This window comes from Papaver somniferum, chromosome 8 (genome assembly GCF_003573695.1).
Source record: "Papaver somniferum cultivar HN1 chromosome 8, ASM357369v1, whole genome shotgun sequence".
Classification (NCBI taxonomy): Eukaryota; Viridiplantae; Streptophyta; class Magnoliopsida; order Ranunculales; family Papaveraceae; genus Papaver; species Papaver somniferum.
In genome coordinates this window covers 114,343,197-114,415,285 of record NC_039365.1, presented here as the reverse complement: position 1 = coordinate 114,415,285, position 72,089 = coordinate 114,343,197, and the positions used below count along the sequence as shown (strand labels likewise).

Sequence of the window (72,089 nt, the reverse complement as noted above, 5' to 3'; positions counted from 1 at the left end):
GGAATTACCCCTCTCAAAAAAAACATGACGAGCATCAGCGTTCAGTCCTTGCAAGATAGTACATGGAATGGGTGCATAATTCTTGAACGTTCCCACATCAAAGCTTGAATAAACATCGTATTGGCGTAACATTCAATCTTCATAAAGCCATTCGAGACGCTGGAGTCTATAATCAAGGAGTCTAAGTTAGAGTACAAAGAACCCAAGAACAAACTCCCTATTGGGAGTTGCTCACCCTGAGCCATCTTAATGGCAAAAGGAATCACGAACGGATTCAACAGATTTCCAGCATCTTCAAATACATCTCTGGACAGCCATAAACACAAGAAAGCAGCAATAGATAACGTACTATCAACAGGCTAGTCAATAGGAGTATCTCCCACCCACCAATGTATTAACCAATGAGCGTAAAAACCTTTGCTTCCGGATACCTTATTGATCTCCTCCATTGCAGATGTCAAGATATTAGACATTTCTTTTTCCTCTAAGGAAGAAAGATCTTCAGGAAGGTTACTCGTGATTGGAAGATGCAACAAAGAAACTACATCCTCCAAGGTGATGGTAAACTCTCCCCATATGCATATGAAAGTGTGATTTGGAATACACCAACGAGCAAGTAGATCTACCATACCTCGCACATCATGAAAAATGAACAAGTCTCCAGAGGCTTGGATAGCCCGTGTTATTTGTGCATCATACAACATGGCTCGAACACAAGGAAAACCCAGCATATACCTCGCCCATCCAGAATTTTTTTCTAAAGGACGTCGAGAAAGCTTGAATTCAATCATTGACGTATAAAAATATCCTCGTTCAAGACAGAACCGAATGGCTTCCTGAGGAGTCACCAATTTTTTCTGATTAACCTCTATAGGATTTATCAGAAGACGAAATGCTGGAATTCTGAGGCGCTTTTCAGGTCCTTGATCCACAAAGAATGCATCCTCTATGTTTGGGACATTCTTGATTCCAGGTGTTTCATCTTCTTCTTCACCAATAGAAGTCTCATTCATGCATGCATCATCTCTGGAGACATCATTTTCTTGAGGGTCAGACATCCTTGCGAAGTAGCTGTAACATGCACACAATACTCTACTTCAGTATACCATCCATACAAGATGCAAACTTCGACAAGATGATGGAAATTATGCACACGTCAAAACATCTACGAAAATTGTAATTATTAACTCTTACCTTTTACAATTCCACTAGCGCAGTGATTGTGATCTAAGAGTTAGCACCTCAAAATTTGATTGTTCCTTGAAACCTGCGAACACAAACGAAGCCTTATTATTTGAAAATTGAAACCTGATTTTCCATAAAATCATGAACATAATTTTCATAGTGTGAACAGCCACATGAGTCACAAAACTTACACCAAGGCAATATTTCATCATAAATAAATTGTCTAACTTCAAGGGTTGCTCAAAACTTATACTTTGATTTTAACAAGATAATAAAAACGTGAATTATTCACGTAAAAATTTGCAAATTTTTTTCTCTTTAGCGTGAGCAAACTCACGTAAATAAAATATGTCATATACTTTTCATGGAGCATGTCACGGTTTCATAAAAAAAAAAAAAACTTTTTTTTTCCTTCGTATGATCGTTTGTCTTCGAGACGAAGGTTTATGCTAATTTTGTGAAAACTCACACCTTTTAAAATAAAGTTTTGGTTTTCACGAAAGTTCATAAACAAAATTTTATCACTGGACACATGTTTATATATAAAAAAAAATCTCTTCTAAATCAGGGATTATTGCTAGTTTCTTAAACTAACGATCGAACGAACATACGTTCCTAAAACAATGGTTTTTTCATATAAATCACATCCAAAAAATATGTACACACATATGATTTTTTATGATGAACAACTCATGAACAAACAACAAACTTTGAAGAAGAAAAAAAAATCACGTACATGTCGGCGCCAGCCGGAAGTTGGTCAGACGGTGGATGCTCCGGCGAAACTTTCTTCTACTCCTCCTGCTGATGACGAAGGTGGTGAAGGGGTTAAGGTGATGTTCGGCTATGAAGGAAAAATAAAAAAAAGGTGTTTTATCCCTTTTATACCAAGTTTTATTTCCAAAACCTAATTCCATAAGGATTTCCTTTTTGGGACCGGCCCGTGAATCCTAAACCGACCAAGGTCCCATCACCAAACCAGCGGTTCTACATCAATTTAGGCTCATTAGACGACACTTTATCATGCCACTGGGATCTTCGTTCAAGCCATGATCCGTTCATGCAATCGAAAATCCGGTAACATCTTACTTTACGACCAAGTTCAACTACTTATTTTTGTCTGTAACTGTGACAAGAAAATCACCATTCAATGCTGACTGAGGAACATGATTGTCCCTCACTAAGCAGGGGACTTGATGTAGATGGTGGATTTTCGACAAAGGGTAAAATCATAAAACCATAATTACACATGCTCCTGATCCAGCAATCAGATGAGTATTGAGGCTCATGTCTCTCATTAAAGCGTGAAATATCATGCCACACCTCTGATCGAGCGTACTGCCTCTCAGAATATCTTCGAAAGTCTCTGATCAAGAATATTACTTCTCAGAGCATATATATGCAGTCTCTCAGCTGAGACCACGGCATATTCCATTAACTGAGCAATTTCAGTAATCACTTCTGTAAAGAATCGAAATGATTGGACGGCTCCTAGATGTATTACTCACTAGTATAGAGCACCATGTCTTCAGGACGTCGCAATGTTCCCTGACTTTACAGAATAAACGTTCAAATCGAGCGTTCTGCTTCAGCTAGCTCATACCTCGATTTCCGAATAATTATAATGCTACTAGACAGCATGCCTGCTAGTATAGAGCCACCAATTAATTATTTCTAGTCGCAAGATTCATCAATTGAATTCCTAGAAAAATACTCTGCATTATGCATAATATTTCATTACTTCAATTTATAGTTATTCCCAGCAGAATTCCATGGGTTAGTAATAAATATTCAACGTACGGGCATCTGAGCCACCATCGAGTAAGCCCTGAGGGAATGGTGCAAGTGTATTCGGCAATAAATGCACTAACGAGCACCTGAATGCACGAACGAACATTCAATTACACGAAAGGACGACGAAACCATGGAGAAAATAATAATAATAGAATATTTAAAAGAGGCGTCTAAGGGGACCAAGCCCACCCGTCGGCCGGTCATGCCGTCGTGGCCGGTCTCACGTCCCTTCCTTTAATTTATCATATTTTATTATTTTCCTTGATCCCATGACTTTCGTTTGATCAAATACCTTCAATTCGTGGTATTTCCTTCACATCAAGGAAATTATGAATAAAATTACATAAAATTAGAAAAGGTGTCACGGGACCGTGGTCACTAGCTAGCCGGCCATGCCCTAGCCGTGACCGGTCCCACACCTTGTAATTCCTTATTTTAGTAATTATTATTTCCATCGTCTCATGGAAATTCCTTAATCTTATGAAACTCCTCAGTTTCATGATATTTCCTTCACATCAAGGAAATTATACAAAAATTACATAAAATTAGGAAAGGTGTCACGGGACAATGGTCATTAACCAGCCGGCCTTGCCCTAGCCGTGACCGGTCCCACACCTTATAAATCCTTATTTTACTAATTATTATTTCCATCGTCTCATGCAAATTCCTTAATCTTATGAAACTCCTCAGTTTCATGATATTTCCTTCACATCAAGGAAATTATACAAAAATTACATAAAATTAGGAAAGGTGTCACGGGACCGTGGTCACTAGCCAGCCATCCATGCCCTAGCCGTGACCGGTCCCACACCTTGTAATTCCTTATTTTATTAATTATTATTTCCATCGTATCATGGACATTCCTTAATCTTATGAAACTCCTCAGTTTCATGATATTTCCTTTACATCAAGGAAATTATACAAAAATTACATAAAATTAGGAAAGGTGTCACGGGAATGTGGTCACTTGCCGGCCGGCCATGCCCTAGACGTCACCGTCCCACACCTTGTAATTCCTTATTTTATTAATTATTTCCATCATTTCATGGAAATCCCTTAATTTCATGATATTTCCTTCAAATCATGAAATAATATAAAATTAGGGGAGACTAACGGGACCGGGCCCTAGCCGGCCGGCCATGCCCAAGCCGGTCCCACACGCCCTTATTTTATTATTATTAATATTATTTGTTTCCCTCATCTCATAAAAACTCCTTCACTTCAAGGAAACTCCTTGATTTCAACAAACTCCTTGATTTCATGATATTTCCCTAAAATCATGAAAATAATATAAAATTAGGAAATGTGCCATGGGACCGGGCTCATTGAATGTTCGGCCATGCCTTGAACATATCCGATCCCACACTTCATGATTCCTTCATTTTATTATTATTTCCTTCATCTTATGAAGTTTCCTCAGTTTCAGCAAAATCCTTGATTTCTTCATATTTTCTCAAAATGTTGCTCAAACGCACATCAGAAAATATCAAAATTCTCAGGGTTGAGACACGGACACTTTGGTGATGTGAGCATATTACCTTGACCGACCAAGGTTAGCTATTTTGCTTGCAAGGAGCCGGTCCCATGCATTTTCACAATTTGATCTAAGTTACGCAATTGCACGTATTATGTCCAAAACTCTTCCAAACAATTTTGGAATTTCATGAAACGATCGTCAGTTGATTCCATGACCAACCAGCGCCAATTTTCATAATCCCTTGGTCGGTCCCTCACTCTTCATAATTTATTAGGTTTTATCACCTAAGGTTCAGACGAACATTTTTTTTAATATATGATTAAACCAGCATCTGATCATCTCTTCACCGACTGGTCTTCAAGAGAATTTGGTATTTTTCTCTCTTGAGCATCTTGGTGTTACATGGTCGATTCATTATCCCATGTAGCCGGTCCCTTCTTCACTCCGTGGTTGATTTTCAATGAATCATTAACTGATCAGCAATTGGTCCCATGTAGCCGGTCCCTTCTTCATGACTCCAGATTCAAACGCTAATAATTTTATATTGATCACGTGATCAACATATTAATTATTATAATCGTTTTCAATTGCCAGTATTTTAAATTAATATTTTATTTGGTCCTGCTACCAATAATTCATCAAACGAGCAACATTTGCTCAAATGAGCAATATTTGCTCATACTAAGGAATATGGGTTCAACTATCAACATTTACTCGAGAATTATACCTCTATCTCAATAGACACGTTCAATTCATGAGTCTCAGAGCATTTGCAAATAACTTTCGACTCAGTAATACAAGGACTCATCGTCCCATGAAGTCAGCAACTGACTAACTAAATACATGTGTGCCTTGCAGACTCCACAATCACGAGACATCAATCGTGACATATGGGGGATATTAACTAGGGTTTTGGTCTGGCGGTCTATGACACGTGTGTTCACCCACGATGATAATGTGATCAAGTCGTGAAATCAGTTGAAGGAGTTAGCAAAGTAGTGGGTAGAAAATCAACCAAGTCTTCGCACGATGAGCAACTGGTTTTAACACGATTTCCACTTCCCTACTCTTTGACTCCATCAACTGTCACACTTCATGGGATCAAGGTGTTTACAATTCTAGCAATATAAATAAGTCTCTGAATCATAATTAAACAGACAATTTTCGATAGACAGTCTTTCGTCTACACAAACTCATCGTCTTAACAATTACTCTCAACTGAGTAAACTCAATCATTCAGAAACTATTTTCACTCAAAATACACAACACATCAACAATCCTTGATCACCATTGATCTAACACATTTCTCAGCTTCCCTCCTACAGATCGACCCATCCTCTCTCGTGACCGAATTGACTCTGGAACGACCATTGTCTTGGTTTATTCCAGAGTCCTACAGATTGATCTCTCGAACTTATAGCACTCCCTTCTTGCAGTGCATCTGGGAGAGGTTAAAAATTTCGCTCGATTCAAGGAGACTCCTCCGCACGGTCGTCTCCTCAATTCTGTAAAATCCAGCAAATCGTTTTTCCCCATCTACACTGGCGTAAATCAATCTTAGTCCGTGTATTTCAAGTATGCATACCCGTTTGCGTACTTGAAGGTTAAAGTTCAAAAATCGGTTTTAAACATGAACATAAACATTTATATAATAAGGAATGCAATCTTTGCAAACGATGGATATAATGTTCATGATTGATTCGAGTGAATCAAACCGATTTTTCTTCAATTGTGTTTTTATATAATTCTATGAGAATATAGCAATTGAACAACTCTTTAACTAGTTTCATTTGAGTCATTTGAACTAGTTATGGTTAAGATGAATAAGGTTGATATGAGAGTAATCATATGGATAACCTCGGTTAACTATTTGTGAACCAACATGGTGTACACGTTTAGGTACGGTTACATAAACCTAAAAAAGGGTGCATTTCATTTGTGTGTAACAAGATAAGTTTGATCTAACGGTTGAAAGATATTAGCTTGGTTGAATCAGGTTTTTCATCTAACGGTGAATATTGAATGCTTTGTTACCAAGGTAACTTGGATTGCAAACCCTGATTTGAAACTATATAAAGGAGAACTCTAGCAACTGGTAAACCTAATCCCCACACCTCATGTTTGTTACTAGTTGCATAACTAGAGTCGATTATTCTTTAACCTTAGGTTTCTATCGAGACCCTGTAGGTTAACGACTTCAAAGACTTCATTGGGATTGTGAATCCATACCCAACTATTTTCTTTGTAGTTGTGTGTTCTGATCTTTCCTGATTCTATCGTATTGAGTACAATTGAAATAATTGACTCGAGATTAATTTTTCTGATAGGCAAGTTTAAAGTAATTACAAACATCTTCTTCTCATCGGTTTTGATTCCACAATATCTTGTTTCGTTAGTCGATTAATATTATTGTGAGGTGATTGATAATACTAGGTTGTTCTTCGAGAATATAAGTCCAGTTTATCAATTGGTTCATGTTCACCTTGATTTATCAAAAGACGGAACAAAAACTCTTGGGTATTTCTGTTGGAGACATATTTATTCAATCTATAGACTTTTCTTTGTGAGACAGATTTGTTTATCAAGTCTTCGACTTTGGGTCGTAGCAACTCTTGGTTGTGGGTGAGATCAACTAAGGGAATAAAGTGCGTAGTAACCTGCTGGGATCAGAGACGTAAGGAAGGTAACTGTACCTTGAATCAGTGTGATATTTATTAGGGTTCAACTACAGTCCAGTCTGAAGTTAATTGGTAGTAGGCAAGAGTTTGTAGCGGCTTAATACAGTATGGTGTTCAATCTGGACTAGGTCCCGGGGTTTTTCTGCATTTGTGGTTTCCTCGTTAACAAAATTCTAGTGTCTGTGTTATTTCTTTTCTGCATTAAATTTTGTTATATAATTGAAATATCACAGGTTGTGCGTTAAGTTGAATCAATTAGAATATCCGACCTTGGGTTGTTGATTTAAATTGATTGACACTTGAACATTGGTCTTTGGTACCGTTCAAGTAAATCCTCTTATATTCAATCGGGATCGCAGATTTCTATATGCTGATTGCGGATTGAATTAAGAGTTAGAGATATTAAACTCTTCGATATACTTTACTCCAGATTGAGTCTGACTGTCTAGTTGATTCTTAATAAAGTGTATTGGAGTAAGTCCTCTCAGATTGCCAAACGAATTATTGGGTGTGGTTGTTAGACCCTCACATTTTCAATTGGTATTAGAGAAGGCAAATACTATAATCCTAATAAGTTTGTGCTTGACTGATCCTTAAAGGTTTTCCCTTATGGGAAATTTCTTTGGGAAACTTGCTCTTGGCATCCGTATCGCACGCCGTAATTCCTTAAAGATTTTCCAGAGATTATTATGGATAAAACCTCTGGTTTCTCACGATAATCTCATTTCATCTAAGACTTTGGAAATCTTAGATGATGAGAAACAATCTAAAGGAAAAGTAAAAAATAAAAGGAAGGTTGAGAAACGTTCTTTACGCTCAAAGATATGGAATCTCACTAGATTAACTCTTAATCTTTTTGAGGAATACTATCGTGATGGATCAATTGACAAAGATCTATTTAGAGCATTTGAAAGCATTTTTAGATTCTTAGAAAAACTTAATTCAGTTAAGATTAAGAATCGATCCGATAAAATATCGGTACATATAAAATCATGCAATCATATTGTACGAACTAAACACTCTGTCAACACAAGTAGGTCCAATAAAACGGGTTCTCGTGTTATTGACACAGTTTCAAGTTATCGGAAAAATCTTCTTTCTGGTCATATGAAGAGAAAGTTAAAAAGCTCTAGTAACCCTGATTATCATCATTAATATGATTATATCACTGATACTGATCACAAATATCAACCAGAAATGGTGCATGAGGATCTTTCTGCACATCTTGCCACTTGGTAGCATGCCTGGCACTACCCCATTTGTATATATCTTGAGATGGGGCACGAAATGGTTTGATTTGTGTATAGTTGGGTTAATATGTTATTCTGTCCTTCTAGAATATTCGAATAAGCTTCCTACTGCACCGTCTTTCCACAGAATTGTGTTTTTCACAGGTTGCAAAACCTTGGTGTGTGAACATCAAAGAAAATACGATATTCCCTTTGTTGGTCGCGGTTCAGAAACGCGTCCAAGACCATTAGTGGGTATATAAAGAAGGAGTATGCGTGCCTTCTTCCTCCTCCCACCATGTCCGCATACGTGAACGTCTAGGGTTCATGTAGTTCCTCCATTAGAACATCCTTAGAGAAAAATTAAGAAAAAGGGTTGTTCAAGGTTCATTCCAACTAAGTGATTTCCTCTTGTCTTCCTTTCCAATTTCTAGATCTCATGGTGAATTTCAATGTTTCAAAAGGAATTTCAAGAAAGTTGGGTTCTTTATCTTTTAGCATGAATTTTCCTATAGATCAAGATTCTCTTAGGATTAGATTTGTCAATGATTCTTGTGCTAGAGTTTTTGAAAGGATTTCAACTAATGGATTTATTCTAGAAAATAAATTGGATTTTTCTAGTGGACATCAAGAGGATTTAATTTGCTTTGAAAAATTCAAGATTGAGAATATTTTTGATGGTCTTGGTGAAGGTTTTGACATTCTTACAAGAATCTTCTATGCTAAGATCTATGATGTTAATCTTGACGACATGGAATTTAAGACCATGGTTAATAAACAAAGGATTCATGTAACTAGAGAGTTAATCTCAAGAATTACTAATATCCCATTGGGAATTTTTTCCTTCCAAGACCTAGTCATGAACGTCTTTCTTATGAAACCATCTTCATTGGACTTTGTGGTAAGAGTGTTACTTGGAATGAAGGGAAGCTTCCTACTAATAATCTTAGTCTTGCTTTGATGTCATTTGGTAAACTTGGAATACCTAATCTTTGTCCCTCCATGATTGAGAATTCTCGTTGGAGTCGTGAATTTGCGGAATTGGTCTATTTTCTTGTGTTGGATTCTCAAAGTCTTGACATTTCTGGGTTTATTACTTATCAAATGTTGTCAATGATGTCTACCAACAATAAGCTTGGATTTTTTTGCTTGATTGGGAAAATTTGTCACGCCCTTGCTATAGATCCGATTGGGAACTCTATTGGTACTCCCAAGCAAGTTCGCCCTTGCACCTTCAATCGCATGAAGGAGAATGCTTGCAAGAGACAAAAAAGAAACACACTTGATGGCTCATGTGATTCCTCTTCCATGAATCTTCTTCATCAAATTCATAGAGATGTTTGTAAGATTAGTTCCAAAGTAAGGTGTGTTCAAGAACAATTACTTGTAATTGCTACCAAGTTTCCTGATATCAAGGATGACATGGACATGATTCAAGCCACTCTTATGGTTCCAATGATGAAGATGTTGACTAGTCTCTCCATGTCTTATAAATTGTGATTGTTATTTTGAGTTATTTTGTCTAGGAAACTTCTCATGAGAATTTATTTCTTGTGTTTTAGAAGGATTACCTAGGGTTTGGAATAGCCATTATCGTGAATACACATACCTAGGGTTTGGAATATCCATTTTCAATTTTAATCTTTATGATTTTATATATTGCAAATTGTTATGGATATGTTGTTTACGTCGGTGAACCTGTGACAGTCCCATACTTGTTCAAAAGTTATCTCTATTATGTCGGTATGAAAGTATTGATAAAGGATAGAATGAACTTTTGACTTACAAAAGTTAAAGCCTTTTATGCCATTATTTGATGGAAGAAAGGATAAAACTTTTTTTACAAGGATTATGTCTATTGTATGTCATTGTGCAAATAGTGATGGAAAAGAGAATGAATCCTCTTGTATTCGCAGTATATGTCGATCTCCAATCCACATTTTTGTGCACATACTGTCTTGCTCCGTAAGTTCTCTTATGTCGAGCATGACCAATTGAGTTGATCATTTTATGGTTGATTCAATTGAGATTTTTGGATACAAATTCATGTTTTCATGTGATTTCGTTGTCCAAAGAAATCCTTCTTTTCTTGTAAAAGCAAGGTCGCCTTTGTTGTTCTTTCGGGGATGACATTTTATGGGGGAGTGGTTTTAATGTGTAGTTTCATACTACAAATACATATGGTTTACGGATCATTATGTAAGGGGGAGTGATACATATCACCATAGTATTGTTGTCAAAGTTTTGGTACAGTTGAACTTTGATGTTGTGTAATAATACTATGACACTGTATAACAATGATTGAGAGCATTTGTTTTCTCATTGTTATCTCTACGGATCTTCAAGAACTATGTTGCTGAGTTGAACACGTTTAGAATCATGGAGTACTTGTAAGTGATAAAGTTTTCGAGTCGTGTTGAAGATGCCAAGGAGATCAAGCATTTGGATGAGAAGCTACAAATTTTTATTTATTTTTTAATCCATATGTATTGATAGTTTTGTCACGAAAATTGACAAAGGGGGAGATTGTTAGAGCACTGCCGGTCGAACTCGCATGCGTTGCTATCTCAAGCATGTTTGTCAATGTTAGTGATCAAAACTATAAGTCTTGATTTCTAGCCTATTTATATATGTCTCGGACTAGGACATAGATTGTGTAGTTGAGCTTAGTTTTCACGGTGTTCATCATTTGAAGACGAAGAACTACTAAGGGGAGCTTGTGGAACTTCATCGGCAAAAGGTATGTGGAGACTTAAACTCATCTATCACTTGGAAAGTCTATCTCTACTCTATCTCCTATATTGAGACATAAGTCGTATTACGATATAATTTTTTATATACACATTTGAGATTTCGAGCTGAGCTTAACTCGCTTACATATTTCTCAAAATATGTGTTGGTAAGCTTTCGCTTCGACCAAGTTCATCTTATATCATGTGAAAATTGCCGAGTAACATCTTACATGGTTTGTGTGATACCATTATCATCATGTACGTGAATGTAATTGGAGCGTTGGAAATGTCAAAACGAATCATTATTCATTCTTTGAGGCCATCGGTTGTTTTGAACTTTGTTTTACATTCATACCCAGCACATATACATATTTTATGGCACCCGCTTCGCAAGTCGAGCTTTAGTAAACATTAGCATCATCCAACATGTATAATGTTTCCTCTAACCTGAGGATTGGGAATCTATATATAGTGATCTACACTACAAAGAGAGAGAAATTAGACGAATTGAGGTGAGATCTAGAAGAAATGAGGGGAAGAACACAGATGAAAGGATAAGAAGAGATATATTTTATTAAGAAATTAATTGGTTAATACATTGTTGCCTTCACCCAATGACAGGAAGGCTACATATACCAATCACATGGTCACACCTACCACATGACTAGGCTAACTACACCCCAGCTAAGATAAGGGCACCCGACTAACAATATTAATGGTCTTATAACAATTTGGGTCTATGAAAAATACTCCCTACTCAATCTGATTCTTGTCCTCAAGAATCATCTTGGGAAACTGCTTATTGATAGTAGCTTTATCCTCCCAAGTAGCCTCAACAGCTGTTGAGTGTGTCCATTGCACCAAGACCTGCTCCACCAGTTTTTGGTGCTTCTTCACAGTTCTAGTTGATAAAATCTGTAGTGGTGTAACCTTCATGTAGCCACTGGAGTCTAATGATGGAATTGTAGTCTGTGGTAATAACCCTGATCCCAGCTTTGGCTTCAACTGTGATACATGGAATACTAGATGGATTTTTGAAGAAACGGGTAGACAGAGCTTGTAAGCTACCTTTCCCAATATGGCCATGACTTGATAGGGACCAAAGAATTTGGCTGACAGTTTCAGATTCCTCCTGAGTTGCACGGATGTTTGCATGTAAGGTTGTACCCTTAAATAAACCCAATCTCCTACCTGAAATTCTCTCTCAGTTCTCTTATTATCAGCATGTTTTTTGATCCTGTGTTGTGCCTCCTCTAGAGTGGACTTGAGTATAACTCCCATAACTTGTCTCCTTTGTAGAAAATATTCTACAGAAGCATTGGCAGATGGTTGGAGAGAGAAGATGCCAAACTGTTGTGGACTGTAGCCATAAAGAGATTGAAATGGAGTTGTCTTCAGGCTGGTGTGGTAGGTGGAATTAAACCACCATTCAGCTAAATATATCCAACTAAACATTTGGTAGGTCTGTAACTGGTCATGCATCTTAAATAAGACTCCAAACATGCATTGACTCTCTCAGTCTGCCCATCTGTTTGTGGATGGTAAGCGGAGCTCATGTGTAATTTTGTGCTCATTCTAGTAAATAGCTCTTGCCAAAATTTGCTGAGAAATATATTGTCCCTATCTGTTACTATGGTAGCAGGCAATCCATGCAGTTTAAAAATATTATCAAGAAATACCTTAGCCACAGATGCAACTGTGAATGGATGGCTGAGTAGAAGGAAGTGAATGTACTTGGTGAACCTATCCACCACCACCATGATGACTTCTCTGCCCTCTGACATTGGAAGTCCAGTGATAAAGTCCATGGAAATATGTTTGCAAGCTTGTTCTGGTATTGGTAAAGGTTGCAGCAATCCTTCAGGAGAAGTATGTGAAATTTTGTGATGCTGACAAATGTCACATTCCTTGATAAACTGTAATAAGTCTCTCTTCATTCCCACCCAATGGAAATAATCCTTTTCCCTTTGGTAGCTTGTCAGGGTGCCTGAATGTCCCCCCATAGATGAAGAATGCACTGCAGCCATCACTTGCTGCCTTAATGTCCCATATGAACCAATGTATACCCTATTCTTATACCTGAGAATTCCTTGTAGAAGTGTATATGGACTCCTGCTGGAAGGGGAGATGGTCAGCTATGGAATCAATTCAGTAGCCATATTGTCTGATTTGTAGCTAGCTTGCACTTCATTAAACCAGGTAGGTTGCAATTGAGAGATGAGTTGACATTGAGGTGAGGAAGTTGGAGGAATTCTGGATAAAGCATCAGCCACTTTATTCTCAACACCTCTTTTGTAAATGTTAGAGCATCGCTCAGTCGAAATCGCATGCGTTGCTATCTCAAGCATGTTTGTCAATTTTAGTGATCAAAAGTATAAGTCTTGATTTCTAGTCTATTATAGCTAAGTCTCGGACTAGGATAGAAAGTGTAGTTGAGCTCAAGGACTTCAAGGCGATTCATCATACAAGTAGAAGAACTACTCAAGGAACCGGTGGAACTTCTCGACAAAAAGGTATGTGAAGACTTGAAATTATCTATCACTCAAAAGTCTATCTACTCTATTTTCTACTCTTTGAGACAAGAAGTCGTATGATATATACATAGACTTGGATTATACACATTAGGTATTCCGATTCGAGTATACCTCGCCTATGTATATCTCGAAATATGTGTTGGTAAGCTTTTCTCTTCGATCAAGTTTATCTTTACCATGTGACGAAAGTCATGATATGTTTCAATCATCTTGAAAATTGCTTTGACGAGAAATGGTGTAACAACTGTATAACGTCCTCTAAGAATGTTTTAATGATTGAAATGAGAGTTTAGATTACATAACCAATGGTGGACATAAGCATTGTAGTGGAAACACATTTATGTATAAGTCCTATTCCTTGAACCAAAGTTTGCGAACTTTGTTGATCAAGAGAACCGGAAGAATGGCGTGAGCCAAGTCCGCGAACTCAGTCCGCGAATTTCCAAAGTTCTCAAACCCGAGAATTTCTGCTGGAGTTGACAAACTACTTGCGTGAAGCTAAGTCCGCGAACTCAGTCCGCGAACCGGCAAAGTTTTCGTACCCGAGAATTTCTGGTGGAGTTTGTAAACTCTGCCCGGTAACTTAAGTCCGCGAATCTAGTCTGCGAACTTTAGAAGGTTATATATCTGAAGATGATTTCTGAACTTAAACTTAAAAAGACAAAGGAATGCAGTTTGAAAATCGTGTCTATAAAAGTTCATGAACCGATTCAAGTGAATCAAATCAGCTTTGCTTCAATTGTGTCTTGTGTAGTACATAAGATTTCCTTGCAATCGAACAAATCTCTAACTAGTTCATTTGAAGTCATTTGAACTAGTTATGGTGAAGAAGAACATGTTTGATATGAAATGCTCATATGTCTAACCTTTTGGTTAACTATTGTTGAACCAACAAGTGCATACGTTTGGATGCGGTTAACAAACCTAGAAGCGTGCATTGTCAAGTGTGTGTAACAAGCTAAGTTTTAGATCTAACGGTTGAGAAATATTATCTTGAATCTAAATCAGGTTTTCATCTAACGGTGAATACTCAATGCTTTGTTACTAAGCTAACATTGATTGTAAACCCTGATTTGAAAGACTATATAAAGGAGACATCTAGTATTGTGCAAAACTAATCCCCACACCTTACGTGTGATACTAGTTTGCGTGCTAAAGTCGATTATCCTTTAACCTTTGGTTTTCTTCTTCTAAAACCAGGTTAACGACTTAAAGACTTCATTGGGATTGTGAAGCCAGACCGATACTACTTTTACCGTAATTGTGTGACCTGATCTTGCATCTTCTATCGTAGGAGTACAATCAGATTGATTGACTTGAGATTGATATCTCCGATAGGCAAGATATAAAAAGTAATCACAAACATCTTCTTCTCATTGTTTGTGATTACACAATATCTTGTTTCGCTACCATACGCTTAATATTGTTGTGAGGTGATTGATAAATCTAGGTTGTTCTTCGAGAATATAAGACCGGATTATCAATTGGTTCCTGTTCACCTTGATTATTATCAAAATACGGAACAAAACCATTAGGGTTTATCTGTGGGAGACATATTGATCCTTTGATATACTTGTCTATGTGAGACAGATTTGTTTATTGTCAAAGCCTGCGATTTTGGGTCGTAGCAACTCTTAGTTGTGGGTGAGATTAGCTAAGGGAATCAAGTGCGCAGTATCCTCCTGGGATCAGAGGCGTAGGAGCATAACTGTACCTTGGATCAGTGGGAGATTGATTTGGGTTCAACTACAGTCCAGTCCGAAGTTAGCTTGGAGTAGGCTAGTGTCTGTAGCGGCTTAATACAGTCTGTGTTCAATATGGACTAGGTCCCGGGGTTATCCTGCATTTGCGGTTTCCTCGTTAACAAAATTTCTGGTGTCTGTGTTATTTCTATTTTCGCATATATTTGTTTATATAATTGAAATAATACAGGTTGTGTGTTAGATCATCAATTAGAGTAATCCAACCTTTGGTAGTTGATTGGCATTGATTGATCCTTGGATATTGGTCTTTGGTACCATCCAAGTTATTCCTTGCATTTTATTAGAACTCGCAGTTCCTGCTTGAGTAAATCAAATCAAGAGAGAGATATAAACTCGTTGATATACTTTTAATTGATTGAGTCTTGTTGATTCTCTTAAAAGTATATTCGAGTTTGTCCATACAGATTGCTAAGCGAAATATTGGGTGGTGTTGTTAGACCCCCGATTTTTCAATTGGTATCAGAGCAGCCAAATACGTTCAAGACCTCAAAAGTCTGTGTTTGTAGCGATCTGACTATATGGACCATAAAGTCTCAATTGACGCTTCACCAGGTTTAAAAACCAATTGTGAAAAAAAAGCCTGATAAACTGGCTACTCTTCAAAAATGGTTGGATGAACAAATCCTGATCAACTCTGGTCTTGTTGCAGAAATTGCAATTCTTAAGGATTTGATATCTGGTAATAGTCCCTTGGTGAATCTGAGAAACTCCATTTGTTCCTCTTTAAAGAATAGTCGTAAATCAGATAGTAATCAACGACCGGTTGTTGTGAAAACTGATATGACTAGGAACCACTCAGGAAAACTTCAAGGTTTTGGCATGTATTGTTGTTGTGATTCTTCCGATCACCTTCAAAAAGTTTGTATGTCATTTCAAAAGAGTCTGAATGTTGCAAATAATCTTTGTATGAAAACTAAACAACTTTTTGATACTCTGAAAGGACACACAAAACTATCAGAAAACTCTAAACAGAGAAGTACTAATAGTATGGGTGTCGTTGCTTTAAGATCTACGTCTCCTTTTCAATGGTTTCTTGATAGCGGATGTAGTAGACATATGACAGGTGATCTCACATTGTTTGTTTCATATATTGACTATAAAGGGGGTCATGTAACGTTTGGAGATGGGAGTTGTTGCTACATCAGCAAGAAGGGAACGATCAAACTGCCCGGTGTTCCAGAAATCCATGATGTAGTATACGTAAAAGGTATGACTGTTAATCTTCTTTCTATTAGTCAAATTTGTGACAAAGGCCATCGAGTTGTCTTCAATACAAATGGATGTGACATTGTAGACAAAACTGGGAAAGTAATTTTTCAAGGAACTCGTGGTAAAAACAACTGATATCTACTTGATACTCAGTTTAGCAACCGTTGCAATCTACACATCTTTGGCATGAGCGTTTTACTCAATCTAAGGGAATCAAGCGCACAGTATCCTGCTGGGATCATAGGCTTAGGAGCATAACTTTACCTTGGATCAGTGGGAGATTGATTGGGGTTCAACTACAGTTCAGTCTGAAGTTAGCTTGGAGTAGGCTAGGGTCTGTAGCGGCTTAATACAGTGTGTGTTCAATCTGGACTAGATCCCGGGGTTTTTATGCATTTGCGGTTTCCTCGTTAACAAAATTTCTGGTGTCTGTGTTATTTCTATTTCCGCATTATATTTGTTTATATAATTGAAATAATACAAATTGTGCGTTAGATCATCAATTAGAGTAATCCAACCTTTGGTTGTTGATTGTCACTGATTGATCCTTGGATATTGGTCTTTGGTACCATCCAAGTTATTCCTTGCATTTGATTAGAACTCGCAGTTCCTGCTTGAGTAAATCAAATCAAGAGAGAGATATAAACTCGTTGATATACTTTTAATTGATTGAGTCTTATTGATTCTCTTAAAAGTATATTCGAGTTTGTCCATACATATTGCTAAGAGAAATATGGGTAGTGTTGTTAGACCCCCGCTTTTTCAGTAAACAACAGTATAATCATAGCCAAGCAGCTTGGAAAGCTATTTTTGCTGCACCACGGTGTGAAGCCTCTGTTCCGTGAAGAATTTCAATCTCTGATGGTCAGTGAAAATAGTAAAGTGATTTCCCATCAAGTAGGGTCTCCACTTTGAAACATCTATAACAATAGCAAGTAACTCCTTCTCATAAGTGGACATAGCAATAAATCTTGTACCCATTCCCTTGCTGAAATAAGCAAGTGGCCTCCTGTTCTGCATCAGTACAGCCCCTACTCCTGTATCACAAGCATCAGTCTCTACTTCAAATGGTAAGTTGAAATCATGTAGTGCCAGGACTGGGGTGGTTGTGACATCTTTCTTAAGAGCTTCAAAGGCAGCTTGAGCTTTAGTATTCCAATGGAAGTTATCCTTTTTGAGTAGTTCTGTCAAAGGTTTGCATACAATTCCATAACCTTGCACAAATTTTCTATAGTATCCAGTAAGTCCAAGGAACCCTCTGAGTTCCTTCAAAGTGGTGGGTATTGGCCACTTGAGCATGCATTCAACTTTTGTTGGATCAGCTTTGACTCCTTCACCAGTGATGATGTGTTCAAGATACTCTACTTTGGATTGTCCAAAGGTACATTTGATGAGTTTGGCATGTAATGTACGTTGTTGCAAAGTCTTGAGAGTAATTTCCAAATGTTCCAAATGAGCTTCCATGTCAGGGTTGTACACCAATATGTCATCGAAAAATACTAGAATAAATTTCCTCAAATGAGGCTGAAAAACATCATTCATTAGTGCTTGAAAAGAGGCTGGGGCATTGGTTAATCCAAATGGCATTACCATGAACTCATAGTGCCCTTGGTGTGTCCTAAATGCAGTCTTGTATGTATCTGGAGGGAAAACTCGAATTTGATGATACCCTGCCCTCAGATCTATTTTAGTGAACACCCTTGCCCCAAATAACTCATCAAGTAGTTCTTCTATAATAGGAATAGGGTATTTATTCTTAACAGTAGATTCATTCAACTTTCTTTAATCCACACAGAATCGCCAGCTGCCATCTTTCTTCTTAACAAGGAATATTGGAGAAGAAAAGGGGCTTTGACTAGGTTGTATGATACCAGATTTAAGCATCTGTTGCACTAACTGCTCCATCACTTCCTTCTGAATATAGGGAATTCTATATGGTCTTTGATTTAGGGGAGTGGTGAGTGGTTTCAAAGGAATATGGTGATCATGGGCCCAAGATGGAGGAAGTGTTATGGGTTCTTGAAAAACTGATGCATACTTTTCAAGTAAGGGTAAAATGGGGGCAGGAGTTAATGATTGTTCATCACAAGCAGTTACGGCAAAAATCCTACCTACCATTCCACTTTTATTCTTCTTAAGCCACTTATGCAGGGCTTTGTCAGACATCATAGAAAGCTGAGCTGTAGGGATGTTACCTTGAAGCTTGATGTTCTGTCCATTTTTAGAGAACTCCGCTGTCGATTTGTTGAAGTCAAAAATCATTGGACTCATTCCTCTCATCCAGTCGACTCCCAGCACCATGTCACATCCACCTAATGTTAAGAGCTGCATATCAAACTGGAAGTCATGCCCTTGCATCTGCCACTTGAAGGATGGACATTTAGCATCACTAACCAACTTATTTCCATTATCCACAACTACTAATAATGAGCTTGTAGTAATAACATGTCCACCACATCTTGTTGTTGTTGCTGGGTCTAAGAAACTATGTGTACTGCCACTATCAAGAAGGATGGTCAGAGGATGCTTCTTAGTAGCTCCTTCTATGTGAATGGTGTTGTGGGATACATTGCCAGCTAGAGCATGTACTGAAATTTCAACTTCCTCTTCTTGAATAGGAGAATTTGGAGTTTCAATAGGGGAGTCTTCTCCATATTGTGTTGATTCCTCCTCATCAACAGCTAACATGTAAATTTGTTGTTTGATGCACTTATGACCTGCTTGAAATACTTCATCACAGTTATAACAAAGGCCTTTCTCTCTGCGCTTCCGCATATCTGCATATGACAGCTTTTTGATGGGTGGTGAGGAACTTGCAGGTGAGGGAGAAAAACTTTTAGTGAAAGTTCTAGGACTTGTAACTGGAGAAGTGGTATTTCTTTGAGAATAGTTGTTTGATACATAAAGTGGCGAGGGTATGTATTGGGATCTAGTTTTCTTAGTTGTATTATCAAGGAGTGCCTCTTGCATTCTAGCCAAATAGATAGCATTAGTAAGTGTCTTTGGTGAGAACATTTGAACATGTAGTCTAAGATCTTCCTTAAGGCCATTAATGAAGCTGGAAGTGAAATAATCTTCAGTGAGGTGAGGGTTTTTTGCTAACACTAATGCCTTCAATTCTTAAAAAATTTCTTGGTAATCAAGGACATAACCTATTTGGCTGAGCTTGTTAAACTCTCCTACAACATCATCATGACCCAGCTCTTGAAAATGCAAATATATATCTCTAATGAAATCTTCCCATGTTATCACTTGTTTACCAATCTGGTAATATTGAAACCAGGTATCAGCCTTTCCTTCTAGATACATGGAAGCTAGATTCACCATCTGAGGGTCTGACATATTATGCATAATAAAGAATTTTCTACACTTTCGTATCCAGGATCTGGGGTTTGTACCATCAAATTTAGGAAATTATACTTTAGGCCTAGGTTGTTGAAATTGATTTTGCTCATGGAGTATAACAGAAATATGAGGTTGAATAATATTTTCACCTGGATTAATTTGGTTTTTGTTTGGTTGAGGACCCAAAATTCCGTTGTTATTACCAAACTGATTGTCTCGATTTAAGTTCCTCCCACCTGAATCTTCAATGTAACGGTCCATCTGAGATTCAAATGCAGCATTAATTACACTCACGAACTCCGTTGTTGACTTAACTTGAGCCTCTTTAATTTCAGCAACCGATCTCAAAACTGCATCGTATTTAACTGAAGAATCGCTCTGAGATTTGGTAAGTTCATCCATCTTCTTATTGGAATCGGCCAGAGCCCTGGTAAGCTCGTCGATTTTCCTTGTAAGTTCTTCAACATCAGCTTTATTAGCCATCACAGGTCCAAGTACTAGATGCTCCTGATACCAATTTGTAGTGATCTACACTACAAAGAGAGGGAAATTAGACGAATTGAGATGAGATCTAGAAGAAAGGAGGGGAAGAACACAGATGAAAGGATAAGAAGAGAGATATTTGATTAAGAAAGTAATTGGTTAATACATTGTTGCCTTCGTCCAATGACAGGCAGGCTACATATACCAATCCCATGGTCACACCTACCACATGACTAGGCTAAATACACCTCAACTAAGATAAGGGCACCCAACTAACAATACTAATGGGCTTATAACAATTTGGGTCTATGACACCTTACTTGATAGTAGTCTTGTTGATTACTCGGTTATCGATGGATATTATCCAAGAGACATCTTTCTTGAATTTAGTAACTAGTACAATACACTAGATCTTGCTCTCCGTAACCAAACTCTTTCGCAATAACTGTATTACGTGTCTTATATCTCCAATCGGTATGTAAGAGGAACTTTATATGCTTCCAAGCTAGGTAATGAAATTCCTAGCACCAATCCAATAGGGTGTTTTATTTCCATCATACGTGGAATCACATTGTATAGCTTTATAGGAGCAAGTTATTGAAGACATTGCAACAATTAAGCAATTTCATGTGGTGTAATTTGTTGTCTCGGACATCATTCATTGTGGTTTTATGCATTAATGCATAAATCACACATGATGCTTTACATTCATGCTAAAATGGTTTACACGTTAATTGACTTGTTGATTGTACCTTGTCTTCTTTCCCTCCTTGTACTTCTTGTTTCATAGGGTGCATCATTAACTTATTTCCACTACACATAAATGTGTACTTATTAGATTTAGTCAAGTGGGTCATCTTCTTGTAAAATAACCAGGACCTGCTAAACAGCATATGATAAGCATACATAGGTGTGATATCACACCATACTTCAGCTTCAAAATTGTCGATTGGAAAACTTCACTAAGCACATTCTCATAATTGGTGCTGGTTTTTTTTTCTAAACCAAACAATCTTATATGGATGAGAGTGGTTTTGGACAACAAACTTAACTTGTCTAAGACTTCTTAAAGCATTATGTCTCCAGTAATTCAATCATTTATAATCGGTTTGCAAAACTTACCTCCACAGAAAACATGTGTTTGAAAAATACTCTTCGGACGCTAGTCTTCCTCCTCGTCATCAATCTTGGGTTATGTAACAATTATGTGGACAACTGATTTTTTCCTTGTATAGGCAATACATTTTATTGCTCACCATCACGTTCATCATATTTCGGCTCCCCAAGATGTTTTCATCACTATAATCTTCAATGATGTTAACTCGTACTTATGGGAAAGTATATGTAATATGGGAATCTCCTTCACAAGTAAAATACTTCATATCTAAGAGATTACAGACCTTGTGAACTCCATTTGTAATTTGAGCAGTGTTATTGATGTGTTGGCCGCTTCTTTTCCCTTATTATTCCAAGTTTGTGCATCTGGCGCAGTTTTAATCCAACTAGATATGGATATCGTTCGACTAGAATTTCGACTCTTCAAACGAGGACTCATCCTCTCTTGACTTTCCAATGTACATTAACAAGCGTTTACTAAGTTGGTAATTTTTAGCAAACCAAACTCTTTCTGAATTGTTATGTTCATATACCATAAGTTCTGGTGTATTTTCCAATACCAAGATCACGTTGATGCAAGTTATGAGACTTTTCATATAATGGTATTGTCATCTTGTGCAAGGACCAATCCTTGCATTATAAATTGTAAAAAAAATATTTAAAAAAAGAGGGATTATGCATATTTGCATTGGGGAATGCATAATCTCACTCTCTATAAATGTAAATTTGAACAATCCATTAAATTTGTATTCTTCAATGCAAATATGCATCATCTCTCTTCTTTTTTAATTATTTAATACAATTTCCAATGCAATGGTTGGTTCATACAATGTCATGAAGTAATTAGATATAAGAAATTATTTCCGCAACTTTTTATTGATGCGATCCTAAATCCAAATTTTTTCTTTTCCCATTTTAAAATGTTATCAGCTTTCCGACCTTTTCCATCAATGTAAAAACGTTCCTTTCGGTTTCAACCTCTTCCTCTTCTTTTTTTAATAGAAAAAGAGGTTTCCCTCATATTACAGGTACAAGGGGACCATAACATCCATAATTGGAGGTTCTATAAACCATTACAATTTGATTCCAGTTCTGCAAGTTCAAATAAGTTAAAATCGCCCATAAAGTATTTCTAGTCCAGTTATGTTTGATAGAACACTTGTTACAAAAAACAGCTAAATTGGCTGCCCAATTTATATTAAATCTCATTACCAAAGTAAATGATTGAACTAAGAAGTTGATATCAAATTTGGTGTTATTGCAGAATTCGCTACTGGTCTTGTATCTTTGTTGTCTTGCCTTTGCATACTTTCCTATAAGCAACAAAAGAGTAGGTTATGAATCACTTCTGAAATTAATGCTGTGCCCACTCCACTCCTCCTTCTTTCTCAAGTTGGTCTATAGTTGTTGAGGCTGAAAACATCCCTCTACCTTCTCTGATTTGTCCTGTGAAGTCACACATAGTCAGACCAATTCCAGATTTAGCATTTGAAAAAGCGGGGGTCTAACAACACCACCCAATATTTCTCTTAGCAATCTGTATGGACAAACTTGAATATACTTTTAAGAGAATCAACAAGACTCAATCAATTAAAAGTATATCAACAAGTTTATATCTCTCTTCTTGATTTGATTTACTCAAGCAAGAACTGCGAGTTCTAATAAAATACAAGGAATAACTTGGATGGTACCAAAGACCAATATCCAAGGATCAATCAATATCAAGCAACAGCCAAAGGTCGGATTTCCAATTGATTGATTCAAACACACAACCTGTATTATTTAAATTATAAAGATAAAACAATATAATGCGGAAAATGAAATAACACAGACACCAGAAATTTTGTTAACGAGGAAACCGCAAATGCAGAAAAACCCCGGGACCTAGTCCAGATTGAACACACACTGTATTAAGCCGCTACAGACACTAGCCTACTCCAAGCTAACTTCGGACTGGACTGTAGTTGAACCCCAATCAATCTCCCACTGACCAAGATACAGTTATGCTCCTACGCCTATGAACCCAGCAGGATACTGCGCACTTGATTCCCTTAGATGGTCTCACCCAAAACTAAGAGTTGTTACGACCCAAAATCGCAGGCTTTGACAATAAACAAATCTTTCTCACACAGACAAGTCTATCAAAGGATCAAACTGTCTCCCAAAGATAAACCCTAAAGGTTTTATTCCGTCTTTTGATAATGATCAAGGTGAACAGGAACCAATTGATAATACGGTCTTATATTCCCGAAGAACAGCCTAGAATTATCAATCACCTCACAACAATCTTAATCGTATGGTAGCGAAACAAGATGTTCCGGAATCACAAACAATGAGACGAAGATGTTTGTGATTACTTTTTATATCTTGCCTATCAGAGATATCAATCTCAAGTCAATCAATCTGATTGTACTCGTACGATAAAAGGTGCAAGATCAGATCACACAACTACGATAAAAGTAGTATCAGTCTGGCTCCACAATCCCAATGACATCTTTAAGTCGTTAACCTGGTTTTAGAAGAATAAAACCAAAGGTTAAAGGAGAGTCGACTCTAGTATGCAGACTAGTATCACACGTAAGGTGTGGGGATTAATTTTGCACAATACTAGATGTCTCCTTTATATAGTCTTTCAAATCAGGGTTTGCAATCAATGTTAGCTTAGTAACAAAGCATTTAGTATTCACCGTTAGATGAAAACCTGATTTATATTCAAGATAATATTTCTCAACCGTTAGATCGAAAACTTAGCTTGTTACACACACTTGACAATGCACGCTTCTAGGTTTGTTAACCATACCCAAAAGTATGCACTTGTTGGTTCAATAATAGTTAACCAAACGGTTAGCCATATGAGCATTACATATCAACCATGTTATTCTTCACCATAACTAGTTCAAATGACTTCAAATGAACTAGTTAGAGAGTTGTTCAATTGCAAGGAAATCTTATGTACTACACAAGACACAATTGAAGCAAAGATGATTTGATTCACTTGAATCGGTTCATGAACTTTTAAAGCCACGGTTTGCAAACTGCATTCCTTAGTCTTTTTAAGTTGAAGTTCATAAATCATCTTCAGATATATAACCTTCTCAAGTTCGCAGACTAGGTTCGCGGACTTAAGCTACTGGGCAGAGTTTACAAACTCCAGCAGAATTTCTCGGGTATGAGAACTTCGCCGGTTCGCGGACTGGGTTCACGGACTTGGCTCACGCCACTCTTCCGGTTTTCTTGATCAACAAAGTTCGCAAACTTTGGTTCAAGGAATAGGACTTATACATAAATGTGTTTCCATAACAATGCGTATGCCCACCATTGGTTATGTAATCTAAACTCTCATTTCAATCATTGAAACATTCTTAGAGGACGTTATACAGTTGTTACACCATTTCTCGTCAAAGCAATTTTCAAGATAATTGAACCATATCATGACTTTCGTCACATGGTAAAGATAAACTTGATTGAAGAGAAAAGCTTACCAACACATATTTCGAGATATAGATAGGCGAGGTATACTCGGCTCGAAATACCAAATGTGTATAATCCAAATCTATATATATAGCATACGACTTCTTTTCTCAAAGAGTAGGAGATAGAGTAGATAGACTTTTGAGTGATAGATAAGTTCAAGTTTTCACATACCTTTTTATCGAGAAGTTCCACTGGTTCCTTGAGTAGTTCTTCTACTTGTATGATGAATCGCCATGAAGTCCTTGAGCTCAACTACACTTTCTATCCTAGTCCGACACTTAGCTATGATAAACTAGAAATCAAGACTTATAGTTTTGATCACTAACATTGACAAACATGCTTGAGATAGCAACGCATGCGAGTTCGACCTAGCAATGCTCTAACAATCTCCCCCTTTGTCAATTTTAGTGAAAAAACTATCAATACATATGGAATACAAAAAAAGATAAAGAAACTTTAGTAGCTCCTATTCTACATGTCTAATCTTCAACATTTCTCGAAATCTTCGTCATTTCCAAGTACTCCAATGATCCCAAAGGTTGTAAGTTTAGCATCACCGTTGTTGAAGATCCGTAGCTATAACAATGAGAAAACATAGTTCTCGATTATTGTTAATCAGTGTCATAGTATTATTACACAGCATCAAAGTTCAATTGTATCACAACTTCAACAATAATACTATGGTGATATGTATCACTCCCCCTTAGTCAATACTCCATTTCACATGGAAACCACTCCCCCTTACATAATGATCCGAAAGCCGTATGTATTTGTAGTATGAACTACATATTAATTCTCCCCCTTTTTGACAATAAAATTGGTAAAGGTACAAGAATGGAATCATAATGAAATTTCCGAGAGAGACATTTCATGACAAAAGGAAAAAAATACATACCAACTAATTTAGATGCAATCATAAAGCCGAAGCTAAATGCATTCATCAAGGAGTTTAAAGATACAAGATAACCCCTCTAATATTCCACAGCCGCCGCACTCCCCTCAAGATACTACCATTAAGCACAAGTTCAAAAGAACTCTCACCCATTTGATGTCATTCCCGAAAGAAAAACAAAAGCGACCTTAATTTCAAAAGAAAAGAAGGATTTTATTGGACACCAAAAACCATGAGATTGATTTTCTATATCCAAAAAACTCAATCAAATTAATCACAAGTAAACCCATGATTAATTCAATTGGAATATGCAATCAAATTAAACACAAGAGGTGATCAATTCAATTGATTATGCTCAACATATGAGAACTTATGGAGACATGAAAATACCCAACTAGACTAATTACAAGAAAACCCATAATTAATCTAATTGGAATACACAGCCAAACTAATCACAAAAGTAATCAATTTGTTTTGGTCGACATAAGAAAACTTACGGAGCAATAACTAAATAACCAAACAAGATGATTAATTTAGTTCAATATGCTCGACATAACATATCTCACGGAACACCAACTAAGCTAATAAAACAACTTGGTTGTATAGTGCTCAACATGAGATGCATTACGGAGCCTCACAGTAATACATAAAAATATGGATCAGGGATGATCAATACTGCGGAATACACAAGGATTCATTTTATCTTCAATCACTATTTGCATAACGACAATTAATAGACATAATCCTTGAAAACAAAAGATTTTAACCTATCTTCCATCAAATGTTTTGACAATATAGGCTTAACTTTTGTATTTGTCAAAAGTCTATTCATTCTTTTACCAGTACGTGAATACCGATCACTAACGATTTTACTTTTGACAGAATATGGGACATTTAAGTTCACGGACACAAACATACAAATTCCATAACAAGTTGCAATATATCAAATCATAAATATTAATACTGCAAAACATCATCCTCCAAATATTTTTAGATTTTAATATCAAATAAACCTAAAAAAAGAAACAAAAAGATGAAACGCAATAGCTATTTGTAGTCACAATCATTGTTATTCAAGCACTGGTTATTCTTCTAACTAAACCAAAAATAAGACATACTAGGAAACAATGTCTTTGAGAAATTCCTTATCATTCCCGAACTCCTTGTCGTCAACATCCATTGGAATATAAGGTTCGTGGAGGAAGGAGTTAATACCAACAAACCGTCTTGGATGATGATGTCGAACCAGAGCCTTCTGAATTTCCAAAGATCTTAAAACTCAAGCCTTTATTTCACTAATCTCCTTTCTTACTTCCTTCAACTCATCAAGAACATCGGAAAACTTCTGAGAGTTAGAAAGGACAACCCTTGGCTTTCTTGTATTCATCCTCTTTCTTTTTAAGGAAGGAGTTACTGGAGATTTCTCTTTTTCCTTGATTGATGGCTTAACAATCATATTGACATCTTTTCCACCCAAAGACACGATGCTTCGAGAACAGTTATAAATAACTGGTTTTTGTGATTGGAATTCACAATCTCATCAAGAAATCTTAAGATATAAAGGATATCATAGAGGAAAAAAGAATGTAGGGTCCGCAACCTTTAAACAGTTTTGTGGATGCCCAATTCTAAACCCTATAAAGAGTAGAATTGTCGATAATAACCCTTTATTTGATAGACAGGAAAAACAAACCTAAGAAGAAAACTTTTCCTAAAGCCTGGGCGGTACACAATCTTATCTCTTTTGATCAGGCACATGAGACAAGATTTACCAAACAACACAATTAATTTGTGCTGTGGTGAACAACAATTTTTCCACCATTTTCCTCTTGAAAGGAATCCTCTGACTTCTGTCTATCAAAGAGATTTGGCCATACCTTCTTCTCTAATGGTCTTATGTTGTCTTTGGAAACCAACTTCTTAGACGAAGATAAAATCCTACATACCTCAGCAGTCTTCTGAGCAAGTTTAAGCTTTCTTGCCAATCGATTTGCTCTTCATTGAAGTTTGTTGGCGTGCGTCACTTGATGTTTGTACTTGTAAAATATTGATAGTTCATGACCCTTTTGAGAACAAAACGAGCACGTCAAACTTGGATAGTATTCAGGCATCTGTGGTATGAAAGTAGCCAGACACATAGTAGATCCTGAAACGTTACAAACAGAGTTTCCAAAGAATTGGTCAATTGATTCTTCCAGCTTGATTGGATTCTCTTCTTCACCGAAACCATCAAGGTTGATATATGTATTGCTACAATTATCAAAATCAATGTTTTCACATAGAAGACCAACACTTGATTTCCTATCTTCATCAGAATCATAGATCTCAGACATCTCATCAAGTGTTACAGTAAGACCTTTGTTCCCAGTGTATTTTCTATAATTTGGGAACTTGTTTGCAAAATGACCAAAACCTTTACACTTAAAGCACTGTGGCATATCCTCGTCATCAGCCTCGTCAGCATCCCTGTTTTTAGGAGGAACGCGATTGTAAGGTTTATCTGATGACCTAGGTTTGTCTCTTGAAAACCGTTTACTTCTCTTCAATAGAAGATCCCTAAACTGTCTTGTGATCAAGGAGACTGATTTGTCAAGATGTTCATCCAAAAAATCACCCTCATTCTGATCATCCTCAGAGACATAAACACTTTTACCTTTATCAAGTAATTTAGTGTTCTTTTGTGCTTTAAAGACAACATCCTTTCCGAATTTGGATGTTTGCTCATGATCAAAGATCTTTAGCTTTCCAACCAATGTATTTCTGGAAAGATTATCAAGGTTATTTCCCTCAACGATGGCATGCTTCTTAGACTCGTATCTAGACGGCAGAGATCTGAAATTTTCATCACAATGTCTTTTTCAGAAATAGTCTTACCCAATGCAAAAGATGTATTAACAATTTTAAACACTCTGTGATTAAACTCATCAAATGTATCTTCATCTGTACGAAGGTTCTCCCAATCGGAATTAAGATTTTGAAGTCTAGATTCCTTTTCACTGGAGTTACCTTCAAATATGGTTTCTAAGATATCCCAAGAATCTTTAGACCTAGTGCAATTTGACACATGGTGCTGAAGATTTGGGGTAATGGCATGTATGATTGCATTCAAACCGTCGGAATTTTGCTTTGCAGCAAGTATCTCGGCAAGACTGTATTCACCAATATTCTTGGGAACGTTTACATCTCCAACTGCCACAACGGGAGCATCATAGCCATTAACAACATATACCCATGATTGAAAATCATGTGCTTGGAGAAAAGCTCGCATAGCAATTTTCCACCATAAGTAATTAGATTCATCGAAGACTGGTGGTACGTTAATAGAGATAGCACCTCTGGCCATAGAGTCAGATCGCTACAAACACATACTTATAAGGTCTTGAACGTGTTTGCCTGCTTTGATACCAATAGAAAAGGCGGGGTCTAACAACACCACCCAATATTTCGCTTAGCAATCTGTATGGACAAACTCGAATATACTTTTAAGAGAATCAACAGGACTCAATCAATTAAAAGTATATCAACGATTTTATATCTCTCTTCTTGATTTGATTTACTCAAGCAAGAACTACGAGTTCTAATCAAATAAAAGGAACAACTTGGATGGTACCAAAGACCAATATCCAAGGATTAATCAATATCAATCAACAACCGAAGGTCGGATTTCCAATTGATTGATTCAAACGCAAAACCTGTATTATTTCAATTATAAAGATAAAACAATATAATGCATAAAATGAAATAACACAGACACCAGAAATTTTGTTAACGAGGAAACCGCAAATGCAGAAAAACCCCGGGACCTAGTCCAGATTGAACACACACTGTATTGAGCCGCTACAGACACTAGCCTACGCCAAACTAACTTCGGACTTGACTTTAGTTGAACCCCAATCAATCTCCCACTAATCCAAGGTACAGTTATGCTCCCACGCTTCTGATCCCAGCAGGATATTGTGCACTTGATTCCCTTAGCTGATCTCACCCACAACTAAGAGTTGTTACGACCCAAAATCGCAGGCTTTGACAATAAACAAATCTGTCTCACACAGACAAGTCTATCAAAGGATCAATGTGTCTCCCACAGAAAAACCCTAAAGGTTTTGTTCCTTCTTTTGGTAATAATCAAGGTGAACATGAACCAATTGATAATCCGATCTTATATTCCCAAAGAACAGCCTAGAGTTATCAATCACCTCACAACAATCTTAATCGTATGGTAGTGAAACAAGATGTTGCGGAATCACAAACAATGAGACGAAGATGTTGGTGATTGCTTTGTATATCTTGCCTATCGGAGATATCAATCTCAAGTCAATCAATCTGATTGTACTCGTACGATAGAAGATGCAAGATCAGATCACGTAACTACGATAAAAGTAGTATCGGTCCGGCTTCACAATCCAAATGAAGTCTTTAAGTCGTTAACCTGGTTGTAGAAGAAGAAAACCAAAGGTTAAAGGAGAATCGACTCTAGTATGCAAACTAGTATCACACTTAAGGTGTGGGGATTAGTTTTGCACAATACTAGATGTCTCCTTTATAAGTCTTTCAAATCAGGGTTTGTAATCAATGTTAGCTTAGTAACAAAGCATTCAATATTCACCGTTAGATGAAAACCTGATTTAGATTCAAGCTAATATTTCTCAACCGTTAGATCAAAAACTTAGCTTGTTACACACACTTGACAATGCACGCTTCTAGGTTTGTTAACCATACCCAGACGTATGCACTTGTTGGTTCAATAATAGTTAACCAAATGGTTAGCCATATGAGCATTTCATATCAACCATGTTATTCTTCACCATAACTAGTTCAAATGACTTGAAATGAACTAGTTAGAGAGTTGTTCAATTGCAAGGAAATCTTATGTACTACACAAGACACAATTGAAGCAAAGATGATTTGATTCACTTGAATCAGTTCATGAACTTTTATAGCCACGGTTTGCAAACTGCATTCCTTAGTCTTTTTAAGTTTAAGTTCAGAAATCATCTTCAGATATATAACCTTCTCAAGTTCGCAGACTAGGTTCACGGACTTAAGTTACCGGGAAGAGTTTACAAACTCCAGCAGAAATTCTCGGGTATGAGAACTTCGTCGGTTCGTGGACTGAGTTCGCGGACTTCGCTTCACGCAAGTAGTTTGTCAACTCCAGCAGAAATTCTCGGGTTTGAGAACTTCGGAAATTCGCGGACTGAGTTCGCGGACTTGGCTCACGCCATTCTTCCGGTTCTCTTGATCAACAAAGTTCGCAAACTTTGGTTCAAGGAATAGGACTTATACATAAATGTGTTTCCACTACAATGCTTATGTCCACCATTGGTTATGTAATCTAAACTCTCATTTCAATCATTGAAACATTCTTAGAGGACGTTATACAGTTGTTACACCATTTCTCGTCAAAGCAATTTTCAAGATGATTGAAACATATCATGACTTTCGTCACATGGTAAAGATAAACTTGATCGAAGAGAAAAGCTTACCAACACATATTTCGAGATATAGATAGGCGAGGTATACTCAGCTCGAAATACCAAATGTGTATAATCCAAGTCTATATATATAGCATACGACTTCTTGTCTCAAAGAGTAGGAGATAGAGTAGATCGACTTTTGAGTGATAGATAAGTTCAAGTTTTCACGTACCTTTTTGTCGAGAAGTTCCACCGGTTCCTTGAGTAGTTCTTCTACTTGTATGATGAATCGCCATGAAGTCCTTGAGCTCAACTACACTTTTTATCCTAGTCCGAGACTTAGCTATAATAGACTATAGATCAAGACTTATAGTTTTGATCACTAACATTGACAAACATGCTTGAGATAGCAACGCATGCGAATTCGACCGAACAATGCTCTAACAACATTAGAGTTCATCATTGGCAGTGCGATGTTGATCTTTATGTCCATTTGTTTTGTTTTCCCTTTTTCTTGCTTGGTCACTTTCAGAGTTACATCATTTAAGGGGTTATAATATAGAGATTGCATTATGTTGTGCCCTGGGTTATTCACTGTCATGTAGTTGTTTATGTATTTAACAATGTTGTTAGCTGTGATTACACTATTTTGACTTTTTTTCTTAACACTAACAATTTTATGCATCTCGCTTTCCAAATATGCCAAACAATAACACTACATAGAATCTGCCAAGTCTATTACGTATCCTCCTCTGTCTGGATTTTCAAAACAATTACTCAGCCATTCATGAAAAGTATTTGTGCCATTCCAAACGAATTGCATGTCAAAATTGAAGTGCATCCACACTTGGAGAGCAAAGTTGCACTCAAAAAATAAACGGTTAGAGTTTTTTTGGCCGTTCATACACAACTTACAGGTAGTATTTATGTTTGGGATAACATCTACAATTCTCATAGTGTTAGGCAGTATCGAATGAGCTGCTTTCCAAATGAAGTGTTTAACTGAACGAGTAGTATTCATTCTCCAAATATTGTTTCAATTCGGGTTTGGTTTACCTGACGAGTTGATATGGTTATAAAGGGATTTCACGGAGAAGATAACTGTGATGTTTAGATTCCAATGTGGAGTATCTCTCTATTCACAAACAAACAACATTTTACGAGCCTTGGTCGTAGGCTTCCATTCAAATGCTTTGCATTTTAAAACTATGAAAGCACCATATTGTAATATGTAAAGATGATGATTGGACATAAATACGTGTGTTATAACTTTAACTATGTTGTACCTATCGACATTTGTGGTGTGCTAATGCTATCCGTCCTAAACTTCAACAAAACAGTTCCCATCTAGAGATGACATAGGTTGCGCATCTAGCATGAATGCATTTCATCTTCCTAAAATTCTTTAGCTTCCGATCATAACTGTCCATCTCCTTGCAGGAGTTTTAAACAAAAAGAAATTTGTTAGTGGGCATTTCTTTTCAGAGCCATTAAGATGCTTTTTAAAACTCTTCCTCACTAAACAATCTCCTCTCAAAAAAGCAAACCCAACAAAACCATCCATGTTCCTTGAAATTGTGACTCCACTACCCAGTTGATTTTGATAATGTCAGCATTAAGTTGCGGTACTCCCTACTACCTAAAATGGTATTTTGGTTAAAAACGCAATCGCGATTGTGTATATATTTTTGAGATGTCTCGAGTTAAATTCAAGCTACTATGCAGACAGACGGTCGACGTATTCATTCTTAGAAATGCAATGAACATGACATACTCTTACGTAAAATTCCACCAATATGATTAGAAAAGAAGAAGCGCACTTCAATTAAAAACTGATAAATAATAGCTTTAAGCAACTTTTTCGACAGGAAATGTGTAATAAGAGCACTTAAAACCTTACCTAAGATTAGTTCTCATGATTCATTAGTGTGACATGGTTAAACAATCAATCAAAAATTCCCAAATACTAATAATTGTTGGTGTTCCACAAATAAAATTAGATGAAAAGAAAGATTAAGAATCTCTTCAATAAACAAAATTCTTCTTGAAGTATATTTTCGTGTGTCTCTTATCCGAATACCAATTTTTTACCCATACAAAAAAATTGATCTTGCTAGCTACATGCACGTGGAGAAAATTTTTGATGGGGGCGAAACCCGAAAAGGGTATGGGGGACAAATGATATGTTGACACATGTCTTTGATTTCCATGAATTCTGTTTCCAATAAAAATTTTCTCATGCACATGATGCACTGGTCATAATTATTTTAGTTTACAAATAAGAATGCAACACTTTTAGATTGAACAAATTAAGAAAATGAATGTCTCATTTCCACTTATAATTCTTTAAGTTTTCTTTATGAAAAAAGATTAACATTCCTTGAGTAATGAGTACATTCTAGTATTCTACATTCTTTTAGAACCCTTATTTTTAAAACTCTAATAATCCTTAAGCCATCCACATTGCATACCTCTTAACAACATTGAAGAACCTTATCAAGATTCCTCTTTACGAAAAAATAAAGGAAAATATGCTCTGAAGTTGAGAGCGTAAACTATCGGGTGATGACACCCTTCAACAATCTATCTAAACCAATTTGGGTTTAACATAGCACTTGTATTACGCGTATAATCCGTACTACTATAGAATCAATTTTTAACGATAATCAAGAACAGAGCCAAAAGTATAAATTTAACATTTTTATCACCACGTAATACGCATATAGTTAACGACCGTTCCAATAGTGTATGGCAAATATGACTAGCAATAATTAAGAATTAGCTTAAAGTTATAATATTATTTTAAAATTTTGTAGAACACTTACCTGGTTCTTTCTTCTTTTTTTTGTTTTTGTTTCAATGATCCAAGGAAATGTTGGTCATGAAAGACAACTAGACAAGCATCAACGAAAGGTGTTTGTAGTTGTACTAATGCATAGTTTGGTATAATACTGTGATTGGTTACAGTTTCCACTAAAACATAGAATTATGAGTTTAATATGAAGTTCTCTAACCATGAACCATAAAAAATAAAAGTAAACATTTTTTTCTTTTTGGTTTCAAATTGCAGTTGTTTTTACTAAAATTGGGATATTTTTGTTTTGAAAAATGGTGTTTTATGAGTCCCATTATAGATTCTCCAATCCACTTGGCAAAACCAAATACATGACAAGACTATAAATTTTCCAATGAGATATAAAAAGATTATAGTGAACAAACAAAGACACCATTAACTAACTCCATACCCCTCTTGCCTGCACAATATACCTTGCTCTTCATTTCTTTGTGCAAAAGCCAACATTACCCATTCAGCTTTCTCTTTTCTCTCTAAAGAAATCATTGTTTTTCTTCTACTTGTTTTGTTTACTTTTTAATCAAACTGACAAACTTGAGCTTGTCATTGGATTGATTCATGGAGAAATTTCCATCCGGTCTTCGTGTACTTGTTGTTGATGATGATCCAACTTGGTTGAAAATTCTTGAAAAGATGCTTATCAAGTGTAACTATGAAGGTAGGTGTTTCCTTTGTTCTTTAGTTCTATGTTGGTTTCTTTTTCTCTTGTGTCTATTAATTGCTTTGTTGCAAAGGAGAGATTCTTATATACAGTAGGTTTTACCATAGTGTTCATCAAATGAAAACAATGGAATGGTACTAGATCAGATAAACTGACCTTGTTGCCCGGATATCGGGGTTATGTTTATGTTAGTTTTGAGTACTTTAGTTTCTTATAACGCATCTGAAATGTGCTAATAAGAAGGGTTTGCGGTAGTTGTTTCCTAGATACTAGTACTTAATTTGCTTTTAGATTCAACAATTCCAAGCTATTTCCGATATCAGTTTATTTCTTTTGCAGTAACAACATGTTGTTTAGCAAGAGAAGCTCTTGACGTACTTCGTGAAAGAAAAGGCGGATTCGACATTGTAATAAGTGATGTTAATATGCCTGACATGGATGGTTTTAAACTTCTTGAACACGTTGGTCTCGAGATGGATCTACCTGTTATAAGTCAGTTTTCCTCTCTCGATCTTTTCCATCTGTACTTAATTTATCGAAATTAATGTCTGGATCTCATAATCAGTTGTTATTCGTTTGCAGTGATGTCTGTGGATGGAGAGACAAGCAGAGTGATGAAAGGTGTTCAACACGGAGCATGTGATTACCTTCTTAAGCCTGTTCGAATGAAAGAACTTCGAATTATATGGCAACATGTTTTTAGAAAGAAGATGCAAGAGGTAAAAGAGATTGAGAGTCAAGAAGGAATTGAAGATGCTCTAAAAATGAGAAATGGGTTATATGAGTTTGATGCTATTAGTCACTTACTAAGTGGAGATAACAGTGGCTCAAGTTCAGCAAAGAAACGGAAAGACATGGAAAATCATGATCTGGATGAGAACGACTTCAATGATCTTTCTTCCTCGAAGAAGGCTAGAGTGGTGTGGTCTGTTGATCTACATCAGAAGTTCGTCAAAGCAGTGAATCATATTGGTTTTGATAGTGAGTGCCAGCTAACCTCATTTTCTTATTTGGTAACTTTGGTAAAGTTGCTTTCGGCTTTTGGCTGTCAAGTTAATTTGTGCACCCATATAGTTTAACATTTCTTCTTTTTTTTTGTGCAGAAGTTGGTCCAAAGAAAATTCTGGACTTGATGAATGTTCCATGGCTAACAAGAGAAAACGTTGCTAGCCACCTGCAGGTATACGTCTCTGTGCCACCTAAGCATGCATTACAAATGATGTGAAAAGGAATTAATGTTTACTAGCTTTACACTTACACGCCGTGTAAAACTCATGTTGTGCAGAAATATAGGATGTACTTGAGTAGATTGCAGAAACATAATGATCCTAAGAATTCTTTCGGTTCGATAAAACAACCAGATATCACTTCTAAGGATCATCCTCCAACTAGCTTCAGCTTTCAAAGCTCGAGCACAATGCAACAACGTAGTACTTCACCAAGTTGCAGCTTTGGGTACTCAGCAGATAACGTTCTTATCCAAGATGTCAGCTCTACGAATATGTATGAAGATGTTAATGGCATTGGCTCCTCCTTCATGTCAGCTATAAAACCTAAAGAAGCTTCCTCTGATGATTTTATTGCTGCCCCGAAGGCAAGTCATAAATCATTCGCATCTATCACTCCGCAGCAGATATCTTGGGGTAGGGAAACTCAGCAGACACTGTTCATGGAAGAACCAAAAGAAGAACATAAACCTTATCCATACATAGATCAACCACAGCCTAGTTTAGAGCACCAAATGATCCAACATCAATCATTACCTTTCGCTATCTCTGGAACTTTAGTCACTGCTGAGAGAGGTAGAAGCCTTGCAAGGGATATCGTATCTCCCTATACAAGATGCACGACTGATTTATTTTCTGCTCAATCTGATACAGACTGTACCGTAAATACCCAAGCTTTTGGGGAGATGTTCAGTAGATTACCAAGCATTAAAAATCAAAATCTTGAACAAGACTTACTTCTTGATCTAGAACCTGAACAACAATACTTCATTAAGCGAAGTGGTTCAACTTCTGTATCCTCTGAAGAGGATCAGCAGCTCGTCTCAGTTCAGGATTATGGTTACTTCGAGAATGTTGAGCCAAATAACAGATGCGTCTTGGAAGATTATTCGGAGCCAATTACTGAACTTTCAAGTTCACAGTTATATGATGGACAGAAGCTTAACAGTGCTTATCTCTACGAAATCATGGAATACCCCAACGTGGATCAACTTCTATTCATAACATGAGTACAAAAATGAGTCTTGCTTAAAGATGGGACGGTGAAGCAAAACAATGTTGTTTGTGATGGCTGGTGATCTTAAAACAATGCTCTGTTTGTTATTAGTGCTATATAAAAACTTGAAGTTTGTCATGACCCTTCTTCTCACCAGGGTTAGAGAGACGTCGAAACATGTACAACAGACGAAAGTAGACGATACTTTCTTCTGATACCTGAGATAAAGCACATGCTGTTGGTAACAATTGGTATAATTCCTGCAAGACAAAGAGTCACATAGCAACAACAACACAACTACTAGTAACAGCTGAGCAACAACAACTACTAGTGAAAGCTGAGTTGTGGACTATGTGGCTTTTTCTAAAGACATTTCGCAACTCTGCCTAAATGTGCAAGCAGCAATTGACATATCCTCCCCAAAACAAAATAGCACTGTGGGAAGTTGGGAAACTCTCTTAATTAACACCTTGTCACATCAGGATACCCAAGGTTACAAAAATAATAATTTTTCTAACAAAGATTTTTCTTTTCATATCTAAATACGATCAGAACCTCAAATCTCGACTGCAAAATTGGATGCAAATCTCTAGAATAGACTGGCTAGGTGCCTCTCATCTTTCTAGCCCATACTTTGATTTCCGGACCTGTTTCTTAAATTGCGAGTTTGTGTCCAGTGATTCTATTTTATTCCAACTCCACAAGTTCGTGAGCCGCTTTCTCTTCAAAGGGTTCCGCTCCATTGTTAATGAGAAACTCTGAGATCTTAAAGCGTTCCGTTCCATGGATTTTCGATGGTATTTTTTTTTTTAGCTTAGAGAAATCTAGGAATTACTGATTGGTCCTATATACAGAACCCCGTTTAATGGGTGATCCACCCACTGGATTGTTTTACTCGCTGGTCCGGAAATATGTTTTTGGACTAAAAAATTTATCTTCTAGTCCTGTTCACGTGCGAGTGATATAAATCGTATTTTTTAAAAGGCGAAATTACCCTTTCGTAGAATTGCAACTAGCAAAAGCTGCGAACCAACCTATTTCATTTTCTCTCCCAATTTGAAGACTAAGTATGAAACCAGAAGAATTTATCACCGGCGAAATCAGGGAATCTCGTCATCAACATCAGTAAGAAAGCTAAGACTACTTCTAATCTCTCTGATTTTGATTCTAGGTATATTTTTCTTTCAAAATAAATTGTTCTGGGAATTTCATTTTAGGGTTAATCAAAAATTTTTATTTCTTTTTCAATTCATAGAGCTAATTTGAAATTAGAGTGGAGATTCATAATCAATCTAACGTTATCATCGTTTTAATTTACAATTTTTTATTTTTTTCCACAAAATTGTAAGATCGGGTCTTTGCTTATATTCGGCCTATCTCTTAATAGTATACACTGATCCTAAATGTGAATTTATAGTGATGCTTAGCATGATTTAGTCTACATACCCCTCTGAAATTTTCTGAAAATGATTAGATTAACATTATGACCTAATCTTCCTTGACATTATAAGACACCTTGAAGAGTTTCTTAATACATACCTTGATGAATTGGAAATTGTATTCCTAGAATTACCAAACAAAAAATGAAACTTTCTGTTGGTGGTATGCATTATTTGTTGGTATGAGGTCAAGGTTCCATATATTGCGGGAAAGTATACAATTTACTAAGTAACATTATTGATCACCATCACAAGTACGGGACATCTCTCAGTTGGATTGTCCTATATTGTAATTAGCATAACAGATTTTGAAGCTATTTAACATGTATTTGTTGTAATTTTTGATCTTCTTCAATTTTTATTTCTTAGGGTTCGTATTTTTTTGAAAATTTTTGTTACAAAATTACTAATTTCATTGTTACCGCTATGAATTTGGGGTTTTTGTCTGTGTAGTGGAATATTGGAAGTTTCACAAAATTTTTCAAGTTTTGGATATATAAATTTAGGAGTTTTCACATTTTTTCTAAACCTTTAGTTCATGCTTGAATACATATAAATATGTAGTAAGGGAAAGAGTGATTAGTTGATGATATATATTGTATAAAATCCTAGCATTGTCTATGCTTGGATATATCGATATGTACTTAGGAAAAAGTGATTCGTTGACTAATACATGTCAATATGTATCCTTGAATACCAAAGAAAAATATGCAGTATGTGTTTATACTATACATAGCAATACGTATTGTATTGTTGAATACAAGTAGAATTCATCAGCACTACATATCAATATGTATTATATAATGATGGATATGTAGTGTTGTCGAACAAATACTTTTGAAGTACACATACATCAGTACATATCACCATGTACTTGTTAATGTATTCTTGTTACTTTGTTTTCAACCAACTCTCATTACCTTAAAATGTCAATATGTACTGTTTGGATATATATGGATAGTTAAATTAGTGTTTTGTGTATAATCTAATAGTACATGTTGGCATGTACAACCCTCTTTTATGCTTGGATATGCATTAGTACATATAAATATGTAGATTAATGTTGTTTGTATGATTTAACATTACATGTCGACGTGTATTATGTAGAACATATTGACATGTATTGTGTAAGAAACCTCTTTATGCTTGAATAGGTATCAATACCTATTGACATTTACTGTGTAAAAAACCTCTTTTATGCATGAATAAACATCAATACATATTGATATTTTAGGTTTACTTAGATTTGTATTATCTTGTAAATATTAGTCACATATCCTATGTTTGAGTAATTGTTCTCACGTTATGATGTGTTCTTATTGGAAAAATTGGAAGTACGTATCATGCTTGAATTAAAGAAAAGATATAAACCTGTACACATTGACATGTACTGTTATGAAACACTATCTATTGACATGTATTTGCGAAAAACATCTACTTGCATAAGAACCAATACATATAATGATCTGTATTGTTGGTACTTTATCTTACGCAGCTAATAGGCACGTATCAGTATGTGAGAACTTTACAAGCCAGTGACTTGGGTCAATCCAACAAAGAAGAAAGATCCATCAGTACATATTGATATGTACTACTGGATACTCAGATTACATATGTATTACCTTGCTAAAGAAAAATAAATAAATAAAACGCTTTGTTATTTTGCTCAGGAAAAAAAATGTTGCATTAGAGTACTGTGCTTGTTGAACTATAATTTTATTATTTATATATGATCATGATGTTAGACTCTGACCACCTTTTTGAACTACAACACCTGCAAGAAGATGGCACCAAAGGAGATTTAGGAAGTTTATGCAAAATTCCATGGGAACGAAAAATGTGAGAGTAGATGTCTGTCGAACAAACACATCTGGGAAAAGATTTAGTGCAAAAGGAAGAGCTCTACTCACTTGTCACTGTAGCAGATATTCCCGCAAAAGGTTTGAAAGTTTGGGCACTTAGGTTTGGAAGAACTGATGATTGGACTTATTGTTGAAGAACTATGTTTATTTTTTCTAGCTACTAGGAGGACTGAAAGAAAGTTTTGAGAACATTAAGATTTTAGTACTTTTAGATTTATTTATTTTTTTGATTGGGTTCTTAGTTTTGTTTGCAGGAAGATGACAATATATTTTTGGATAAAATGTACGCACTATTTTGTCCATTATGTCTACAATGAAGTTTGCAGTTATGATGTCAAGTATTTTTCAAGAAATATCAGGTCTGTTTTATTGTATAACATGCACTTTATCACTATCTACCAGGGATATAAACAGAAATATAAACGTAAATAGAACTCTCAAGAATGCTAGAAAATCAACACAATGAAAATCTTGTATAGTTTAGCTATTAATTGGGATTGTTTACAGATATTGTACTCTCTCATGAATGAACAAGCAAGATACAGAGATATCATCCCTTTTGATATGCGAAAATCAACTCCATCCAACTATTTCTGTTGATGTTTCTGGTTTTCTTCTTCTTTGCAATTCTAATATTTTGCATAATTCTGCAGTAAATATCGATATGTACTGAGTAAAACCCTAGTGCATATCAATATGTACCGAGTATCAGAACTACTAAAAGACTGACACTAGAAACTATGGATCTCCATTTTCCAAGGACGTCATTGTGCAACTTCTGCAGGAATGATGAGAGTGCAATAAATTCCCCCATATTGTAAAGTGCACTGTCAAAATGAGTCGCTCTTGCAAAGAAATGAGGGAGAATATTGATGCAGTCCGGAGACTACTAGATAGAACAAATTCTGCAGTCGATATTTATGTCCACGGAGTTTGCGAGTCTTTCATTCTTATAAATAGACTGTGCATTTATCTGATACATAACATGAGTTCTACGGGCATATGACGACGGAACGACATCCACAATGCTTTCATCTGTTATGACCACGGGTCGCAGATTCCTTGTTCTTACTACCACCAACATTCCTGCCACCCCCTACTTGGATATATTCAGAAAATTCGGCTGCAAAAACAAAACAATATCTAAATAAATTAACCAGGTAACTTTAAAAAATAGATGTCTTTCTAATAGTCACTCTCATAGAGGTTCATAGATATTGTAAGATATAAACCATATAATAGGCAGAAATTCATATATTTGTAATCAATTTTTAAACAAAATCCCAAAAAAAAATAAAATCAAAACAGAAAATTGCAGCACGTATACACATGTACTGAAGATATTGAAATATACTGAGTAAAACTTAGTAGATAACAACTGCATGTTTAGTAAAAACATAATCAGTTTAGTGTTACTTATAGATACATAGAAACTACATGAAAACTCTAATTCAAGACAAGCATGATGCATAGAAACAAAGAGAGTTTCCAAAGTGTGACCAAACTAAAGGGTAAAATGAAACTATATTTAGTTCTGGAATCAAAACTGTCAAGTAGTGTGCAAGGGTTTATGCTAGAACACCCTTAGAGTTTGAGAGGTTAATGGTCAAAATACTCACGGTAGCACATGGAAGGATGTACATGGTATCACATCATTTTATTGAGAGAGCATGCATTATTTTAACAAAAATGGATACTTATAACATATCAGACAACACAATTTACAGGACACAAAGAGTCAAAGCTTAGCATTGACACCGGTACATATCGATATGTACTGGGTAAAACCTGATACATATTGATATATATCTTTTAGAGTCTACAACACCACCCTTTAGCTTCTTTTTCTTCTATTAGTTCTCTTTTGTTTTCTGCAATTACAAACTGCATTAGACCCAAATTTCTACCACATTATAAGCAACAATTTGCAAACTTCTTTAAGCGAGTGAATCTCGTATGATATAGCAGAATAAGTTTACAACGTTGAAAACTCAGGAAGGCTACTAAAAAACATGGTTGATCAGTTAAATCTCTTTAACAAGTGGTTTCAGTTCAATAACCTCCAACCTTATTATTTTTGAGAATAATCATTCTACCACTAATTCAAAATGAATATACCACTAATTCAAAATGAATATCCAAGTACATATATACATGTACTAAAGATAACAAGAATTGAAAACCTAACTAGTGGATATTGATATGTATTGAGTGAAAACTTAGTAGATATTGATATGTACTAAGTGAAAATCTAACCAATTTCTTAACCCACTTACTTCCTCTAATTTCCTGAACTCTTTTTACTACCAACTTTCAAGATGACAACATTGTTATGACCACATATTAAGACACCCATTAAAATGATAAAATAGGATTAATGAGCCTATAAATCTACGACATATCTCTCAACAAATAAGAAACAAGTGCACATTCACGGACCTTGGACTCAACGACAAACATGAATACATTACCTGCCATTTGAAAGCTTAGTAAAATCGACGTTTTTCAAAAGACAGCGATGTAATTGTGGTATACTTAATTCATGCATGAAACCAAATGAAAACTATCATGTTGTATGACGCAGGTGCTAATCCTAAAGACTTAAAAAGTACAAGAAAACATTTTTAAAAAAATCATCAAATTAATGTGCATGTCGTTAGGAACAAAGCATAAAAATCAAGTACAAAGAACGAAAAATGAAAAGAGCATCATGTTCCACTTATCTGACTTCATTGTAGTAACATATGACGATCATCATCATAGGAAAATCCAACTTAGAGATGTCCCATACTTGTGATGGTGATCAATAATGTTACTTAGTAAATTGTATACTTTCCTGCAATATGTGGAACCTTGACCTCATACCAACAAATAATGCATACCACCAACAGAAAGTTTCATTTTTTGTTTGGTAATTCTAGGAATACAATTTCCAATTCATCAAGGTATGTATTAAGAAACTCTTCAAGGTGTCTTATAATGTCAAGGAAGATTAGGTCATAATATTAATATAATCATTTTCAGAAAATTTCAGAGGGGTATGTAGACTAAATCATGCTAAGCATCACTATAAATTCACATTTAGGATCAGTGTATACTATTAAGAGATAGGCCGAATATAAGCAAAGACCCGATCTTACAATTTTGTGGAAAAAAATAAAAAATTGTAAATTAAAACGATGATAACGTTAGATTGATTATGAATCTCCACTCTAATTTCAAATTAGCTCTATGAATTGAAAAAGAAATAAAAATTTTTGATTAACCCTAAAATGAAATTCCCAGAACAATTTATTTTGAAAGAAAAATATACCTAGAATCAAAATCAGAGAGATTAGAAGTAGTCTTAGCTTTCTTACTGATGTTGATGACGAGATTCCCTGATTTCGCCGGTGATAAATTCTTCTGGTTTCATACTTAGTCTTCAAATTGGGAGAGAAAATGAAATAGGTTGGTTCGCAGCTTTTGCTAGTTGCAATTCTACGAAAGGGTAATTTCGCCTTTTAAAAAATACGATTTATATCACTCGCACGTGAACAGGACTAGAAGATAAATTTTTTAGTCCAAAAACATATTTTCGGACCAGCGAGTAAAACAATCCAGTGGGTGGACCACCCATTAAACGGGGTTCTGTATATAGGACCAATCAGTAATTCCTAGAATATTAAAGCCAAAAACAGTAATTACCCAGGAGGCCCGAAGGTCCCAGACCCTTTAGAGAAAATAAAGGGCAGAAAAAACCTTAAAATAACTAAAAATTAAAATAAATGGACAAAATAGGCTCTTACAAGAAACCGTAAAAACCTATAACTCCCATTAAACTTCAAGCATTATCTTTACACGAACTTCAAGCATCATATAGATTACTAGCATTAAAACTTCACTTAAAAATGGATTTATGTGGATGTAAAGGACCACGAAATTTACTACTCTTCGATGTATTACCATCAATTGTTGTTGTTCGATGGTATCTAACTATCTATAGTTGCACTTCACTAGGGACTTGAGAATCAAACTTGAAATTTCATTGGAATTTTAGGAACATATCTCGGTATTTGCACGCACCCATATAATTTTGTATTTCATCTCACATTGTCAACTATCTGATTTAGCGAAACAATTTTCTAATAAGCTGAACCCATGTCGGGGATCTGATGTGATTTATTAGTTGATCGAACATGTGGATGCGAAATACTCGCTTAGGCATTTAATCATTCGTAGTCGTAGGACTGAGCACTTTTGCTCCGCTCCTTATCTGCATTTAATCATCCGAAGCCATAGGACTGAGCACTTCGGGCTCCGTTGTTTATGTGGATCTTGTTTTCATTGATTATTGTAGTTCACGAAATATAGATCATGAACATGATCCGAGCAGTTAGTGTGGTGGGCGGTACCCTGGACCCACCCAAACTTTTAAAATAGGAATATCTAGTGCATCGGATATATTGAAAACAAATAAAATGGATACTTTGTTCTGATCTCGAATTATTCTTTGGTTTCCCGACTATAAGTAAAAAACAAAAAACAAAAAAAAGTTCAATAAAAACAAATTTTATGAATCAATTAATTGTATCACAATAATAACTAGAGAACTCTTAAATAGATTTGGGGAAACCCCTAACTTGTGCGATAAAAGAGAATTAAAAAAAATTCAAAACCGACTCAAACTCGAAATTTGTTATTCATGGAAAATTTGATAACTTCCTAAATAATGAAAGTATTTATGAAAAGAAAATACGAATATGTATTGATTGTTGGTCCGTTTTCCATCAAAATATACCAGTATTTAGCTAAATTACGACACTTTGGTTTTTAGTCTCCAAATAGACTGTAGCTTGCTCATCTGCATCAATATTTTAACTAGTACCACACATATTTTGAACATGTGTTGGAGAAAATAAATATAGCCATCAAATACTTAACTATTTATGATTTTTTATTTCACTTTTTGTTGGGTACACAGAAATAAGAATCCCCTTCTCTTCTTCTGCTTAACTACTGGGGTACTCTTATAAAGTTTGTAAATATTCTGTACACTAGACTCATAGAAATTCCTATGGTAATGAACAAACTCAAACATTTGTTGAGCTACGTGGATGAACAAACTGAATTCTCCACTATGAGAAACAAGGCAAAATGAACAAATTGGATCCCACTAGTGATTTTATTAGTATAAACTAATAAGAGTTGGGTCCCACTAGTGATTTTATTTATATAAATTATTAAGAGTTGGGTCCCACGAAATATTTACATAATAAAAATAAATATTACAAAATAAACTCTAAATATCTTAAACTGGTTTTGGAGAGAGAAAAGCACTGGGCGTTTCTTCTTCCAACGCCGGCGTCTTTTCTTACAACTCCAGCGTTATTGGCAATGTCGCGCGTCCTTACCACAGACGCACGCCGGATGTTACGACTCGATGTTCAAACCAACAAATCTGATGGTTTGAACATCCATTTTTCATGTTTGTTCATTCCATAGTGGGAGCAAAATGAACAAACTCCAGGTTTGTTCATTCCATAGGAATTGCCCTCATCCTATATATCGTGATCACTCCTTTGATATATTCTGTTTAATTGATCTTTTTTATAATTTGTTTTCTTTTTTTTCTGATAAGCAAAGAAAGGATTAAGAGGTTATATCGATGTTCTTTATAATTGATCACTTGTAATCAGATGATGTATATTTCTATGGTTCCCTATTGACTGTAATTATTGTTTACTATTGTGAGAAAAAAAATTACAAGTAACTTTAAATGGTTACTACATCATATTTAAATTATTTTTTCGCATGTAAATTTGAATAAAAAATTATTATTTTCTTCATAGGCATATGCATTGATCGTATGAAGAGGTATTTCAAAAGACCTAGGAGTGACGATTTGACTTATGTATAGATTGATAATAATGAAGTGACTTCATTATTTTTCCTAAATTGTTCCTGATGCAAACTGTCATGACTTTTTTGCGTGCTTGCAAGACGAACAAGGATAGTTAAGGTACAAGTTTTATTTCAATAATGCACCACCCAACCAAAAATCTTGGCTCCTCCACTGAACAAGATAGATAGAAATCACAAAGTATTCTCCCTCTCAGACTTTATGATTCTACAAGATAGATATCTGAACTCTTCTTTGATTTGTTTAGATTGTTCTTGTGAGGTATAATCAATTAGGCATCTCTATAACCTTTTGAAGAGAGTATGCTATCACAATTGTTGATATTTCCTTGATACCTTCTTTACCTTGAAGGTCCCTCGTAAGAAAAAAGATATCCATTACCTTGATGGGTTATCTTTTGGAAAGAAATTAATAGGTTACCTGTTAGAGGTAGATTAGTTTAAAAAAATTACTTAGGTTTAAGTAACTCGTAGACCTGTAAAGGACGTCAGCTAGGGGAATCAAGTGTGTAGGATCTTGCGAGATCCAAGAGACGTAAGGATTATGACTGAAGCTGAATTAGTCGTAGGGTTGGTTTGGTCTCAACTATAGTGTAGTGTTCAAGACTGGACTAGGTCCTAGGGTTTTTATGCACCTTACAATTTTCCTCGTTAACAAATTCTTGTATATGTGTGCTTTTACTTTTTCGTACTAAAATTTGCACATCCTTTTAATTATTAAAAGTACTACACCGGTTCATAATCCTATCATAGTTGGTGGTGTTCTTGGTAACCAGTCCTTTTCAACTTCATAACAAATAAGATGCCTAGGTTTATTGTTTTGTAGAAAACAAAATAATGAATCTAAAGCCATATAAATGGAGATAGGAGAAAGTGAGAAGTGTATAGCCTTTATTTATGTTGGGAGTGAACTGCATTTTACAAATGATTCACAAACGAAGAAGAAGAAGAAGAATTGAGATTATATTAATCTTAGGAAAAATTTCTTGTCGAGATAGTTACAAAAGGGGGAATTGTATTCCTATTCCCAATTTATAAAAAGAGGACAAACACTTTCAAAATAAAGATAACGTATTTTTTATGGATATTGTAGGAGGATACCAAATTTCACGAGGATTGCCAAATTCATATGAGATAACACATCCTCACCACTGGATCTACTGGATTAGTATCCTCGTACATCCTTGGTATAAATATGTAGAATTCCAATAGTCATCTTTATTTAAAATTATCACAATTAATCTAAGTTGCTTAGTTAGTTGGATAAGTTAGTTAGAGAATCTCTTGGATTTTGGAGAGAGACCAGTAGGTTCGATCAGTGCTCACCTATAAAGGAAATAGGTGAGTTAGGCACAATCTAATTATATCATCTGAAACCATCTCATAAGAGTGTCTCTAAATATGTCCATCAATCAAACAGGAGGATGCTCCAAAGTTTTAAATGATTCTAGAGAACAATGAAATCCCGACAGGTTATGAGAATGCACATGAGTCAATGGAAGGATCATGCGTGAACAGTGATGATATAATCCATAAATAGTTGTTCCAGAAGTAGAGCATAATGAGATCGAACCATGTTTTATTTTGATTAATTTCAAATAAAGAGAATATCTGGCCTATGCAATCCAGGTAGAACTTAGTTCTTTGAAAAATATACGGGTATTTGGTGTGTTGACCAACCAAGTGTAAAGCCTGTGGGACATATGTTGTTATTTGTCACGAAGTGTGCTGAGAAGAATGGGGTCTTAAAGTATAAAGAATCACCTTTTGGCGCGAGGTTTCTCACAAACCCCTAGATCGCTTACTCTTTTGAACATCATAATGTTCAGTTAATTAGTTTGCTTGGTAGTTTCAAAATAACTTCAAACATAGTAGATGTATTTATATCTCTGGAGATTTAGAATCAAAGATATTTTCAAAAGTGCATGATGGCTTTTTGCTTCCCAAGTCGAATGACTCTAAACAACGGAGTGTGTTTTCAGTTTCACTGGAACACTCACTTATTGATTTAAACAATCAGGTGGATGTGGTATACCAGTCTAAGTGATTATTTGATTGGGAAGGGATAAACAATTAAGACTTTGTGTCATGCGTATTAAATAAGTTCATAATTCAGAATTACAGCTATCTATGTCAGCGATATGGACATGATAAGTACTCTTAATGGAATAAGAGATCTTACAAGCTATTTAAAATCTGAATTTGAGATGAAAATCCTGGGAGATATCGATCTTATCTATGTTCTGAACTAGAAGACCGGGATTGTGGTATATTATTCCACCAATTTGCATATGTCCATTGTCAGTCAATTTAACAAGCACATGCATCCTGCTACCACTCCCATGGTTAGTCGAGGTTCAAATGTAAATAAATGACCAATTCGTCTAAAGGAAAATGACGAAGTTGTGTCGGGAGATGAACTTTCCTTATCTAAGTATAATAGACTCACTATTGTACGTAGCATTATGTACTCGATCAAATGTTACATCCTCGGTAAACTTGTTAGCTAGATATAGCTTAGCGCCAACACAACGTCATTGGAATGGTATAGTGAATGTAATCATGTACTTAAAAGTAACCATTGACATAAATTTGTTTTATCCCTGCAAAGACATAAACAGGAATGCTAACAAAAGTGCAATCCGAAGGTTGTTGATTATGAAAGAACAATAATCTCTTCTCTAAAGAAAGTAATCAGGGGGGATATGGTAGACTATTTTCTAAGTCATTATCTATATTCAGTTCGAAAATTACATGACTAAAGGAACTGTCTGGAACAACTCTGAAAGTAATCAGGGGGAGATGCCGACATCAGGGGGAGGATCCAAGGATATGATATCGACATATTTTACTTCGAAATTGAAGCTGTGTTGTACTCTTTTTCCCTTAGATCGATCGAGAATAGTTTTTCCCAAAGGGTTTTGTTACTCGACAAGGTTTTTAGTGAGACAACACTAAAAAAAATCAGGTATGTTGAACATTGAAGACATAAAGATCGCGTTGATATTACTGAAAATATCTGGATCAAAGAAATGAAACGCGATAGTATGTTAAGCAACGTAACTTCCAGAATCAAAACAGGGTCTTATAAACATTCAAGTCACAAAAGTAAAGTCTAATAAAATCCTTTTGACTGCATTAGACTTATAAAAAAAATTCTGACATCAGGGGAGCATCTAATTGTGTGGTGGACTATTTTCTTGCACCGAGGTTGCTTTTTCCCACAGGGTTTTGTTACTCGGAAAGGTTTTAATGAGGCAACGTATTTGAGTCGAACTATGTTCTAAGTTTTCTTAATATTATACTATTTTTCTTTAGTTCGGGTTTTGTCCCTCTAGGTTTTCCTGACGAAGTTTTAACGAGGAAATTAACTTAGACTCACCGGTCTTTGAAGATCGCATTACAGGTGATGAACTACATGTAAAATACGAGACAACATGTGAAGAGTTGTACCAAGGTTTTGTCCCATTGGGATTTTCCTTGTCAAAGTTTTAATGAGGCAATTGATTTCAGCACAAATCATCAAGGAAATGACAGTATTTGAAGAACTGCATTCGAAGTACTATATGTGAAGCACTACATATGAAGTTCTACTGGACCGCACAAGGGGGAGTGTTGTAGGGCCTACAACCCATAGATGTGCGGCCCAACTAGCGTTTGCCATTTCCATCATTCCATGTATATGTATGTAATTGTATCCATGTAACCCTATTACTATTATAAATGGAAACTCTTTGCCTCTTTTATCTTCCCTATATTTCCACTACAAAAAAAATAAATAATAACTTAGTGTTGTTTTTTTTTGGCTTGATGAATGATGATATATTTGTAACTCACTCAAATGATAGTCCAAGCAATTCATATTCATTATTGTGAAATATAAAATAGAAAAAATCCAAACCCAACAAATTTTCCAAACTTGAAAAATTCTAGTGAAATCCATCACACTACTAGAAAACTTTATTCCATGTTAAAAACAAAACAAATCTACGAATAATTGGTCTACTGATCGGCAGCTTTGCAATTCCTTCTTCTCCAAACGAACATACAACCCTTTTCAATAAAATTAAAAAAGATTGAATCGATGTTAACCTAGAATTATAGAAAATAGTAGAAACCACTGTGAACAGTGAATTTGTGGATTTTACATGCCCAACACAAACAGTGGCGGAGTTAGGAAATTTTGGTCGGAGGGACAAATGTATATATACAAGAAAAGATTACCATGCACTGCGCAAAATGGCGGTCGAAGGCCGTCCGAAATTTTCAGGCTTTTTTTAAGCTATGATGACTCGTTACATGACTAAAATTACTAGATACATGTCCACAGTAATCAGTATGGCAACAAATCCCTTCTTTTTTTCCCATCAGGTCTAAAACACATACCAACCAAACACTGCACTATATCTAGTCTCCGTATTTATTCATTCAAAACACATATCAAGAGCATGACTATTTAAGTAGGAATCAAGTAAATAGTGGTCATTATATGAAATCTAGTGGCTGTAAATGATAACTGACCTCGATTTCAGAGCTTTAACCATTTATTTGAGATCCTAAAGCATCACCCTATTCCCACTAGCTTTGTCTCTTCCTTTCCATTTACGTAACAATGAGAACTCATCTAACTAAAAGGATATAACATCAGGCTTTTCTTTATTTTTAGATTTACCAGGGAGGGCAAATCCTAAAATATCCTGGCGTTTTTAGGGGCCACTCAAAAGGATTTAGGGGCCAACAATAAAACAAAAAAGGTCACCCAAAGGGAAAATGTAGCCAGCTCTTATCTCGCGTAATTCGTAATGGCGAAATTACCCTTATATATTCGGAGGATATGATAACATTGTTACCCTCCGAATGCAATCGGAGGCCAAAATATTTGCCAGACGTCCGATTATACGAGGTGCAGTATTTCTTGGTTCGTGTTTTGGATTCAGCGTTAATCGGGAGTTAAATATATTACAAAACCTACCGATTATAAGTTGCCGCAAATTCAAATTTTGAAAGCTACCATAATCGGTAGATATGCTAAATCCAATACCTACCGATTATTGGTTTCTCCACATTCAACTTTCGTCAAATTAGCCGTTGGAGTTTTTGGGAAAAACAAAAAGAGCCGTTGGACCCTAAACCTATATAAAGAAACTCATATCTATCACCCCAATTGCACCAAACTCTTTCCTCTCTTCAGTTTTAATTTTCATAACAAAAAACATGGATATTGCTTTTGCCGAAGAAGAAGATTGTGCTATTTATAGAGCGTTGGTTGTGGTAACTACTCATGATCGTGTTCACAAGCTCCACAAATCGGAATCCGAAGAGCAGATATGGAACCGTATCTTAATGGTATTTGAGGCCTTAGATGGTAATCGAATTCGAAGATCATCCAATGACATTAAGATGAGAAAGAATGCGCTAGATAAGGAGATTGACAAACTTGAAGATGAGGAACGGTTTGTTAGGAACGCTTTTCCTTGGTGGACGTATGAAAAACGAGTAAGTATCTCTGTAACTCCAATTCACATTAACAAAAGTTAGTACTAACTTGTTACTCATTCGTAATTTCAGAGAAATCTTGTGGATCGCCGGTATGTGGACCTCTACGGGAAACGATTTGAACATGAAGGATGCTACAAAATCAAGAGGGACAATTTCTATGGTCACTGGAAGTTATGATCTGTTTTAATACTTTTATGGTCAATTAGGAGTATGGATTTAGGTGCTTTTGACGAAATTGTAAGGTTAAGGCCGTTTGAGCTTTATGTAATGGATGTAATCGGAGTATTATTAATATAAAAACTAGCCGATTATACGAAATCGGTAGATTATTTTGTTAAACAACCTACCGATTGTAATATTCGGTTATTTTATGAGTCAACTTTCTTTCCGATTATGGTGTTGTTTGGTTCCAGGAAACAGTTTTTTTTGAACTTGTAATATTCGGAGGATAATGTTTTTAAAGTTCCGAATGTACGATGGCCCAAAAATCAGAATTTGGTGGAAAAACTTATACTTTTCAAATTTTGTCTTTGAAATAATCGGACGTTAAATTAGTTACCAAAACTTCCGAATATGGGATGTCTAACCTTCAATATTGGCCCTTGGAACCACCTGGAGCCATGGCGTGGTTTGTTTTGAACTTGTGATATTCGGAGGATAGGTTTTTTATAAAGTTCCGAATGTACGATGGCCCAAAAATCAGAATTTGGAAAAACTTATACTTTTCAAATTTTGTCTTTGAAATAATCGGAGTTAAATTAGTTACCAAAACTTCCGAATATGGGATGTCTAACCTTCAATATGGCCCTTGGAACCACCTGGAGCCATGGCGTGGTTTGTTTTGAACTTGTGATATTCGGAGGATAGGTTTTTTATAAAGTTCCGAATGTACGATGGCCCAAAAATCAGAATTTGGAAAAACTTATACTTTTCAAATTTTGTCTTTGAAATAATCGGACGTTAAATTAGTTACCAAAACTTCCGAATATGGGATGTCTAACCTTCAATATTGGCCCTTGGAACCACCTGGAGCCATGGCGTGGTTTGTTTTGAACTTGTGATATTCGGAGGATAGGTTTTTTATAAAGTTCCGAATGTACGATGGCCCAAAAATCAGAATTTGGAAAAACTTATACTTTTCAAATTTTGTCTTTGAAATAATCGGAAGTTAAATTAGTTACCAAAACTTCCGAATATGGGATGTCTAACCTTCAATATGGCCCTTGGAACCACCTGGAGCCATGGCGTGGTTTGTTTTGAACTTGTGATATTCGGAGGATAGGTTTTTTATAAAGTTCCGAATGTACGATGGCCCAAAAATCAGAATTTGGAAAAACTTATACTTTTCAAATTTTGTCTTTGAAATAATCGGACGTTAAATTAGTTACCAAAACTTCCGAATATGGGATGTCTAACCTTCAATATTGGCCCTTGGAACCACCTGGAGCCATGGCGTGGTTTGTTTTGAACTTGTGATATTCGGAGGATAGGTTTTTTATAAAGTTCGAATGTACGATGGCCCAAAAATCAGAATTTGGAAAAACTTATACTTTTCAAATTTTGTCTTTGAAATAATCGGAAGTTAAATTAGTTACCAAAACTTCCGAATATACCACACAAATCATTGTCATTTGAACTTGTCTAACTTAGTTACCCAAACAAATTTCCGAATGTACAACAAAAATCATTGTCATTTATCTGCTCTTCTTTACTTTACGACCGTGACTACCTCCCAGTCCTGCACGACCACGGGTTTGAGCACCTTCAGTTTGAGCACCTTCAGTTGGAGCAGCTTCAGCGCTCGATGAAGCTCGAGTTCTTTTACCCGTCTTTGATACTGCCACCTTGGGCTGATGCCTCTTCGTGACTTTCTCCCCAAACTGGGCAGCATAATCTTCGTTATCCATATTATCAACTAGATCTCTAGCCTCTTTGATCTTCTCAGCTGGCATGGGATCTCCGCTCTTCAAGCATGCAGTTAACATTTTGGAAACACGCTTGAACCTATTCATGTTTTTTATACGTAATGACATAACATCAAACGGTAATTACCTAAGATTTATAGGAATAATATAAAATGAACAAAAATATAAGAACACGCACCAGTCTATCATAACCAGCTGGTTTGTCTTTGATGATACAATTATAACTTGAACCCGCCGCAGTAGTGTTGGATTTGATTTCACGGATAACCAAAGGATGTGATACCTTGTTATACCAACTCATATAGTCTGGAGAATTTTCATCACCTCGGATGGTTCGTCTACCAGTGTCGATAATGAAGTCATTCCTCTTATCCCAGTTATCAAGAACAGTAGGTGGGCCTGTGTGAACAATCGTGAGATTGTCACCACTAGAAGAACACAACTCCAACTCCAATTTGTAGTAATCCCCCATTTTCTCCAGAGGTTGATGTTGTATATACCCGTGTTGTCGCATCACCCTAGAGGGGTTATACATCACATATCCTGTGGGGTGCCACAATGGTCCAAAATAAAGGGACAAGTCCGACCGAACATTTATATGCCCACTGACTCGATCTTCCTTGTATGGATCAAAGCACGTCTGAGGCCTTCAATTGGTCCAAAATCTCCCTCATGCGAATCAACTGCTGCTCCTTTGTCCTAGAACGGTTGTCTTCAAATATATACTTTGTTCCTCTAGGAGTACCTTTGCACCACCCCGGGTTCTCTCCGGCCAACTTCAGGATAGGGAAGTGGTCATAGATCCATGCCTATATACATAAGAAACCAAGTTTTAGTAAATAGATTGTGTATATTCGGTAGTAATTTCCAAACATAATTTCCGATTATATATAATCGGAAACAAAACTGAGTAGCTATCCACCGAATACACAACATTCGAAAAATATGGATCATTTCCTACCGAATATGCGTCATTTGGAGTTCAGTAACCTATAGCTTTTCTGGCCTGTATATTCGGTTCTAATATCAAAAGAATATTTCCGATTGTATATAATCGGAAAACAATAAGTACCTAGCCACCGAATAACCAACATTCGGAAAATAAGATGGATCAATTCCTACCGAATATGCGTCATTTGGAGTTCAGTAACCTATAGCTTTTCTGGCCTGTATATTCGGTTCTAATATCAAAAGAATATTTCCGATTATATAATCGGAAAACAAAGTAAGTACTAACCAATAAAACCAACATTCGGGAAAAGAGATGGATAATTTCCTACCGAATATGCGTCATTTGGAGTTATGGATATGCATCATATGTATTGTCTACTGAATAACTATAGAGTGAGTTATAGAGTTAAAGAAAAAACCTGCAATAGAGCCACATTCCCGGCAACTTGGCAGGTTCCTAGCCTCGAAGCCTTTCTCAACTCTTCCATCAAGAATGCTAGGCATGCCGTGCCCCAAGAATAGTCACCGACTTCATGGAGAGGATCCAAAAGTTGTATAAGGTTGGCGTCGATCCGGTTGCCAGAAGTATTGGGGAATATGACACATCCCAATACACAAAGGAGATATGCGGTGGCAGCGTGGTTCACTTGCTCATCAGTTAACGTTCCATTCTTTTCCTTCTCCAAGGTGCCTCGAACATATTCATCAAAGCTGTAATGTTGATCTGTCTTGTTCTGTAACTTGCATGCCTCCTAAACTCTGCTGTTGTTGTCTCTTCATCCCAACCTAAGCACTTGTTAGTTAGAGAATAAAGTTGTGCCCAACTTAACTGCTTTGTGTAGTTAAACTTCACAGCTGTGCCTTGGTCGGGAAGGTTAAGAATCTGCACAACATCATCCGGGGTGATCGTCATCTCCCCAAACGGCATATGGAAAGTATCGGTCTCAGGATACATTCTCTCCACGAACGCCGATATGGCCACACGATCATGTTCCAACAATGAATTCTCGGCGGCATTAGCTAACCCCGAGTTGGCAACAATTGTCTTGAACCTTTCACATTCACCGGATAAAGGCCACGCAAGCATTTTTGTTGGTGCGGCGGTAGGTTTGAGTAGACGGACCGCATCTTGATGATCCTATTAATACAAGTATTACGATATAACACATAGACAATACATTAATAAAAAATAGTAATTTTATTACCTCGGTTTCATATATTTCTCTGGCCCATGAGTCTTTGTATCCAAATAGCAATTTTCCTCCATCCGCTGGTAGTCCAAGGATTGTGCCTGCTGGAATACCCTTCTTCTTCAAGTGCTGAGGGACAAGATGTGATGCTTTCTTAGCAATATCCTTCCTTACAACATCTTTTCCTTTTTTGGCTTTTTGGGTACTACTTGGTTGTCCTTCTTCTTCTACTCTTGCCACTGGATCAACTGGTTCAACACTTGGTCCTGCACTTTGTTGAGCGGCTTGTTCAACACTTGGTCGCACCCCTTGTTCACTGCCTTGTTGTTCAACAGTTGGTTGCACTCCTTGTTGACTGCTTTGTTCTTGTTCGCTTTGTTGAGCACCTGAATTATCTTTGGCACTCCTTTCCCTCCTAGCACTAGCTGTCACTTTCTTCCTCCCTTCTCGACTTTGTCTAAACAACAAAGAAAGGAACAATATTTACAAACTATACAATCGGAAGACAAAGTATGGAAATATAACCCGAATGTACACATTCGGACGTAAGAAGACACATATTGTTCCCGAATACAAAACAATCAGAAGCTAACTAAACATATTTGCAACCGAATATACATCAATTGGAGTTTAGAAGCTGTAAATTTTTCATCCTACACAATCGGAAGAAAAAGTGCACCTCTATAACCCGAATGTACAAATTCGGAAGTAAGAAGACACATATTTTTTCCGAATGAAAAACAATCGGAATATAACTAAACACGTTTACAACCGAATATTCATCAACTGGAGTTCAGAAACTCTAAAATTTTATCCTACACAATCGGAGGTATAAAACATTATATTGTCTTCCGAATAAATACTGGCCCCAAAATGGGATTTTTCCTATATCATAAATTTTGAGATTTTTTCAATATATACATTCGGTAGTGAGTGTTCTTCCGAATACTTTGTGTCTACTTAAATATATTCGGTAGCCAAAAAATTCATTAAACTACCGATTATTAGCAGTTTGTATCCAGGAAGATATGGCCACCAATATTCGGCAGATAATCATCAAATCTTTCTCCCGAATACTGTCGATGTTCTTGAAAAATGAAGAACACGACTACATTCGGAAGTAAATGAGCATGCATATCGTCCGAATCTGGATAAATAACCGAAAACCCTAGAAATTTTTTTTCTCGATTCGACGAATTAAAGCGAAATAAACCCCAAAAATGATAGATTCTTACCTAATTGGGGCCATTTGAAGTTGACGAAGTGTTTGAGTCTCGGAATCGCCACCACCGACTACATTGCCGGGTACTTGTTCTTCGCGTTCTTCTTCATTTGCAGCAAGAATTTCATTATTTCTTGCTAAAATTCCAATGTTTGGATCGATACCCCGAGCAACATTTTTGGTTCTAGGTCTGTGGGTTTCATTTCTCTTATCCATTGTTTTATAATCGAATCGACGATGTTTTGATTTTACGATTCGCGGCGATGTTTCGGTTGAACGAGGAAAAAAAATTTTCTTCCACAATCGGAAGATAATATGAAACTGGAAGAAGAAGAGTTGAAATGAGTAGAATTGTTTTTGATTTGGTTTTTATACAGTTTTACCAGAAGGGCATTTATGTAACTTCAATATCATATAGGGTACCCCTTAACTAGAGTCTTTGGTTGGGTATAAATTGATGGCCCCTAAATCCTTTGGGATGGCCCCTAAAAACGCCAGGTAAAATATCTCAAAACCTAAACTGTTTTATAAAGTTTCCAACAAACTAGGGAAGAAAACTGCTCCGCCAGTGAACACAAGAGTGTTGATTTCAAACTTTCAGTTCAATTCAACAAAACCTAAAGTAATGAGGAAACAAGAAAAGCAAGGGAAAGTTATGTCACTAAAATCTCAAAAAAATTATAACTAGATGGATTCCTAGCTTAGGTACTACTGTTGATACTCGTTTTGCTTCAACTAATATCGAATATGTCTCTCAATTAATTGATAGTGGTACTATGTCCTGGAATGTTCCCATGATTACTAGTCTATTTGATAGTGCTACAGTTAGTAAAATCCTTGATATTAGGATTCCTTTTAGTGGAAAAAAATCATATTAGGTGGAAGCCTAGTCCGAATGGAGATTTTACTGTTAAATCAGCTTATAAGACTATCCTAAATGAAGTTAATGCATTTAATGGTTTTATCCCTAATACTGTTGTTGATTGGAAATTGTTTTGGAAAACAAATTTGCTACAAAATTTGTTGTACTTTCTTTGGAAATGCATTACTAGTTGCTTACCTACTAATGATAGATTAGCTAGACACTGTCAGCATATTAATACTCAATGCCCCAACTGTAATGGTTGTCCTGAATCAATGCATCATTTGTTTATTGAATGTACATTTGCGAAAGCTGTTTGGAATTCGGTGAATGTGGAATTTGTAAATGAAACTGCTAATGTTGTTTTTCAGGATTAGTTATTGAGTATGTTTCAGGTAAGTACATCACAGAACATAACTGCAGCAATGTTGGACTGGTATGCCTTTGTGATCTGGCACATATGGAAGGCCAGATGCAAAAATGTCTTCGATGGTGTTACTATGAATGTTAATCAACTATCTTTTATGATAACAAATGATTACTCAGACTGACATAGAATTAGTAGTAGTCATATCACTGAGACAGTCTCTGGCATAACCAGTATTGGCCAGTGGACATGTCCTCAATCATCTTTTGTTAAACTGAACTTTGATGCTTCTTTCAAAGAAGAACATAAAGATGTAGGAATTGGGCTAATATTGCGCAATTATGCAGGTGTTAGAGATGGAGGTAGATGCTGCTATACAAAAGCAATAGACCCAGACAAGCGGAGGCAAAGGCACTGTTGGAGGCAATTATTTGGGCTAGGAGAAAAGAAATAAGGAAATTGCATCTGGAAGGGGACTGTGAGAATGTAATCAGAGCTCTCAATGGCAGTTTAAGTTCAATCAAATGGACAACTAGAAATATTATCTTAGATAGTTTAAATTTATTAGATTATTTTGAAGAATGGTTATGTACCCATGTCCATAGAGACATTAATCATGTGGCAGACTCAATAGCAAAATATGCAAGAAACTCAAGTGCTGCTGAAGAATGGATTGAGGCAATCCCTTCTTGGCTAGAATTATGTCTACAAAAAGACACATATCTGTAAGCCTTTTCAGCTTAATAAAATTATTATCTTTCTTATTAAAAAAAAAAGATTATTGAAGAAGCAATAAAGAAAGAAGGGGAAAGTTATGTTAATAAAATCTATATATATTTCTTTTTATGCGCTTTATACTTTAGCCTATCTAATTTATGCACTATCTAGATGGGTTATTAGGCAGGCAGGGTAACTAAACCGGTATCGGGCAGTCAAGCAGGTTGGGTAGCTAAACAGGCTACAGGACATGCAAACAGGCCGGACCCTAATATTTGAACAATATTCCGAGTCCGCCCACTTGTAATTATCGGGTAGGCCGGGTAAGCCCATGGCCTCCTTCGGATCTGGGCGGTACATGACAGGCCGTAGGCTTTCTGGACATTCTGTACAACCTTAATTGTACCCTCCAGTTACGTCTGAGTTAAGCGTGCCAGGCGAATAAAAATGGACCAAATAGACAGTTGACTAGGTCAACTGGACCAAACTCTCTCTGATATATTATTTTTAGGACCAAATGGTATTTCCTACATAAAAGATAAGATTGACGTTGCTTCACCATATCATCAGCAAACAAAAGATCCCCATATAGACTCCTCTTAAAAAACCTTTCAAACTTCCCCTATGCTAGCTTTGGAGAATAATTTAGTTGGATCTCTACCACCAAAAGAAACAGGAAAGCAGATAAAGAATCTCATGCTAAGCCCTTGGTTTAAACTTTTATGTGGACACTGCTCTTAAAGAACCCACATTTGATGAGTTTAAACTTTTTTGACATTTGATGAGTTTAAACTTTTTTGACATTTGATGAGTTTAAACTTTTTTGTTCACACTGCTCTTAAAGAACCCACATTTGGGGATACTTTTTGTTACGGCCGACATGATTTTTCAATGCCGGTTGTTGCAGTCGGCAAGATTTTACAGTGCCTACAGGAAAAAGAAAATATATATATTCCCCAATTTGTTGGGTATCCCCAAATGCAGAATCCTCTTAAAAGATTGCTAACAGAGCACACAACTAAGCAAACTCTTATAGATTGACTAATGGGATTCAAGTACTCAGTTAATTTACCACCGGACGATTACAAAACATAATTGGCTATCTAACAGAGGGACTACAGGATTTAGTTAATATTAGAACATATTATTTAACATGCAGACGCCAATGTTCATGTAAGGATTACAATCCTTTGTTATCTAACAGGGGGACTTTGAATTTTTCACAAATCTCAAAGTAACATCGTCTCTATGAACATGAATGCTGTTCCAATGAATGCAATTGGCTCTTGATTTCAATTTGTCTTCAGCAAACACCAATTACAATCAATGGCCTTTATACTTTTGAATTTCTTTTGATCGCCTTTCTGAAAAATCCTTATGCACCAAAATTCCAGGTTCTGAGAACTCTTTGCTGATCCTGTCTGAAATTCGGCATGGGTTTGGCCTTGAAACTGAGGCTTTGCCGCAGTTTTCTAACTTCGTTGTCATCTTTTTCCTGCACACCAGAAAAAGGAAAGTTGAAGGCTTTTTTTTGTCGAAGCACTTGTGAGTGTATAACTGTGTATTAAGGTTCTACCATATCGTAGAGATATGAGAGGCACAGAATGAAACTAATTTATTTTATATTTCAATGTTAAGAAGGATGACACTCATGGGTATATAGCCTGGTCGACACAAGTAAAACGTTGAAACCCTTTTACCTGTTAACCCATTTTCTGGCCAAATGACAAAAATAGTTATAGCTAAACTCAGCAGATCTATACTGATTCTACCAAATAACAATATCTGGGCAACCCATGTTAATATATCAAAGTCAAGACAGTATAAATACCTTAGACTTCGCTTCAAGCTGCATTTTCTGTGCCTCCTTGGCATTGAATTTCTCTTCAAGCTTCTGAAAGTACTGGGAGAGCGATGGTAAAACAGGTAAGAATATTGAATATAAAATGATCAAACAGCACAAGTACATTGATATTGCTCATTAACAGAAAACTCCAAAGTGAAAACTGAGCCAAGACTTGCCTCCTTCCGTTTTGCAGCTCTTTCATCAGTCCTGAAGTTAAAGGAAGAGGAGGCAACAGGGGACCAAGCTTTATTCCTGGATGAACTCGAAGAACTTGAAGAACTTGGATGCCTGTCATGAAAATATGAGATTTCTTTTAGGTGTAAATGCACCGATGATGCACAAGGAATCAATTTCATTTAGGCAGAAAGCTAAAGTGGTCTGCCTGCCGTGATAGATATGAGATTCCTTTAAGGTGTAAATGCACTGAGGATCCACAAGGAATTAATTTTATTAAGCAGAAAGCTAAAGTGGTCTTCTTACCTGCGCGCTTAACCTATTTGCTGAATCTAAATCACTACCTAACAATTATTCACATTAGCGTTAAACTCGAAGAAGTTTCTGATAGATGGGAATGTTATATTTGTCTCTAACACTGACAGGATCCATATCCAAGAGCAGATGGAAAAGCTTCTTACTCTATACAAAGGGATTGACATTTCACATCTATTTTGGTGCTTGCAGGGGATGTGGGTGTTTTAGACCTGTAATTCACAAATGCGGAAATTAGTCCCAGCTACACTTAGTCACAAAACAAGAATTAAAAAGAGACAGTTACAATTTTGTCAAGCAATGAAGCAACAAGTATAAAAGCTTCTTACTCTATAGTGAGAGATTGCCATTTCACATCCAGTTTTCTGCTTGCAGGAGCTTTGTTTCCAAGCGGTGCTTTAGACCTGCAATGCATGAAGGGTGACATTAGTTGTCGTAATATGAGCTTACCAGAAAAAGGTTCCAGCATTGTCCATTGCAAGTATTGTAGCTTCTTACTTTATCGAGACGGATCGACAATTCACATCCAATTTTCTGCTCGCAGGAGCTGTGTTTCCAAGGGGTGGCACTTGGAACCTGTGATACTCACATGCTTAGATCAGTTGTTTCAATCTAACTTATCAGCACTGAGGAAAATTATATATTATAAAAATGTTGCAGTCCTAATTGCACAGCCTCACTGCACAACAAGAATAGACTAAAGCAAACAAGTCTTAAAGTAACTTCCTCAAAGAAACTTATAGTTGCCTCAGCAATGCAAACACTAAAAGTGGAACATACATATCTGGATGTGATTAAAATGTTTAAACCCGAAGTCTTGAAGCTAGACATAGATAATAATTACCTTTTACTCCCAAATTGAGGTGTTACTGGACGAGGTTTCGGAACTCCATTCATGCTCGCAGAGGCCTGCAGCTCAACCACAAAATTATTTCAGTTGCATTTTGTTTCTATATCCTGCTTACAGAATAACATATAGAAAGAAACCAAGATTGGGACAGGGGGGACATAATCACCCTAGATGGAGGTCTGAGAGGAGTCGAGCAGTCCTTGGATGTGTTATTCGGAATTGAAGCAACTCTGGAGTCTCGATTCTTGTAAAGAATGGGCGAAGACAGTTTACTGATTTCACCAGAACGACTTGGGGAAGGTGTAAAATTGATTGACATATGAAGTGATATTGGAGTTGATATATTTTTATCCATGGCATCTCTTGCAGAATTCTTATTGTTTGGAGTGGCATTGTTTTCCCTTCTAGGTTGAACAGGAGTGCTTGGTCTTCGGGGTTGAACAGGAGTGCTTGGTCTGCGGGGTTGAACAGGAGTGCTTGGTCTGCGGGGTTGAACAGGAGCATTTGGTCTCATAGGTTGACCAGGAGCCAGACGTTGAACAGGAGTGCTTGGTCTCAGAGGTTGAACGGGAATGCTTGGTTTGCGAGATTGAACGGGAGTGCTTGGTCTTAGAGGTTGAACGGGAATGCTTGGTTTACGAGATTGAATGGGAGTGCTTGGTCTCAGAGGTTGAACGGGAATGCTTGGCTTGCGAGATTGAACGGGAGTGCTTGGTCTCAGAGGTTGAACGGGAATGCTTGGCTTGCGAGATTGAACAGGAGTGCTTGGTCTGCGAGATTGAACTGGAGTGGTTGGTCTGAGATGTTGCACAGGAGCAATTGGTCTCGGGCGTTGAACAGGAGTGCTTGGTCTCTGGGGGAGAACAGGATTGCTTGGTCTCCTCGAGTAGGAAGAAGTGCTGGGACTCTGAGCGTTAACAGGAGTGTTGGGTCTAGCAGCTGAGGATGGGTTTTTCAATGCTTTGCTGGAAAATGGAGAGGCCGCTGGTTTTCCTTCGGTTGCCGACTTTGAAAGCTCCTGTATGGCAGGGATACTCTCCTGGAATTCCACAAACCAATAAGTGAGTATAATAACAAAAAATCTTAACACGAAGAATAAGAAAAAAGAGAACAACTACTATACCTCTAATGGTGACTTATCAATATGCTTCACTATACAAATCTCTACCCCGATATCATTCCTCTTGGTATTCACATCTTCATGCTGGTTTGGTGACTCAATCTGCTTATAATCCTCCACAAGAATCTCCTCTTTAATTACAGGTTCCACTTCTTCCACTTTCGATGTCTCGAAGCTACAACTTTCATAACCAGAGTTGCATACATTAGCATCAACGTCACACCCAACATCAGCATTGAACACCTCTGCGTCATCAACAACCACATCATTACACAATTCATCTAGCTCCGGATCCATATCACCACCACTACTCATCCCACTGCTTTGTTCTTCCGGTTCAAGGACATCTTTATTGGCAGCCAAAGAAGCCGCCTCCTCCGCGGCAGCAGCTGCTGCTGCAGCCTTCCTTTCAGCAATTGCCTTGTAATGTGCTTCAAAATAAGCCTTCTTTTGAGCAACAGACCCCGGTCTAGAATACTTCTCAACTTCCTCTAAGTGCCTATTATTGTTAAAAGAAGACCATCTCTCCCAATCTAGAGGCTCCGTCATATACCTCCCAAACGAGATTGATTCTCCGAGAGCACGCATTGGGTTCCCCTGAGACAAAATTATCACATCCGAAGTCAAAAATTCGCAACTCTCTCTAAGAACACAAAAGCATACAATCCCAGCACATGGCAGAACAACCATCAGATTTCAAAGATCACATCAAACCCTAGGACAAATATTTCATAAGTAATCAAGAAAAGTTTGAAACTAGGACAAAGAAAAGATTGTAATTTGAAAATCCCATGAAAGAAATTGCAAGAAGAGTAAACCTAAATCAAGCTAAACAAAGAATCGACTCCACATTTCATCAAAATATCAAAACCCCGTTAACAAAAACAAAATGTTTAAATCAGAATTGTTTTCCCACAAACCTCTTTAGTATCATGGTGAGTTTCAGAAGAGAATGTTTGCATGATACAAGCTGAATCACCCATGGTGAGAACACCAATAATTCCTACTTCTGCTGCTGCTGCTACTGCTTCTACTTCTACTTCTCTGTGTGAAAGTTGAGATCCCCAGAAAACATTGAATTTAAAATTTGAAATTCTTCAAATGTTGGGGGTCCATGTGAGAAAACAAAATCTGGGTTTTTTTTTTCTTTCTAGGGTTACACAAGAAGTGATTACAGAAAAGGAAATGCTTTGTTTAATTTTGGTGTGCATAAAAAACTGAAGTAATAATAAGTGAGCTTTTGTTCTTTTAAGAGTGTGGTGGGGTTATTTTTGTAATTATATTTGAATAAAAGGTGTTTCTTATAGTTTTTTTGTGGTGATTGGTTTGGTAAATCAATTAATAGGATGTATTTGTGGGGTTACTTTACTCTTTTATAACGTCTATTAATCTTTACTACTATTACTACTAATTGTTTGATTTATCTTAAAAAATTGTTATTCAAAAATCTTAAAAAATTGTTCTATGGATGGAATCAAAATAACCAAATGGATGATTAGTTTAAGAATTTAATTTCGAATTTGAAAAAAAAAATTACATGTGGGTTGATGAAAGCAAATATCACTTTTAACCGGCAAACCAGCGTTCTGGTCCGGAATCTGGATGGCATTTGGCTATCTAGCCTTGCTGACGGTTGTTTTGTACTAGTAATACATACGGAAGTGATACACATTCCGCGGGACTGAAACGCAAGAAAGAAATGGGGTGGTCCCCTTCTGATCAGGCGGGTTTGCAGGTAGGTTTAGTGTGGGTCCCACTTTCTTGTTTTTTGCGGTACAACTCGTGGGATCAATCCCGTAGGATGTAAATCATTTTCTATAATACATATGTGCTTGAGTTTTTGGAGAGATCTTGGTTTTTGGTATAGCACAATACAGGTTTAGGCTTAGCATTCTTTTGACTAGAGGTTGATGGAGGCTTTTTTTTTTTTTTCCCTCTTGTGACGCTTTTTCTTTTTCGTCACTATGGTAAATTGTCAAATTTATATAAAACGAAACAATATTCACCACTAGATACATTTTTTTCGGGAGTACTACAGAAAATTGTCAAATTTTCATAAAACAAAACCATATTCACCACTAGATACACTAAATAGAGAATTTGTATGGGATTTGGTATAACTTCGTTTTTTTTTTTCTTTTTCTTTTTTATAACCGATGGCCTAAGAAATGCTAAAGGTCTGGCTCAACAGTTGGCATAAGCCAGACTGGAGGTCTAAACCAAAAATAAGTTTTAGGGTTGTTTTTGGCTTATGCAGCCAGAGAATGAGCAATAATGTTACAAGTTCTATGTTTGAAGGAGAAAATATAAACTACAAGACTAGAACTAAAAAGAGAAATGCCTTTGAAGAGATCATGCGTCCATTGGTTTCCTTCGAACTTTCCCATTGAAAAATTGGTCACTCAAATCTTTAGCAACACTTTCAACTATGATGTGAGAGAGTTGTTGATCCACTATTTTCTTCAAAAGCTCGGATAGTCCTAGTTTTTGCTTCTTATGGAGAATAAACTTCAAAAGTGATGGAGCACAAAATGATGGTTCGTTAGACAAATCTCACATTATGTAACATGCACTGTTAGCCAAATATATATAGTCGAAAGCACCATCATTTAATCCAACCAGGAGGAGGCATCCAAGTCTTAGCACCAATGACATTAATAATAAGGGAACGGGATATAGTGGGACTCCTTAAGATAATCATGGCACTGGCTCTAGAAATCACAACAACTAGATTACCCTCATTTTTGCTAACATAAGATTGTTTCCACTGTTCCAGATAGACCACATAAAATAGCAAAAAAAATAAATTGACTCGTCAGATAAAGAAGTGACCGAGTTAACAAGCCAATACCAATCATGCGAGGAAGAGCTAAAAAGGTTATGAGCAGGCAAACATAGAGAAGAATAAAGCCAAACATAAGCGGCAAAGGGACGTAAAACCTGTTGATGGGAGAAAACGATTTACTGTTTTTTGAGGAAAAGTGAAGAGACGACAGTGCGGACGGGAAATCTTTGACCGAGCAAATTGCTTTAATCTTTTGCAAACAGATGCAGTGCACGGGAGTGCTTTGAGTTCGATAGATCAATTTGTAGGACTCCAACCTAAACCAAAAAAATAGATGTTCCAGAATCAATTCGGTCACAAGAGAGGATGGGTCGATCTGTTGGAGGGAAGCTAAGAAGTATGTGTGAGAATGATGATTAAAGGATTGTGAATGTGTTGTAGGTTTCTGCAAATTGATGAACTGTTGGGTTCCAATAAGTTTGAATTCTGCTCTGTTGAGAGTGATTGTTCAGATGAGAATTTCTTGTGATAATTCCCGTATATCTGTGTCCTTTTCTCAATCATGAATTCAGAAACTTATTCATATTGCCAGAATGTAGACCGTTGATTTCCAGTTAGTGTGACGGTTGCTTGAGTGAAAGAATGGGAAAGTGGGAGATCGTGGTTTAACCAGTTCCATGTCATGCGGAGACTTGGTTGATCGTCCGCCCACTGCTTTTCTAACTTCCTCAACCGCTTGCATGACTTACTCACATCTCTCATCGTGGATGAACACACGTGCCTCAGGCCGCCATATCAAAACCCTAATAAATATTCCCCCATGTGACATGATTGATGTTTCATGTTTGTGGAGTCTGCAAGGCAGACGTGTATGTAATTAGTCAGTTGTTGACTTGATTAGACGATGAGTCTTTGTATTACTGAGTCGAGCATTATTGATGAATGCTCTAGGATTCATAGATTGAGCATGTTTGTTTACACAGATGTATAGTTCTCGAAAGAATGTTGATAGTTGAACCAATATGACGAATATTGATAGTCTAAGAAAATATTGCTCGTTTAATGAATTATTGAACATTGATAGTTGAATTAGTATTTCTAGTCTAATATTGCTCACTTGATGAATTATCAAATATTGATAGTTGAATCAATATTTCTAGTCTGAGCAAATATTGCTCGTTTAATGATTATTGGTAGTACGACCAAATAAAATATTAATTTAAAATATTGGCAACTGGACGGAATATGATTAGTTAGAATGTTGATTTCTGGATCAACATAAAATATTGGTGTTTGAACCTGTTCAGAATTATGCTTTGCGGAGCATTTGATTCGAAACCCTGATTTTGATCGATTGATGATCAATTAATGATTTGATGGAAATCAATGAGTCGGAGGAAATGTATACATGGGATGGTGGACCAACCATGTAGCGCCCAGATGCTCGAATGAGCAAACACCAAAGTCCTTTGCAGACCGGTTGGTGAAAGAATGATTAAATGCTGGTTTAATCATTTATTAAAATAGTGCTCGTCTGAGCATTAGGTAATAAACCTAATTATGGAGAGATGAGGGACCGACCAAAAGGGTATGAAACCGTTCATTTGTGGTCGTGGGGCCAATTGATGGTCTCTTGATCAAATTCCAAGTCGTTTGGAAAGAGTATGAACCCAATATGAAGTGTAGAAGACAAATTAGGTCAAATTATAAAGATGTGTGGGACCGGATCCTTACAAGCCAAAGGCCGACCTTGGTCGACCAAGGTAACATACATGTGTCACGATATTGCTCGGGATCAATTCTGAAAGTTTTGATATTTTCTGACGCGCATTTGAGCAATATTTTGGATTTCCAAAAGAGTTTGACCTTGACTGAAACTCTATGATTTTTTGTGATAATTCCCATATATCTGTGTCCTTTTTTCAATCATGAATTCAGAAACTTATTCATATTGCCAGAATAGACACATTGATTTCCAGTAAGTGTGACGGTTTCTTGAGTGAAATAATGGGAAAGTGGGAGATCATGGTTTAACCAGTTCCATGTCGTGCGGAGACTTGGTTGATCGTCCGCCCACTGCTTTGCTAACTTCCTCAACCGCTTGCACGACTTACTCACATCTCTCATCATGGATAAACACACGTGTTGCGGGCCACCATACCACCCTAATAAATATTCCCCCATGTGACATGATTGATGTTTCATGTTTGTGGAGTCTGCAAGGCAGACGTGTATGTAATTAGTCAGTTGTTGGCTTGATTAGACGATGAGTCTTTGTATTACTGAGTCGAGCATTATTGACGAATGCTCTAGGATTCATAAATTGAGCATGTTTTTTGAGACAGATGTGTAGTTCTCGAAAGAATGTTGATAGTTGAACCAATATGACGAATATTGATAGTCTAAGCAAATATTGCTCATTTAATGAATTATTGAACATTAATAGTTGAATCAATATTTCTAGTCTAATATTGCTCACATGATGAATTATCAAATATTGATAGTTGAATCAATATTTCTAGTCTGAGAAAATATTGCTCGTTTAATGATTATTGGTAGTACGACCAAATAAAATATTAATTTAAAATATTGGAAACTGGACGGAATATGATTAATTATAATGTTGATTTTTGGAACAACATAAAATATTGGTGTTTGAGCCTGTTCATAATTATGCTTTGCAGTGCATTTGATTTGAAACCCTGATTTTGATCGATTGATGATCAATTAATGATTTGATGGAAATCAATGAGTCACAGGAAATGGATACATGGGATGATGGACCAACCATGTAGCTCCCAGATGCTCGAGTGAGCAAACACCAAAGTCCTTTGCAGACCAGTTTGTGAAAGAATGGTTAAATGCTGGTTTAATCATTTATTAAATTGAAAAAGCGGGGGTCTAACAACACCATCCAATATTTCGTTTAGCAATCTGTATGGACTAACTCAAGAATCAACTAGACAGTCAGACTCAATCTAGACTGACGTATATCGAGGAGTTAATATCTATTTCTTGTTTTGATTTACACGAGCTAATAGAAATCAACGAGTCTTTAATCAAACACAAGGAATAACTTGGATGGTACCAAAGACCAATATCCAAGGATCAATCAATGACAATCAACAACCAAAGGTTGGATTACTCTAATTTATGATCTAACGCACAACCTGTATTATTTCAATTATAAAGATAAACAATATAATGAGGAAAGTGAAATAACACAGACACCAGAAATTTTGTTAACGAGGAAACCGCAAGTACAGAAAACCCCGGGACCTAGTCCATATTGAACACACACTGTATTAAGCCGCTACCGACACTAGCCTACTCCAAGCTAACTTCGGACTGGACTGTAGTTGAACCCCAATCAATCTCCCACTGATCCAAGGTACAGTTATGCTCCTACGCCTCTGATCCCAGCAGGATACTGCGCACTTGATTCCCTTAGCTGATTTCACCCACAACTAAGAGTTGTTACATCCAAAATCGCAGGCTTTGACAATGAACAAATCTGTCTCACACAGACAAGTCTATCAAAGTATCAATCTGTCTCCTATAGATAAACCCTAAAGGTTTTGTTCCGTCTTTTGATAATAATCAAGGTGAACAGGAACCAATTGATAATCCGGTCTTATATTCCCGAAGAACATCCTAGAGTTATCAATCACCTCACAACAATCTTAATCGTATGGTAGCGAAACAAGATGTTGTGGAATCACAAACAATGAGACGAAGATGTTTGTGATTACTTTTTATATATTTCCTATCGGAGATATCAATCTCAAGCCAATCAATCTGATTGTACTCGTACGATAGCAGATGCAATATCAGATCACACAACTACGATAAAAGTAGTATCGGTCTGGCTTCACAATCCCAATGAAGTCTTTAAGTCATTAACCTGGTTTTAGAAGAAGAAAACCAAAGGTTAAAGGAGAATCGACTCTAGTATGCAAACTAGTATCACATATAAGGTGTGGGGATTAGTTTTGCACAATACTAGATGTCTCCTTTATATAGTCTTTCAAATCAGGATTTTTCCTTGGTCACAAAGCAAATAATATCCAAGTTAGATTCAAGCTAATATTTCTCAATCGTTAGATTGAAAACTTAGCTTCTTACACACACTTGACAATGCACGCTTCTAGGTTTGTTAACCGTACCCAAACATATGCACTTGTTGGTTCAATAATAGTTAACCAAAAGGTTAGCCATATGAGCATTTCATATCAACCATGTTCTTCTTCACCATAACTAGTTCAAATGACTTCAAATGAACTAGTTAGAGAGTTGTTCAATTGCAAGGAAATATTATGTACTACACAAGACACAATTGAAGCAAAGATGATTTGATTCACTTGAATCAGTTCATGAACTTTTATAGCCACGGTTTGCAAACTGCATTCCTTAGTCTTTTTAAGTTTAAGTTCAGAAATCATCTTCAGATATAAAACCTTCTTAAGTTCGCAGACTAGGTTCGCGGACTTAAGCAACCTGGCAGAGTTTACAAACTCCAGCAGAAAATCTCGGCAAAAGACCTTCCGCCGGTTCGCGGACGCAGCTAGTTCGTCAACTCCAGCAGAATTTCTCGGGATGGCAGTTCGCGGACTGATTTCGCGGACTTGGAAAAGCCATTCTTCCGGTTTCTCTTGATCAAAAAAGTTCGCAAACTTTGGTTCAAGGAATAGGACTTATACATAAATATGTTTCCATAACAATGCTTATGTTCGTCATTGGTTATGTAATCTAAATTCTCATTTCAATCATTGAAACATTCTTAGAGGACGTTATATAGTTGTTACACCATTTCTCGTCAAAGCAATTTTCAAAGTGATTGAAACATATCATGACTTTCGTCACTAGGTAAAGATAAACTTGATCGAAGCGAAAAGCTTACCAACATATATTTCGATATATAGATAGGCGAGGTATACTAGGATCGAAATACCAAGTGTGTATAATCCAAGTCTATATATATAGCATACGACTTCTTGTCTCAAAGAGTAGGAGATAGAGTAGATATACTTTTGAGTGATAGATAAGTTCAAGTCTTCACATAACTTTTTGTCGAGAAGTTCCACCGGTTCCTTGAGTAGTTCTTCTACTTGTATGATGAATCGCCATGAAGTCCTTGAGCTCAACTACACTTTCAATCCTAGTCCGAGACTTAGCTATAATAGACTAGAAATCAAGACTTATAGTTTTGATCATTAACATTGACAAACATGCTTGACATAGCAACGTATGCAAGTTCAACCGAGCAATGCTCTAACAATCTCCCCCTTTGTCAATTTTAGTGACAAAACTATCAATACATATGGAATACAAAAAAGATAAAGAAACTTTAGTAGCTCCTATTCCACATGTCCAATCTTCAACATTCCTCGAAATATTCGTCATTTCCAAGTACTCCAATGATCCCAAAGGTTGTAAGTTTAGCATCACCGTTGTTGAAGATCCGTAGCTATAACAATGAAAAAACATAGTTCTCGATCATTGTTATACAATATCATAGTATTATTACACTGTGTCAAAGTCCAATTGTATCACAACTTCAACAATAATACTATGGTGATATGTATCACTCCCCCTTAGTCAATGCTCTATCTCACATGGAAACCACTCCCCCTTACACAATGATCTGAAAACCATATGTATTTGTAGTGTGAACTACATATTAATTCTCCCCCTTTTTGTCAATAAAATTGGCAAAGTTACAAGAACGGGATCATAATGAAATTTCCGTAAGAGACATTTCACAACTAAAAGAAAATACATACCATCTAATTTAGATGCAATCATATAGCCGAAGCAAATAGCATTCATCAAAGAGTTTAAAGATACATGATTACCCCTATAATATTCCACAGCCGCACTCCCCTCAAGATATTACCATTAAGCACAAGTTCAAAAGAACTCTCCCCCATTTGATGTTATTCCCGAAAGAACAACAAGAGCGACCTTAATTTCAAAAGAAAAGAATGATTTTATTGAA

General features: G+C 36.4%; 3 protein-coding genes across 4 annotated transcripts; 1 reads left to right on the top strand and 2 right to left on the bottom strand.

Moving 5' to 3' along the window:
• Nucleotides 1-17,405: 17,405 nt before the first annotated feature.
• On the bottom strand, nt 17,406-20,429 carry LOC113305942. Its single transcript, XM_026554933.1, has 3 exons — nt 20,096-20,429; nt 18,473-19,720; nt 17,406-18,331 (listed from the first exon to the last, which is right to left on the bottom strand). The coding sequence occupies exons 1-3, from the start codon at nt 20,427-20,429 to the stop codon at nt 17,406-17,408; spliced, it is 2,508 nt and encodes an 835-aa protein (XP_026410718.1).
• Nucleotides 20,430-34,487: 14,058 nt separating this feature from the next.
• LOC113303387 (two-component response regulator ORR26-like) lies at nt 34,488-37,313 on the top strand. Its single transcript, XM_026552418.1, has 5 exons — nt 34,488-34,840; nt 35,183-35,335; nt 35,426-35,824; nt 35,947-36,023; nt 36,129-37,313. The coding sequence occupies exons 1-5, from the start codon at nt 34,741-34,743 to the stop codon at nt 37,077-37,079; spliced, it is 1,680 nt and encodes a 559-aa protein (XP_026408203.1). The 5' UTR covers nt 34,488-34,740; the 3' UTR covers nt 37,080-37,313.
• Nucleotides 37,314-60,009: 22,696 nt separating this feature from the next.
• Nucleotides 60,010-64,506, bottom strand: LOC113302694 (sialidase-like). 2 transcript variants are annotated; one of them, XM_026551633.1, is made up of 10 exons: nt 64,227-64,506; nt 63,310-63,903; nt 62,353-63,225; nt 62,181-62,245; nt 61,835-61,912; nt 61,666-61,740; nt 61,483-61,548; nt 61,024-61,135; nt 60,833-60,904; nt 60,010-60,496 (listed from the first exon to the last, which is right to left on the bottom strand). In XM_026551633.1, exons 1-10 carry the CDS (start codon nt 64,287-64,289, stop codon nt 60,377-60,379), a joined length of 2,118 nt encoding a protein of 705 aa, XP_026407418.1. In that variant the 5' UTR covers nt 64,290-64,506; the 3' UTR covers nt 60,010-60,376. The 2 variants fall into 2 exon arrangements, with proteins under 2 accessions (XP_026407418.1, XP_026407419.1); XM_026551634.1 differs by lacking the exon at nt 61,483-61,548.
• Nucleotides 64,507-72,089: the final 7,583 nt, after the last annotated feature.

Bases quoted from the DNA above. Each gene is read 5' to 3' on its own strand.
- LOC113302694 (XM_026551633.1), bottom strand. From the start codon at position 64,289: ATGGGTGATTCAGCTTGTATCATGCAAACATTCTCTTCTGAAACTCAC. The intron at 63,226-63,309 runs GTATAGTAGTTG...GTGGAATTCCAG, and splicing joins TTGATAAGTCACCATTAGAG to GAGAGTATCCCTGCCATACA. The intron at 62,246-62,352 runs GTGATTATGTCC...GTTGAGCTGCAG, and splicing joins CTCTCAGACCTCCATCTAGG to GCCTCTGCGAGCATGAATGG.
- LOC113305942 (XM_026554933.1), bottom strand. From the start codon at position 20,429: ATGGCTAATAAAGCTGATGTTGAAGAACTTACAAGGAAAATCGACGAG. The intron at 19,721-20,095 runs GTGAAAATATTA...AAATTTTTTAAG, and splicing joins CAAAAACCAAATTAATCCAG to AATTGAAGGCATTAGTGTTA. The intron at 18,332-18,472 runs GTATCATACAAC...TTCCTATTATAG, and splicing joins GCAACAGATGCTTAAATCTG to AAGAACTACTTGATGAGTTA.
- LOC113303387 (XM_026552418.1), top strand. From the start codon at position 34,741: ATGGAGAAATTTCCATCCGGTCTTCGTGTACTTGTTGTTGATGATGAT. The intron at 34,841-35,182 runs GTAGGTGTTTCC...TTTCTTTTGCAG, and splicing joins TATCAAGTGTAACTATGAAG to TAACAACATGTTGTTTAGCA. The intron at 36,024-36,128 runs GTATACGTCTCT...CATGTTGTGCAG, and splicing joins ACGTTGCTAGCCACCTGCAG to AAATATAGGATGTACTTGAG.